This window comes from Vicia villosa, linkage group LG1 (assembly GCF_029867415.1).
Source record: "Vicia villosa cultivar HV-30 ecotype Madison, WI linkage group LG1, Vvil1.0, whole genome shotgun sequence".
Taxonomy (NCBI): Eukaryota; Viridiplantae; Streptophyta; class Magnoliopsida; order Fabales; family Fabaceae; genus Vicia; species Vicia villosa.
This window is the reverse complement of record NC_081180.1, coordinates 27,658,004-27,718,784: the sequence shown is the minus strand read 5'-3', so window position 1 is coordinate 27,718,784 and position 60,781 is coordinate 27,658,004. Positions and strand designations below refer to the sequence as shown.

General features: G+C 33.2%; 5 protein-coding genes, 3 long non-coding RNA genes and 1 pseudogene across 21 annotated transcripts; 6 read left to right on the top strand and 3 right to left on the bottom strand.

Moving 5' to 3' along the window:
• Nucleotides 1–14,003: 14,003 nt before the first annotated feature.
• Nucleotides 14,004–15,084, top strand: LOC131603463 (uncharacterized). Its single transcript, XR_009284401.1, has 2 exons — nt 14,004–14,508; nt 14,762–15,084. It is a non-coding gene; the product is annotated as an uncharacterized LOC131603463 (long non-coding RNA).
• A 483-nt stretch (nt 15,085–15,567) lies between these two features.
• LOC131632385 (F-box/kelch-repeat protein At3g23880-like) lies at nt 15,568–19,087 on the bottom strand. 2 transcript variants are annotated; one of them, XR_009292994.1, is made up of 3 exons: nt 17,827–19,087; nt 15,908–16,005; nt 15,570–15,812 (listed from the first exon to the last, which is right to left on the bottom strand). XR_009292994.1 is itself a non-coding variant. In XM_058903139.1 (2 exons), the coding sequence occupies exon 1, from the start codon at nt 19,006–19,008 to the stop codon at nt 17,854–17,856; it is 1,155 nt and encodes a 384-aa protein (XP_058759122.1). In that variant the 5' UTR covers nt 19,009–19,087; the 3' UTR covers nt 15,568–16,005; nt 17,827–17,853. The 2 variants fall into 2 exon arrangements, 1 of the variants encoding a protein (XP_058759122.1); XM_058903139.1 differs by having other exon boundaries at nt 15,568–16,005.
• Nucleotides 19,088–19,353: 266 nt separating this feature from the next.
• On the top strand, nt 19,354–20,993 carry LOC131603457 (uncharacterized). Its single transcript, XR_009284400.1, has 3 exons — nt 19,354–19,501; nt 20,355–20,455; nt 20,570–20,993. It is a non-coding gene; the product is annotated as an uncharacterized LOC131603457 (long non-coding RNA).
• Nucleotides 20,994–31,881: 10,888 nt separating this feature from the next.
• Nucleotides 31,882–32,732, top strand: LOC131599574 (uncharacterized). Its single transcript, XM_058871903.1, has 3 exons — nt 31,882–32,005; nt 32,097–32,503; nt 32,574–32,732. Exons 1-3 carry the CDS (start codon nt 31,882–31,884, stop codon nt 32,730–32,732), a joined length of 690 nt encoding a protein of 229 aa, XP_058727886.1.
• A 167-nt stretch (nt 32,733–32,899) lies between these two features.
• LOC131599464 (protein MAIN-LIKE 1-like) lies at nt 32,900–34,933 on the bottom strand. Its single transcript, XM_058871831.1, has 5 exons — nt 34,922–34,933; nt 34,788–34,851; nt 34,486–34,682; nt 33,731–34,408; nt 32,900–33,619 (listed from the first exon to the last, which is right to left on the bottom strand). Exons 1-5 carry the CDS (start codon nt 34,931–34,933, stop codon nt 32,900–32,902), a joined length of 1,671 nt encoding a protein of 556 aa, XP_058727814.1.
• A 308-nt stretch (nt 34,934–35,241) lies between these two features.
• LOC131632364 (F-box/kelch-repeat protein At3g06240-like) lies at nt 35,242–38,222 on the top strand. Its single transcript, XM_058903121.1, has one exon. It carries the CDS (start codon nt 35,336–35,338, stop codon nt 36,479–36,481), a length of 1,146 nt encoding a protein of 381 aa, XP_058759104.1. The 5' UTR covers nt 35,242–35,335; the 3' UTR covers nt 36,482–38,222.
• LOC131632374 (F-box/kelch-repeat protein At3g06240-like) lies at nt 37,024–38,222 on the top strand (annotated as a pseudogene).
• A 3,322-nt stretch (nt 38,223–41,544) lies between these two features.
• On the top strand, nt 41,545–42,518 carry LOC131599353 (F-box/kelch-repeat protein At3g06240-like). Its single transcript, XM_058871767.1, has 2 exons — nt 41,545–41,773; nt 41,872–42,518. Exons 1-2 carry the CDS (start codon nt 41,545–41,547, stop codon nt 42,516–42,518), a joined length of 876 nt encoding a protein of 291 aa, XP_058727750.1.
• Nucleotides 42,519–51,854: 9,336 nt separating this feature from the next.
• On the bottom strand, nt 51,855–56,367 carry LOC131632324 (uncharacterized). Of its 13 annotated transcripts, none has more exons than XR_009292980.1 (11): nt 55,480–55,770; nt 55,371–55,409; nt 55,150–55,251; nt 54,812–54,981; nt 54,474–54,657; nt 53,728–53,920; nt 53,538–53,615; nt 53,370–53,443; nt 52,742–52,825; nt 52,568–52,669; nt 51,855–52,368 (listed from the first exon to the last, which is right to left on the bottom strand). It is a non-coding gene; the product is annotated as an uncharacterized LOC131632324 (long non-coding RNA). The 13 variants fall into 13 exon arrangements; XR_009292984.1 differs by having other exon boundaries at nt 53,565–53,615; XR_009292964.1 differs by adding an exon at nt 56,098–56,367 and having other exon boundaries at nt 52,742–53,615; nt 55,480–55,625.
• Between the last annotated feature and the right edge of the window lie 4,414 nt (nt 56,368–60,781).

Sequence of the window (60,781 nt, the reverse complement as noted above, 5' to 3'; positions counted from 1 at the left end):
ACCAACTAAGCTATATTATTTATTTAAAATAAAAGAACCAATTGAAAGTGTATGAAGCATCGGCCAGCATTTTCTATTTATTAAAATATAAGCAATTTAAGAGTAAACTACTATATTTTAAAATAGACTCTAAATTGAATATTTATAAAATTCAGGATATCAATGTAAAGGAACCCAAGAATTTTATAAAACCCAACTTTTGAAATAGTTTTGAAACGTGTGGGCAAATTTTGGGGTACAACAACTGCTCCTGTTCAATCTTCTTAAACCTGAAGAGGTAGATTTGCATGTTCGCCACTCATGATCTGAAGGTGGAAGAGGATTGAACACTAAAGTATCCAAAAATTTGCACTCGTCGGTGCAGGAAATAACGTTGTTGATTGATTACGTCAAGAATGAGCTTAAAGATGCTATTTGTTGAACAAACAAAATATTGTCAGAGATGGGCTTAAAGATGTCATCCAGATGTTGACAGAATGTGATCGGAGATGGGCTTAAAGATGTCATCTAACAGAGATGCTTGTTAGAAGTCTGGGGGGTCATGCTTCCTAGGGTGTTCCTCTGATAGAGTTTTAGGACGTCTGGGGTTCAAGCTTCCAGAACATATACCTGACGTAGAAGTGTTAGAAGTCTGGGGTTCGAGCTTCTAGAATGTAATTGGTGTAGATTTTCATATCATCCGGGGTTCAGGCTTTCGGAACATATTTGGCGTAGATTTTTAGATCATCTGGGGTTCAGGCTTCTGGAACATGTCTGGCGTAGATTTCAGAACATCCGGGGTTCAGGCTTCCGAAACGTATCTGGCATAGAGATTCAAAACATCCAGGGTTCAGGCTTCCGGAACATGTCTAGCATAGAGATTCAGAACATCCGGGATTCAGGCTTCCGGAACGTATCTGGCGTAGATTTGAGAACATCCGGGGTTCAGGCTCCCGGAACGTATTTGGCGTAGATTTCAGAACATCCAGGGTTCAGGCTTCCGGAACGTGTCTGGCGTAAAGATTCAAAAAGTCTGGGGTTCAAGCTTCCAGACTGTACACTTGATAAAGATTGATTTGTTGATGATTTTTGCAATGTCATGATGCATGTAATGTCTTGCGGGATGAAGTTCTCAAAATAAATGAGAATCTTGCATGTAATGTTTGCATTCACTATGATACAGTATGTGATGCATGGAGGTATGTGTGTAGATGCATATTGTATGGATATATGCATGTAGATGCCTGTTGATAACTCTATATAGTAGCCTCTTACAGGGAAAATAAATCCCTGTTCGTTGCTGAAGATGATAACAACATGATTGTATTGGGGATTCCTGTCTTCTGTGCAGGAATATTCAGCTGGGATCTTTCATTTCTGCTTGGGGAAAGTAACTCCGTTGACGGATAAACCCCATTGGACTCACATATTAGAGGATTTATTTTGACAGTGTGATCATCATGGATGTACACTACAGGTGTTGGCAATAAGCATTTGTAAGCTCGTCCATAATCCTTTGATGCACTATCTGACTGGGTTCCAAGTACGAACAATGCTGACTAAATATTATGATTTTGAAGGGAGACTGCTGAGAAGTCCTATAAGGTGGGATCAATAAACTCCGCTAGGGAACTATGCACCGTGTAATCTGTTGAGGAAAACACCTCTGTTGAAGGATAACTTCGATGGGGAAGCCAAACATTCCACTGGGGGTGGTAACATGATTCTTTGGGGATATGATCCTATGAAACCGACTCTATGGGGGCGCGTGGATGACTCGAACGTTGCCCCAGCAGTGGTGGTAACTGTCATTCATGTTTTTATGCATGAATTTTTTTGTTAAACATCAATCATATTCAAACACTTGTGTTCGTTCGAAATAACCAACAGATGCTTACGCGAACAAAATAAGGGAAGTACACCTAGACTTGTATTGATTGGGGCACCAATAAGTATTAGTAGAAGTATCAAGCAAGCATAGCTTTGCCCCAGCCGGTAGGGACTTTGAGGAGATTCACCTCGTGAGGATCTTCTGAAATGTGTACTATCGTAGGTAACTTGCCCCTAGTATCATAAACTTAGGAACAATGCCCCTGGTTGATCGGGAAGTAGCTTCAGACATGCTTGGGTGAATGCCCCTGATTGCTCAATACTTTTGATAGATTCTTCGAATCTTGACCTGATTTCCCCAGATTGACTGAACTATTACTCACCGGAGTATCCAACTACTTTTGTGCCCCTGAGGGTGATCAGAATTTGAGATATTCTCGCTCGAACTCAACGGAGTTCTGAAGACAACTTAAACTTTTCATCTAAAATTCACGATGAAAACTTTCCTGATGTCAAACACTTATTCATATGCAAAGGATTATTATGAGAAATATAATTCTAATTCAAAGTGCATATTTGTATTGAAGTTTAAAAAGAAATTTTTTAAAAGGATGTCAAAACATTGATTTTTTTTGTGTGAAAGGTGGTGTGATACCAACTCATGCGTTTAACAAAACTCCTAGGAGTTAGTTTATCGTATTCTCGTTACAGTATGCTTTCGAATTAACCCTACTTCAATTAGGACTTTTAAGGGTTGTAACGTGGCCAGGTTCACGGTTTTTAGAAAAAAGGATTTTCAGGCTCAAAATTTTATTGGTGCCCACCCCCTTCGTGATGTTCTCCAACCTAAGTTTAGTTAACACGATGCGAGCATCCATCCTTCAAGAGGAATTTGAGACGATTTGAGGAATCAATAAGGTGTTTGGACATGGAAGTCACTCCACCTTTTGTATTTGGTATCTGATCACACGACTTTGTTCTTTTGTTAAGGATCTTTTTGTTCCGCAATCCTTTCCTTTCAAGTTTTTTTTTCCATTTTTCCCTAAGTTTTGCCTGGATAAATTCTTTTGAGTTTCAGGTTTGCGGCCTGGGGGGTGCCTTAATTTTTGCCTAAGTGACTTGTTTTTCAAGTTTGTTGACTTAGCAGGCTTTCTTTTCTCTCTTCTTTTTTTTTTTATTCATTCTGTTCTTTTTTTGAATAGGTTATATGATCCTGAGATGTCTTAGATTCAGTGGAAAGATTGTAACTGCCTCATTTCTTGGTTGACGAGGGATAACCATTATGATGTCGTCATATTTCGACCTCCTAATGTGAGGGTTAACAATTCCGATTTTGACTTTCATCAACCTTTTGATGGACAACCATTGTTGTATCCTTAGATGCGCATTCCTGATGAGTTTTGAACACTCAATCAGGTTAACTAAACACTACCCTGCCCCTAGGTTAAATGTGAGGGTTTTTTGTATAGAAAAGAAACTCCTACTTCAAGGCTCAAAGGGGTTGACAAGGGATTAACTTCATTATATCTCCAGTGTTTGGGGATTTGAAACAATGCCTATATATCATCAACAGGGTTTTACTCGAAAGCACACCAATTGAGGTTATGAGTATTATGTGTTCTCCCTTCGGAGTTATCATGCTTTATCACCGAGAGTTTGGTATCATAAGGAAAGAAAAACATATAAGAACGAGAGTGAATGAATTTTTTCAAGACAAACATATCTAGTGCATTATTATTATAGTTCAAAAAAACAAGTATTGCATATAAACAGTATTGAATCAAAACAAGAAGGATTACACATGAAAATGCATGATGATATAGAGATTGCCAAACGTTGAGGAAATTTTCTCCGTATGGACTTATTGCTTCAAAAAATCCATTGAGTCAAAGGAGAACTTCAAATCTGGCCTTCAGGTGTGAATATTGTAGCCTTTGCCTCAATCGGGTCTTATAGGACATATCTAGTGAGAATGGATAAGTTATATGAGAATGAATAAGAACCATCAGATTTAAAAAGGAATGGTTGAAATTAAATTGTGATCTTCACTAAATCATGTGTCATTAAGAGGAAAGAGAAATTATTAATCAAATTTAAAAAAAATCTTTTAATCTCAACCATTAAATATAAATCCAATGGTTGTTATTACATTCTCACATTCTCATATAACTTACTCATTTTCATATGATATGTTATATATATATATATATATATATATATATATATATATATATATATATATATATATATATATATATATATATATATATATATATATATATATATATATATATATATATATGAGGAGGGATCAAATTACACCCGAAGAGTTACACCACGAGTTACACTCGTTCAATAACTACATTTCGAATTAATATTTTTTAAATTCAACCGTTGGATTGAAACATAATATCATATAGATCATGCCTATAAAGTTTGATCTTAATCTATAATGATTTACTATCCGATCAAGATATCCAAAGATTAACGTCAAAATGAGCTTTCATATAACGTTAATTTTGATGTAATTCAATGACATAGTAAATCATTATAGATTAAGCTCAAACTTTTTAGGTATGATCTATATGATATTATGTTTCAATCCAACGGTTGAATTTAAAAAATATTAATTCGAAATGTAGTTATTGAACGAGTGTAACTCATGGTGTAACTCTTCGGGTGTAATTTGATCCCTCCTCATATATATATATATATATATATATATATATATATATATATATATATATATATATATATATATATATATATATATATATATATATATATATATATATATATATATATATATATATATATATATATATATATATATATATATAAAATATATTTTTATGTTATATACAATTATTAAATAATTATTTTTATCAAATATAATAGTGATAAATATTATATTTATATAACATATATTAATATTAATATTTATATTCATGTATTTATGTTAAAATATTAACGATGATGCCTTTATATATTATTAAAAATATAATATTGAACAATAAGTAATAAATATATCATCATTTTATGACAAGGACCTTTACGTAATTTCGAAAAAATATATATTTCTTTCCTTTCTATTCACTTTTAATAATAACAAACAACTAAAAAAATCATCATACTTTCATCTTACTTTCTCTTTAGGGTCCGTTTGGTTAAACAGAGTGGATGAGAGAGAATTTAATCGAGGAGAGGGGAATGGAGGGGAAGGGAGGGGAGAAAATTTAACTAAATATATGTTTGGTTCAAAGAAGAGGAGGGGAGGGGAAAGATTTTTAACAACAAGTATGTTTGGTTCACAAGGGGAGGAGAAGGATTTTAAAATCAATTTACCTTTTTATCCTTATAAATATTATTATTTGTGGTTAGTAAAAATAATTCTTAATAAAAACTTGTTTATTCATAAACTATAATATAACCGTAAACAACAACACACATTAGTTGAACTATATACCTTCAACGCAAATCGAACTATTATCTGATCTTATTATTCATCTAACTCAATAAAACAATTCATATGATTAAAAATAAATAAAATAAGGTTAGAATATTAAAAAATTAAATAAATAATATTAGAGTTAAAAATTTTATTTATAACATAAATATATTATATTTGCAAATATTGTATATTATTATTATTATTAATAGTATAATAAAAAAAGTCTTATTACTATCATATATAATATCATATATAAGAACCGATATAAGTATGTTGTTATTATAAGAATAATAATAAAATATCAAAAAGAAAACTTCTACAAAATAAAAAGAAAAGAACTCATTTGAGCGGAACAATTAACGCACAAATAGCAACTGCACAATAGAAAAAAATAAATGTGAAATAATACGGAGAAAAAATCTAAGTCTTTAATAATTCAATAAGAACAATCTTGAAATTAAAAAAATAATTGAGATTAAAATAGGGAAAATAATATAATTATGATTATTAAATCTTCTCTTCCCTCCAAATCTCTTCAATTTGGAGGGGAGCAAAAAGTGAGTCTAGGAGGGATTTTGCTCCCCCTCCCCTTATAAAAAATGAACCAAACACATATTTTTAAAAATATTCCCTCCCCTTCCCTCCCCTCCATCTACTCCCAACCAAACGGACCCTTATTCTCATTCATTAAATATTATTTTCTTTTTATTTCTCTCTTTCCACTCACTTTCTTATCTAATCCAAACACAACCTAAATATTAGTAAAACTAGTACTTAGACCCGTGCGAGGCACGGGTTAAATATTTTCTAAATAAACAAAATATTTAAAAAAACAGTTATAATTGTACAAATTTCACTAATAGTATATATAAAATGTTTATTTAACTATTTTTTAAATAAATAAAAAATTTGAGCATTTCTAATTTATTAATATTTTGTGTAAGTTTTAAAACAAATTAACTTGTTAAATAAAAAATACTACAAATACATATAAACCATTATTTTATTAATAATTTAAACACGTATGTGAGCACGGATTCTGGTCTGATACGCGCGTTGTTCACATATATATAAATTAATGTTACAAAATTGAAAAATTAAATAAATAAAGTTGAAAAATTGACATTAGAATGAAAATAATATCATTTTAGTGGTCATTACAATACCACAATTTGACACACAAAGATATTAATGAATTGTTTGGTATATTTTATATGCTTGAATAAATTATTTTGGCATAATAATATTGTTGTCATGGGATAGTACAATTGGTTAGTTAATTGTCCAACATGTTAAATACCCGTGCATTTTTATATTCAAATAGTACACATTAAAAATAATCCTGGTGTGGATCATGAAATTGTCACCAGTTTATTATTAAAATTCAACGAAATTACTGCAAGATGATTGTATAAGTTTTTAAACACTATTGTTAAAAATAACTATTAAACACATATTTTATAAAAACAATTGTGAAAAATAAAAATAAAAAATAGAATTGATAGAGTTGTAATAAAAAAATGATTTATAAAATTTAATAAATGAGACAAATAAATATTTAAAATTAAAATTAATTGAAAATCAGTAAAAACTTAATTTTAAATTAAAGTCTAAAAAAAGAATAATCTAAAAGAATTAAGTTTAAGTATGGTTAAAAATATTAAAAAAATGAAAAGTCAGTCGTATAACTAACATAAGTTCTGTATAATTGTCCGTGTGCGTTGTGTGTTACCTGTGCTATGGGTACAGACGTGACGGGCACGCTTTTGTTTTTAAAATGTAATAATATAATAAAAAGTAATAAATATTAAATTTGAAGAAATGTGTGAAAACAATTTAAGACTAATTATATAATTCAATAAGGTTGAAGGTTGAAAATATATTAAATTTGAAGAAATATTTTGAAGATATATGTGATGAAATATGTAATAAAATATTTCTGCAAGATGATTATATAGGGTGGACATGCTCGGCAAAATGATTCTATATAGCCTGATCATACTAACACATATATTTGAAAATAATATTTATTTTAATGATCATCAAAATCCATTTTCATATTATATTAAATTATTGAATATTTATAATAAAATTTTAAAAAAAATTATAAAGAAATATTTATAAAAAATTTATTTTCTTAGATATCTAGCAAAAATAGACTTACTTAATTTTCATATATAAAATTTAATTTAAAACTGAATACTAACATAAAGATCATAGTTAATTAAAAAAAATATAATAATGAAAAAAATAGTGAAAACAATTCATAATAATAATAAAATATAACAAAACTTTGCCATTATAATTGGTCGTGTATCAATGATAGTCTTAGAAGGAATAGTAGCATAGATATTAATTTATAAACTGAAATTTAAACTATTAATTATTATTTGAGTTATTATAAAAAAAAAAATAACATTCAAATTTTAATTAGACGCTTGCAACTCTCGATTAGTATAAATGGTTAATCAAATTCAAATATTTAAGTGAATGTCAGGAGAAGTTAAATATCTGACAAACTATTCATTGTCTTTCTATTCCATGTGTTTATATTTGCATGCACCACCATTGTCAGAACTCTTGATTTTATTGTACTGCTACGATGGGGAGTACTTCTCCACGAGTTTGGCTAAGTCTTCATCAAACTTCATTTCCATACTTCCTTCTCCCAGTGTCCCCTTTTCACAGCCGCAATTATCTCCACGTGGGCTTGGAAGAGCTTTTCCATTTCTTCAACAAAGTTCTCCATCTCATGGACTTCAACAAACTTAACATATACCTCCACCCCACATCCAATGACATAAAATTCATTGTCAGTCATTGAAATAAAACAAAATTAGTGTCATGTGCTAAACTTGAGACATGAATTGGAAAATATGCTCTCAAGGAAAGAAAATTCAGAACTTGAAGCATTATGATTGAAGTTGGAAGGAGTGAAACTTTAATATCCAAAAACAAAATATAAAAAATTTATAGACAATCATAAAAGTGGAATTGTGAGGTATTTCTCCCTCCTTCCAAAATCATCAACCACATGATATGAAGTGGAACAACAAAATTTCTTAAATCATTATAAGCAGTTAGCTTACTTGTGATTTCTTCTTGCACGGTTAGATTTTGAGTCAGTTCGAACTGGTGGTCAACAACCGAAATAGTAGAGAAACAAATAAAAGTTTGTGCATAACAGAGAAATCCAGGAGACACGCTTGACATTACTCTTCTTCCTTTACAATCACTTGTATTTAAATTAGTGGTTGGATTTGATCCTGCCCTCAACCCTTGTAAAGTATGATATTTCAAGGCTCCGAAGAGCTAAAACTCCACATGTTGTAGGCTGTAAGAATAACAGGTAAAATAAGTTTCAGAATTTAGAGAATAGTTACTGATTAAGACAAATAATTCAATGTGAAAAGAAAATGGGGAAAAATCTCCTCATGTGTGGCCTCTAACTAGGACACCAACTCATAAACTATGATAGAAATGAGATTTATAATATTCCTCCCAATTGGGATAAAAATACTATTTATAAATTGAAAATTTCAGGATGATGAAAAGTTCAAAGAACGGAAACGATAACGCGTTGTTATCCTTAAATCTATGGATTCATAATTTGATATCTGATTTGTTCACCACAACATACTATGTAACCACAACATCATGAAATGCAGGAACCACTTCATAGTTTCATATAAGATTTTTTATCAAAAAGGTTAATTGCAACAGGATTGGAAAAAACTTAATGTGTTAGCATAACATTAAAAAAATAATTCATGATTCTACAAATTGCTAAATTTAAAAAACCATACTAAGCTAACTTGAAACAAAATGGTGTAAATAGGAACTGACATAATGCATATGTCTTTCAAAATTTCTCATGTAAGTTTCATAAACAACTCAATTTAAATAAAAAAACACACTACTCATTCAGTTTTATAAACTTAAGCATACAAAACCAACCATGTACTAAATGTTGAAGCATATAAAACAACATACCCTTTCAAGATAAAGCCATATAACCTATGAAGCACGGACACCTCTAGGAATAGTCGTGTCGCGGTGTCTGACACGCGTCGGTGTCCGACACTTGTATGACACCCGTACGACACGTGTCGGAAAAGTCAAAGAAGTGTCGGAAAAGTCAGACAAGTGTCTCCTAAAAATGAGTTTTTTCTTTGCTTCGACACTCTTTTAACCAATGTCCAACACTCGTATGACACTTATACCACATATGTCCGACAACTCAAACAAATGTTTTGTTTTTTTTTTCTTTGCTTCAACACACATTTATATATTTTTTGGACAAATCTCACACACAACTAAAAGGGTTAATTATGTATTAAAACAATCTTATCAATAAAGAATTAAATTTGATCAATATATGGATAAATGAAACTCAAATATTAGCTTATATGTAGCGGTGTCGGTGTCCTATATTTTCAATATTATCGATGTCCATGTCGGAGTCAATGCTTCATAGCATATAACTTCTATAAACTTATTAAATCAGTCAACCTAAAGAAAAAAAGATAAATATAATTGTGACATACAAAAGTTTACAAATTGTAGTAACCAAAATTCAGCCTTTGACAATAGCACCAACCTAAACCAGCTCTAGATGCAACTACGCGGAAACAACCAGCTAAGAGTTTTAAAAGTATATAATAAAAGTGTAGAGATTTTAATCATGCTAAGTTGGATTATTGATGATTACATGGTCAGGACAACCTTGGTTGTTGGCACATTAATTCTGACCAATGATGATGGGATTCTCAACAAGCTTCATTATGATGACATATTTTTCCAATTCTAATTGTTTGTTCTATATTTCTTGTTGAACCTGCATTACAAAACTAACAGTCAATCTAATTCAAACAGGAAATTTACATTTGACCAATGTTGATCTTCTTAACGCTGCCAAAAATACAGAATCTTCTTTCAAAACCTATGAATGAATACAAAATATTAAGTACTAGCAAAATGAAAATAATGAACATTGTTCAATTAAAAAAATACACATCAGCATTACTAAAGAATAGGCAAAAACCATAAACAATAACCTCTCGCCCAAAACCCTTTGTAGCTTTCTTAAAAAGACTGAGGCAACGAATCTTGAGTGTTTCCTGCCATCACCACCGAATTCCCGTTCAATTGTTTCACTCTGCAGTGACAAATCAAATTCAATTCAGCAGAATTGATGATTTAATCTAATGTAAAAAATCGACTGATTAAACAAAAACGATGGATTGTACTCAACAGAAATCATCACGCAAAATCTAAAATCCAAATTGAAATCCAATTATTTGTTATTCATATACAAACTTGTACTCGTGCGTAGCTTCAAAATCATCTGATGAACTAACTCAACCTATCTTGCAAAGAATGTCCAGATGAAATTAATCAATCCAGAAAAAAATGCATAGATCAATCTCTTTGATCTATGTGAATTGGAAAAGATTTAACTAACTTGATGAGACTTATTGTCAATCTGCAATATAATAGATATGTTGCTCATGTAGCTCCATTCTCAATAGTATGCTGAAGAAAACAAACATTAACAGTCACTTTTCTTCGAATTTCATTTCATCTACAAAATTGAGATTATAGAGTTTCAAAAGCCTAACTTATAAAAACTGGAATAAGAGTTGTTCCAATTTGCACATCTTTATAGGATGGAAAATCTGATGAAAGAGAAGCATGACTAATGACATAAAAAATAAATTAACAATTGAATTTGGCCAAATCTGAAGGGTTGGAATTGGGAAGGTAACATAAAAAGTATATTAGAGTGGAATTAATTGAATTTGGACAGAATCTGAAAAGTTGGAATTGGGAAGGTAGAAAGCATTCATTAGGACATACATAAATTCAAACGTGAGACTCAAATGAGAAGAACTAATGAGAGAGAGAGCATTTGAAGAATTAATAAAATAATAAATTAAATAATAATAAAATAATTAAAGTTAAATATAATAAGATTACTATTAATAGCATGTTTTAAAATACTAAGACTTCTAAAAAGATGACACTTGACAAACTTGCCAAAAAACTCATCTTGCTTTATTCTATTGTATGATGATTTACTAGAAAAATTAAAAATGTTTTTTTACCACTATTATTATAAATTAGGTTAAATAATTTTTTTTGTCTCTATATTTTTCATGTTTAGTCCTTACAAAAAATTTCGTCGAATCACAAAATTTTCCGTCACGAATTTTGGTCCTTCCCGTTAGATTGCTCTAACGAAGATTTATGTGGCATATCACATGTCTCGCCACGTTAGGCCAAAGCAGAATTAAAGAAAAAGAGGCAGATTACAGGGGTTTTAACTAGGGGTGGCAAAACGGGTCGGGGCCCGCCGGGCCGCCCGCGCACCCGCCAAAAATTGGCGGGTTGGGTTGGGATTTTAGGCTCGCCGCTCGCTAAAGCCCGCCCCGCAAAAACCCGCTGCCCGCCATACCCGCCCCGCCAAAGCCCGCCGCCCGCCAAAACCCGTTCCTCCTCCAAAACTCACTCTTTTTTTAGTTAATTCTAGTAATTGCAATTTTTGATGGTTTATTTTATACATTTATTTATAAATATATGTAATATTTTTTAGAGTAAATTTGTTAAAAAATTACTTTTATAAAAAATTGTTTTAAAAAATAAGTGAAAAGTTTAATTAAAAGGTAAAAAAAAAAGCATATTAATCTATTAAAAAAATATAAATAAAAATAGGCGGGTAAGCCCGCCGCCCGCCAACCCGCCATCTTGGCGGGGCGGGCATGATTTTGATGCCCATTTTACTTGGCGGACATGCCCGCCCCGCTCGTTTTTTGGCGGGCATAAGGCGGGGCGGGCGGCGGGCGGCCCGTTTTGCCACCCCTAGTTTTAACCCCCTTTAAATAACTGAAAAAATAATAATTTCTTACAAATATTTGATCAAACAGTTGGTAGACAAATTATTTATGCATCATTTCCTTCACTAGTACCTTCAAAACTTCCACTTTCCCCACTACAAATCCAAGATTCCTTATCAGCACTATCTTTCTGAAGGTGGAATATGCATCAAGGTATTGAACCTTGTAATTTGTTTCTAGAAAGATCCAAGATTTTTATAGATCTGAGTTGGCATAATTGTGAAGGAATATAACCACTCAACATATTTTGTCGCATTCTAAGAACCTATAATGAAGGGAACGTGTCTATTGTCCATGATGATGGTATAATTCCAGAGAATTGATTCTCACAAAGATCCAAAATTAACAACTGTTTCAAATTTCTAAAAGACACAGGAAGCTCTCCTTGAAAGATATTATTCTTCAAATGTAACCAAAGCAGTGAGGGAAGATTTCCAAATGAGCTTGGGAACGCTCCAGTTAGTTTGTTGGATGACAAATTTATCTCAGACAATTCTTGACTATCCCAACAATATGGAATTTCTTCTGAAAAATTATTCTTTGAAAGCTCAAGGTTTGTTAATTGAATTTGGCACAAAGAGAATGGTATTGAACCATTTGAGTTATTACTTTCTAGAAACAAGTATTCCAATAAAAACAATATATGAACAATATTTTTTGAAAGTGAACCACTAATTTGATAATGAGAAAGTTTTAGATGCCACAAATTTAGAAGACATATATTCCTTCCAAGTTGTTTAAAGAAATATCTAAATCATTCAAATTGATAAGTTGACAAATACTTTGTGGAATGAACCCATTAAAAGAATTGTTTGAAAGATTAATAGTATATATATTTAAAAGTTTTGCTATGCGTTGAGGAATAGATCCATCAAATTTATTTGAAGAAATATCTAAATAAGTCAAATTAACAAGTTGAAAAAGACTTTCAGGAATGAGGCCATTAAAAAACATTCAGTATGAGTGTTATGGTGAAATTGAAATTAAATTATTTTCAAAAAGGAAAAAAGGACTCAATGGAAGTAAAATTCCGAAAATTCCAGGGAATTGCACCACCGAGTACATTGGTTGAAAGCTTCATTGTGAGAAATTATTATTTTTTCAGTTATTTAAAGGGGGTTTAAAACCCCGCAATCTACTTCTTTTTATTTAGTTATACCTTTGCCCGACGTGGTGAGACATGTGGCATGCCACATAAGCCTCCGTTAGAGAAATATAACGGGAGGGACTAAAATTCGTGACGAAAAATTTTGTGAAGACCAAAATTCAACGAAATTCTTTGTAAGGACTAAAAGTGAAAAGTGTCATATTTATAAGGACTAAAAACTTATTTAACTCTTATAAATTTAAATGAATTCTGAAAAATGGTAAATGGGCGAAACCTGATCTATAAAGAAAAAAAGACTTATATCATGGTAAAAGAGAAAATCAATTTTGATCTTAGAATTTAATATAAGAAAATTGTGAATATGGTGAAGCGAGGTTTAAGTTTAGCGTTTGTTTTGTTGCGGTAAATGGAGGGAAAGGGAGGAGAATTTTAATAGTTTATATGTTTGGTTTAAATTTTAAGAGGGGGATGGGAGGTAGATGGAGGGGGCCAAATTTCCTCTTAAGCCACTTTTTGGTTCTCCTGGGGGACTCAGAGGGGAGGAGAAGGGCTCCATATTAATCATTTATAATAAAAAAGCAAGATGAGAACTTTGGCAAATTTGTCAAGTGTCATCATTCTAGCCACTTTGCTATTTTATAAATTTCTATTTTAAGAAATCTTATTGTAATTGTTATTATTTCTTTATAATTTATAATATGTTTTTAATTATTTCAGAATTAAAGCTCGTTCACGTTATCCATGCAAAATTGAATAGACACTTTCCAACTTTCAATAAAAAATCATTTTTTTGTTCTGCTCTATGCATAGAAAACTCAAAAGCCAGGTTGAAAGTTCGAGGGACACATGTTGTTGAAAAATACAAAACAACCTCTCCCTTTCAAACACAACCAAATAAATTAAACCCTACAAATGAATATTATGCATCAGAACAAACAAACCCAAAGTAATTTTGATCTTGTCTGTCTTATACGTTCTTCTTCTTCTTTCTTTAAAAGAAGAAAAAATCCCTTTTCTTTGAACCTTCCATCTCCAAAAAAAATCGAGCATCATAACAATCAGAAGAAACTTTTGATGATGAGGGTGCGAAGATGGTTGCCGCGCGAAGAAATTCGTCGCAGGAGAGATCTCGTCCGACTGTTGATGGCGTCGGTGAACTCGGAGTTCATGGCGGCGGTGGAGTGTGGGTTCGAGATCGCGAACCCATGGAAGCTGTCGAATGTATTGTCGGTGGCGGTGGTCCGGTAGATCCGCGATTCCAGTTCTTCTTTTTCTTTTTAATTTCGCATTTGTTTCTTTTCTCTGTTTTCTGCAACAAAAAAAGAAACTATACAAAATATATTGGTGTTGTGTTATTCAATTTGTACAAGTTCTAAAATTTGTGAGTTATGGTTTGTACGAATTTTGTTTTGGTTCTATATAAAGGTTATTTTTTTGGAAGATTTGAAGGAACAAGTTTGTGGAGATTATTGGGTCGGTTGATTAATTTTTTTGCAGGTTTATGAAAGTTGTGTATTGAAGGTTACATGGCTATTTGGAGTTATTGTATAGATCAGTGAAGGTGAATTCTGCAGAATTTTGGAGAAGGAATTTATATATTGAATTTGAGAGGAGATTTGTGGGTCATTTCAGTAGAGTTTCTGTACAATTTTTCCTCCTCCCTTGAGTGTAGATGAGCACATGTATTTATATAAGAAAATTGGTGAAAAAATAAGAGGGAAATCAATAATTCATCTTTATAAATATGAAGAAATATATTATACAATTCAATTCACTACAAGAAATCTGTTTGAAATAAAATTTTATATTTGTTTACTATAGATACATCCAATCAATTTATAATTCATGTCCAACACAAACAAAAACAATTTCGATAATGATTCTAAATCCCTAATATTTGTTTAAATAAACATGTTGCCTAATAGACTAATATACTCTCCTTCACTTTACTTTTTTCAATTTTCTGAAATTTCACTCTACTTTTTTATTTACTTTCTAAAATATATAAAAATAATAGGTAGTCTTTAATTATATAAAAAATATTCTTTATTAGGTGAACAAATCTAGAATTACATTAACATGATCTAATATATTTTTAAACAATTATTTAATGAATAGTTATTCTAATTTAAGTCACAAAACAAAACCTAATGTTAAAAGGGAAATTATTTCTTAAGATCAATCTATAAATTACTAAAATATAAAAAGTTGTTAAATATTAGAAATAATTTAATAATTCAACACTTGAGAAAATTCATGAATCGCCTTATTTAATTAATCTAAGAGACTTTTTTAGTGTACAAAGGTGCTCGTAAAATATTTTTAAGTGAACTAATATAAGGTACACAGAACTTTCTAGTGTACTAAGTCTTTGAAATATTGTTAATTACAAAGAGTTTAATTGGAATATCACTTTAAACTATCATTCAATTAGAATGAATCATTTTGACAATTTATTTTGGCCTCCTAAACTAGGTTGACTTGTGAATATGCTTAAAATTATAATGCAGTAAGTGATTTTAAGTAACAATTCCCCAATTAAACAATCCTGCAATAACAGTCAGCAAAGCAAACATTTTCAATTTTAACATCCTGCACCAGCTCCATTGAGTAAGAAAAAAAACAGATTACTGTATACTTCACCTTCAGCCACTTCAAAGACAGCATTTAAACATGCTCAACAATATTAACTCTAACAACTGGTTTATCAAGATTTTTGCACTTGTCGCTTTTCACATTCTCTGCAAACATGCCAATCAAACCGTTCTTAGCATCAACAGGATCCCTTTTCTACCTTTTACCAGATCTAAAAATGATATAAAGTGCTCACTGCACTTATTTTGATACACAATGCTAACTCCAAATCATCGCAATAAATCTGCTAAGGCTTTTGAAAAAACAGGACATTCAAAAAATAAGTGACACGTGTTTCTTCTTTCACTCCACAACCTCCAACACAATTTATATCATCTCTATCAATACTTACTCTTGTGAATAAGTTATCCTTCAACACAATCTTATCTTGACTCATTTGCCAAGTGAAGTTCGCAACCTTTGACAGTTAAGATGATTTAACAGTATAATAATTTGACAGATGTTTTGAACATATAGTATCCTTCCGAAAAAGCAAACCTTATTAAATTCTTCTTTCAAACATTGTTCCAATTCTAATTAACAATTGTCTTCACTAGTCAAGATTCCAAGCAGTGTTTTCTTCAATCTGGTTTCTTAATTTACCCATCTTTACATCCTCTAGTGTTGATAACGAGAAGAGTCTTTCTAACCTAAATTTTAAAACTCAAAACAGAACAAGTGAATAGCAGAAAAACAGGATGCCTTGAAATCACCATGTTCACTACATCTTTTCACATAATTCTTTGTTTGATACAACAGTGCAATAGCTATGATCATTTTCCATGCTTCTATTTCTGCATGCTCATGAGTGTCATAACTTTTGCCTCTGCAGTGTCAAATCATTGTGACACTTGGAATTATAGGTGAGGGGGCTGAGGGTAGCAACCCATAGACAAGGTTCAGTCTCATCTCATGGCATTATTGAGTGTCTGTTAGTTTAAAGAAGCTGAAATCTGACTCTGATATATAGCTTTATGTTTATACTCTTCCATCCTGGTATCTTGTGTTTGGGTGAGTTTATAGCTATTAATAAAATATCTTTGTCTTTGGCTAAAAAATAAAGTTATTGAACTCTGGGAAATTTAAGGTTTGTTGATGACTGCTTGCAATATGTTTTTTACATAAGGTGTTCAGTGACAGAATGAGCTCTCTATAATATGTTTCTTCATTCTTTTTTATTCTTTTTACAATAACAAAATTTGAGGTAGAAGAGAATTATTATCATTTAAAGTGGCACTCATGATCAAACTATTATCACATAGCTAACACTTCATTGACATGTTTCTTCATTCAATCTATTATCAAACTATTGTTTTGCCTTGTTTTCACTGCGCACATCACAGTTTCTTTAAAGCATGTATGCAAAGAAACTGTATGTTTTGATTCTAGTTTTAAAAATAAAATGCTTCCAGTAGTAATTTTCTTTCTTATCGATGTAACTCATTAATTGGAGTTTTTATTTCTAGCTTGTAATAGATTAATGGCAAGAGCAAAGTTACTAGAGTCCACTGAAATTAGAGTCATGTAATGCATAAACTCATCAAATAAATTACAAATGTGGCCATGATAAAATTTCTAATAAAGTGCTTTGAGTCAAACATAGTTATGTAATGTATAAACTCATCAAATAAATTATAAATACAATATAAACCAGTTTAAACATGGACCTCAACATACATTAGAACTTAATCTGTTACACACACGCATAAATAACAATAACAGTGAACCACACAAACAACACAGGCAATTAAAGGTTTCAACATTTTAAACAAACATATTACAAACAGTTGACAAATAAAAATTCCATAACATATTACATGAGCTCAAGTAGCATACTGGCTCATCATATTACCCTCCAATACCTTAGTGATTGGAGCATTCCTATAGTTCATACTAGTACAAGATAAATAAGATAAAATATAGTATACCTCATTCTTCTTGATTGTGTCATCTACTTAAGCTTGTTCATTGTCAGAAGGGAGTGAAAGCAGAGACTCTATATACACAGCGACTTGACATCCGTCCGGATCATTAGAATACGAGTGATGCTCAAGCAATTGTCCTTTGTCATCGTATTTAAACAATCCAGTACCACCATCTGTTCCAATAATTTCACCATTTCTTGTACAGCATATTGGATAAAAGTACCGAGTCGGAATGGCAACAATAGACAAAACAAGAGTCTTAGTCCAAGACGAATGCAGTCCATATTCTTTCATAACCCATATATTAACAAGAGAACGATACTCCATAGCCCATAGACTAAGAAATTCTCCAAATACCCACAAATCACAATCCATTGATTCTTGGTTAAAATCATGGTCAAAATCATTTGGAAAAGACATTTCTAAAACTTCTCTTTCAATTAAATGAAAGGAAAAAATAACATACTCGTTTAAATAATCATGACAAGCCAACCAATGCAGAGCCCCATTACAGAGAAATCCTACTCTCTCTTCATAAAAAAAGTCATCCATGTAAGGAAAGTGACTATAGTTCAACAAAGCAGTACACTCAATTTGTTTCCATGTATTAGCTCTCAATGAAAAAATGTTCAAATGGGATGAAATGTCAGAGAAGGCCTTACTTATATCACATAACATTGAAACCACCAAGTAATCATCTGTTGAGTGGTCATACCCAAAACCATATAGATAAAGGATATCATCAGGGTCTTTATTGGAAACAACAGGAGGTAAAGGTATATGTTTGTGAACTCCTGTGGATGGATTCCATAGATAGATTTTTGAAGAAAAGATACTTGAAGAACAGTTCAAAAATATAAACCCTCTACATGAGCTTTTCATTTCAATACGAAAATCAGATTTGGAAAGGGGATGCAAAAAATCAAGGTTGAGTGAAGTAGAATAATAGTCTAGTAACGTTGCTAAATCTATAGATCGAGATTCATGAAAGAAGTTTGATGTGAACATGATTCTAGGTTCGCCTGTTGCGGCTGTGAGTTCAAAATGAGAATTTGCAAAACAGGAATCAGAGATGAGAGAAAGCCATAACTTACAAACGCATTTGAAGCGTACAAGAGATTTAACTGGTAACCTTAGTAAGATTTGAATGATCAGTTCATGAGGAAGATTCAGAGTCTCCTTCATTCTTGAGTATTCTTCCTTCTGTATGGACCGAGTAAACCAACCTTTTCTACAACCCTAATTCCAGATTATAAAACCTTTGGCAAATCATACATGATAATAATAATAATAGGGAAAAGCTAACATGTGCCCCAAGGACACAATTTAATGAAATATTTATAGAAAATTTTTCTTGAAATTTGTGCATTCAATATGTTTTATCCTTTCCCAAAACATTATTTTTAATTTATTAATTAAATTATTCAATTTTATTTTTCAAATTATTATTGATTCCTATTCTCTTAGATAACACCCTTTTAATTGATTTATAACCACACAGTTTCCATTAGCTTTTCCCAAAACATTGGCCGCCTACGGCAAACCCTATTCTTTTCTTCATCAATTCATTCCCCTTATTCAATGTATCTTTCTCAATCCTTTCAACCGACCATTCATTTCGTCCATTCTTCTTCGACGATTCTACTTCTATGAGTTTCACGATTCATTCTCTTTAATGGTAATTATTCATCTCCCAATTTCTAAACAGTGCTTAATCAATATTGTTTCTTTCTGATTATTGGTATTTCCTGATTATTGTGCCGTCTATAAATATGACCAATTCCTTTTCTGAATTATTGTGTCCTTCTAATCCTTCTATATGTTGCTTCGATTTTGTTCCATTGTTCTGCAAGACGCGATTTTGTTGCTTCTATGGGTTTCACGATAATGTTGCTTCGACGATTTTGTTCTTCGTCCATGTGTTGATTGTGATTAATAATGTGGTTTTTCATTCATGTATTATTTCCATTTCAATTTAGGTTTTCGATTCATCATATTGTGATTTCAGTTTCAATTTCATATTGTGATGCGGTTCTAAACAGTTTAATGAACATCCCAGTTTTTATAAGTTAGGCTTTTGAAACTCTATAATCTCAATTTTGTAGATGAAATGAAATTCGAAGAAAAGTGACTGTTAATGTTTGTTTTCTTCAGCATACTATTGAGAATGGAGCTACATGAGCAACAGATCTATTATATTGCAGATTGAAAATAAGTCTCATCAAGTTAGTTAAATCTTTTCCAATTCACATAGATCAAAGAGATTGATCTATGCATTTTTTTCTGGATTGATTAATTTCATCTGGACATTCTTTGCAATATAGGTTGATTTAGTTCATCAAATGATTTTGAAGCTACGCTCGAGTACAAGTTTGTATATGAATAACAAATAATTGGATTTCAATTTGGATTTTAGATTTTGCGTGATGATTTCTGTTGAGTACAATCCATCGTTTTTGTTTAATCAGTCGATTTTTTACATTAGATTAAATCATCAATTCTGCTGAATTGAATTTGATTTGTCACTGCAGAGTGAAACAATTGAACGGGAATTCGGTGGTGATGGCAGGAAACACTCAAGATTCGTTGCCTCAGTCTTTTTAAGAAAGCTACAAAGGGTTTTGGGCGAGAGGTTATTGTTTATGGTTTTTGCCTATTCTTTAGTAATGCTGATGTGTATTTTTTTATTGAACAATGTTCATTATTTTCATTTTGTTAGTACTTAATATTTTGTATTCATTCACAGGTTTTGAAAGAAGATTCTGTATTTTTGGCAGCGTTAAGAAGATCAACATTGGTCAAATGTAAATTTCCTGTTTGAATTAGATTGACTGTTAGTTTTGTAATGCAGGTTCAACAAGAAATATAAAACAAACAATTAGAATTGGAAAAATATGTCATCATAATGAAGCTTGTTGAGAATCCCATCATCATTGGTCAGAATTAATGTGCCAACAACCAAGGTTGTCCTGACCATGTAATCATCAATAATCCAACTTAGCATGATTAAAATCTCTACACTTTTTTTATATACTTTTAAAACTCTTAGCTGGTTGTTTCCGCGTAGTTGCATCTAGAGCTGGTTTAGGTTGGTGCTATTGTCAAAGGCTGAATTTTGGTTACTACAATTTGTAAACTTTTGTATGTCACAATTATATTTATCTTTTTTTCTTTAGGTTGACTGATTTAATAAGTTTATAGAATTTATATGCTATGAAGCATTGGCTCCGACATGGACACCGGGACACGACACCACACAGACACTCCGACATCGATAATATTGAAAATATAGGACACTGACACCGCTACATATAAGCTAATATTTGAGTTTCATTTATCCATATATTGATCAAATTTTATTCTTTATTGATAAGATTGTTTCAATACATAATTAACCCTTTTAGTTGTGTGAGATTTGTCCAAAAAATATATAAATGTGTGTTGAAGCAAAGAAAAAAAAACAAAACATTGGTTTGAGTTGTCGGACATATGTGGTATAAGTGTCATACGAGTGTCGGACATTGGTTAAAAGAGTGTCCAAGCAAAGAAAAAACCATTTTTAGGGGACACTTGTCTGACTTTTCCGACACTTCTTTGACTTTTCCGACACGTGTCGTACGGGTGTCATACAAGTGTCAGACACCGACGCGTGTCGGACGCCGCGACACGCCTATTCCTAGAGGTGTCCGTGCTTCATAGGTTATATGGCTTTATCTTGAAAGGGTATGTTGTTTTATATGCTTCAACATTTAGTACATGGTTGGTTTTATATGCTTAAGTTTATAAAACTGAATGAGTAGTGTGTTTTTTTATTTAAATTGAGTTGTTTATGAAACTTACATGAGAAATTTTGAAAGACATATGCATTATGTCAATTCCTATTTACACCATTTTGTTTCAAGTTAGCTTAGTATGGTTTTTTAAATTTAGCAATTTGTAGAATCATGAATTATTTTTTTAATGTTATGCTAACACATTAAGTTTTTTCCAATCCTGTTGCAATTAACCTTTTTTGATAAAAAATCTTATATGAAACTATGAAGTGGTTCCTGCATTTCATGATGTTGTGGTTACATAGTATGTTGTGGTGAACAAATTAAATATCAAATTATGAATCCATAGATTTAAGGATAACAACGCGTTATCGTTTCCGTTCTTTGAACTTTTCATCATCCTGAAATTTTCAATTTATGAATAGTATTTTTTATTCCAATTGGGAGGAATATTATAAATCTCATTTCTATCATAGTTTATGAGTTGGTGTCCAAGTTAGAGGCCACACATGAGGAGATTTTTCCCGATTTTCTTTTCATATTGAATTATTTGTCTTAATCAGTAACTATTCTCTAAATTCTGAAACTTATTTTACCTGTTGTTCTTACAGCCTACAACATGTGGAGTTTTAGCTCTTTGGAGCCTTGAAATATCATACTTTACAGGGGTTGGGGGCAGGATCAAATCCAACCACTAATTTAAATACAAGTGATTGTAAAGGAATAAGAGTAATGTCAGAAAATTTCTTTACCCACCTCCCTATGGGGGGTCACCCCCAGCGAAATTCCCAAACTACCCCTGCTTCGGAAATGAACTTCCGAAGCGCTTTTTTTTTAAAAAAATTTCCTTGATTCGGAAGTTCATCTCCGAAAACACCTCATGGGGGGTGCGTTCGGAGATGAACATCCGAAAACACCTCATGGGGGGTGAATTCGGAAGTTCATTTCCGAATTATGCAGAAACTGTGTTTTTTTTTTATGTTTTTTCTTAAACGCAACCGCATTTTAATTAAACGTTACCGGCAAATAAAATAAACAATAGATAGACTGAAAACACTAATATGATAAATAAACAAAAAAAAATACTAATATGAAAATATTATATACAAACCGAAATAAATAAAAATAGTGTGCTAAATATACAATCCAAAATCAAAAAATGAATAAACCCCACCACTACTGGGTGTGCCTAACCCGCTCACCCTGGGCCCTCCTCTGCCGCCTGTACCCCGCCGCACGGCCCGCATCAGTGACGATGATCTCCATCACGGCGACTGCCTCTGGTCCGCCCTGATGAATGACACCTCGATGCAACGCGTCCCGCCCAAGCATCTCTATCCGCTGGCAGATCGGAAGGAGATCAATGGCGTGGTCATCCTCCGCCTGCCGGTTCTCCAGGATCTCCTCGTGTGCTGGCCTAGGAGCGCCGGGAACGTCGGGTCTCAAGAGAGGATGGGACACCTGGTAGAACCATGTGACGTACCCCTCCACACTGTGCCAGTCCTGGGTGACCCGCATGCGACGGTACTCCTCCGGTACCACATGATGCTGCCACTCCTCCCATATGGCAGTGAGCTGCACTCTGGTCACTATGTCAGGAGCAGCCTCGAAGGGTGACCTGGGTATGATCTGCACGAACCCAAACTGCCGCATGCACCGCTCCGGGAGATACCGGACCATGATGCCGGTTCCGCATGCCAACCAGCCTGAATATAGAGCAACCCCGTCGAAGGGGACAACCTGAGCATAGTCGGCGAATGGCCTCCAGGTGACGTCGTCGTGCATCGTGCGGTCCAGGTACAGGCGGTATGGTCCCACCGCATCGTTCCCCCTCTGGAGGGCGTATCTGGCGGCCCTGGGCATGGCGTCAACGTACGCAGGATCGATGTCGAAGCCGTGGATGCGGGAGAAGTAGGAGATGATCCAACTCTGAAACACAAATACGATAATGTATTAAAAATAAATACGAAACATAAATAAATAAATAAATACGAGAATGTGTTAAAATCAAACGTACCGTAAGCAGAGTGCAGGATCCGACCAGCTGCCTCGTCCTCCAGTTGGATGCCTCATTCAGCTTCTGGTAGAGATATGCCAGAGTAGCTGCCCCCCAGTTCCACTGGTGAACGGTATCCAGGTCCATGAAATAGCGGAGGTAGGCCACGTCGACGTACCTGGCGCTCTTGTCCACAAAGCATGCAGCGCCTACCACATGCATGTACCAGCACCGAAGAGCGCAGCCGCGGTGGTACTCCCTGAATAGGTCGTTACCCTCCTGCTCGGCCTCGACCGCCGCGTCCAGGTGGAACTCAAAATAGAGGCTCAGTGTGTTGAACCGGACATGAGGCCCAGAAGTCGAGACGCACTCCAGGTGAGCAACCTCGTGCAGCAGGCCCAAATAGTGCATCATCCACTCAATGGCCTCGACCCTCTGGATCCTGGAGTGGTCCAACAGCGGCCCCCTAATAGGCAGGTGGAGAAGACACTGGACGTCATGCAAGGTGATCGTCAACTCCCCCACCGGCAAGTGGAAAGAAGACGTCTCCTTGTGCCAGCGCTCCACAAATGCCCCCTGCATGCCGGTGCTGATGGTGGTGTACCCGGTCATGCAGAGCCCGCAAAGCCCTGAACCTCGCACATGGTCGTTAAACCACTGAGCTGCTGGTTTAAACAGACCGAAAATCTTCCTGGAGTGGTTCACCATTTTCAATGGCTCTCTCTCCTGTTACAAAAAAAACAAATAAGCGAGAAATAAACGGTAAAATTATAAAAAATGGTGACAAATAAACGGCTAAGTTAAAAAAATACCTCTCCCTCCCAGATCCGCCGAGCGACGTGATCATGGTAGTGAATCAGCAGGGAAGTGTCAAAAGGCCCTCCCGGAAAGCTATCCACCTCCTGCTCCTCCTGCTCCTCCTCCTCCCCGACTGGAGGGTCAACATCCGGTATGACCTCCTCCTCCTCCTCATCCTCATCCTCCTCCTCTCGCTGGCGGGAAGAAGATACCCGAGCCAGCCTACTCCTAGAGCCTGAAGCAGATGAACTCTCCACCAAGTCCTGTGGAACGCGGACACGACGTCCCCGTCCCTGCCCCCGTCCCTGGGTCGACGCCAGATGCGCCGCCGCCCGCTCGCGTCTAGCCGACGCAGTCTGGGACTCTCTCCCCTGTCTGATGCGTGCTGGCTGGTCTGACATGATCCTGTAAACAATCGAAATCGATTAATATGCGAGACAAATGAAAAAACAAAAAAAAATGAACTTCTGGTACAATTCGGAAGTTCATTTCCGAAAACTGGGATGGAGGTGTTTTCGGAAATGAACTTCCGAAACACCCCCACGCAAAGCTTCTCTGCAACCTCCAATGGCATACCCAAAAACCTAAACCAAATCCATTTTTTTGCCTACTAAACATCCTAATATCAGTACTAAGCTATCTTAATGTCATTTTTTCAGATTCTAAACACCCTAATATAGTTTAATCAAATAGATCTAAAACTTGAAAAAACAATGATAAACTTACCAATTAGTGTTTAATGATGAGTTTGGTTGAGTTTGGAAGAAGAGTTTGGCTACTTCACACTTGCTTCTGCAGAAATTTCGCCTATGGAAGTGTTTGATGATGATTAGGGTAAATGATTTGGGGGAGGGGTAGAGTTCTGCTTAATCTGCAGAACGCGTTTTATTTCGGAAGTTCATTTCCAAAATTGTAGTTTCGGAAATGAACTTCCGAAATAAGACATTTTTTTCAAAAAAAAAGGCGCTTTCGGAGATGAACTTCCGAAAACACCTTTTTCATGCATTTCGGAAGTTCATTTCCGAAGTCAGGGGTATAATGGGGTTTTCACCAGAGGTGGACTAGAAGATAGGGAGGTGGCCAAAGAATTTCTCTAATGTCAAGCGTGTCTCCTGGATTTCTCTATTATGCACAAACTTTTATTTGTTTCTCTACTATTTCGGTTGTTGACCACCAGTTTGAACTGACTCAAAATCTAACCGTGCAAGAAGAAATCAAGTAAGCTAACTGCTTATAATGATTTAAGAAATTTTGTTGTTCCACTTCATATCATGTGGTTGATGATTTTGGAAGGAGGGAGAAATACCTCACAATTCCACTTTTATGATTGTCTATAAATTTTTTGTATTTTGTTTTTGGATATTAAAGTTTCACTCCTTCCAACTTCAATCATAATGCTTCAAGTTCGGAATTTTCTTTCCTTGAGAGCATATTTTCCAATTCATGTCTCAAGTTTAGCACATGACACTAATTTTGTTTTATTTCAATGACTGACAATGAATTTTATGTCATTGGATGTAGGGTGGAGGTATATGTTAAGTTTGTTGAAGTCCATGAGATGGAGAACTTTGTTGAAGAAATGGAAAAGCTCTTCCAAGCCCACGTGGAGATAATTGCGGCTGTGAAAAAGGGACACTGGGAGAAGGAAGTATGGAAATAAAGTTTGATGAAGACTTAACCAAACTCGTGGAGAAGTACTCCCCATCGTAGCAGTACAATAAAATCAAGAGTTCTGACAATGGTGGTGCATGCAAATATAAACACATGGAATAGAAAGACAATGAATAGTTTGTCAGATATTTAACTTCTCCTGACATTCACTTAAATATTTGAATTTGATTAACCATTTATACTAATCGAGAGTTGCAAGCGTCTAATTAAAATTTGAATGTTATTATTTTTTTTTTATAATAACTCAAATAATAATTAATAGTTTAAATTTCAGTTTATAAATTAATATCTATGCTACTATTCCTTCTAAGACTATCATTGATACACGACCAATTATAATGGCAAAGTTTTGTTATATTTTATTATTATTATGAATTGTTTTCACTATTTTTTTCATTATTATATTTTTTTTAATTAACTATGATCTTTATGTTAGTATTCAGTTTTAAATTAAATTTTATATATGAAAATTAAGTAAGTCTATTTTTGCTAGATATCTAAGAAAATAAATTTTTTATAAATATTTCTTTATAATTTTTTTTAAAATTTTATTATAAATATTCAATAATTTAATATAATATGAAAATGGATTTTGATGATCATTAAAATAAATATTATTTTCAAATATATGTGTTAGTATGATCAGGCTATATAGAATCATTTTGCCGAGCATGTCCACCCTATATAATCATCTTGCAGAAATATTTTATTACATATTTCATCACATATATCTTCAAAATATTTCTTCAAATTTAATATATTTTCAACCTTCAACCTTATTGAATTATATAATTAGTCTTAAATTGTTTTCAACCATTTCTTCAAATTTAATATTTATTACTTTTTATTATTTTATTACATTTTAAAAACAAAAGCGTGCCTGTCACGTCTGTACCCATCGCACAGGTAACACACAACGCACACGGACAGTTATACAGAACTTATGTTAGTTATACGATTGACTTTTCATTTTTTTAATATTTTAAGCCATACTTAAACTTAATTCTTTTAGATTATTCTTTTTTTGGACTTTAATTTAAAATTAAGTTTCTACTGATTTTCAATTAATTTTAATTTTAAATATTTATTTGTCTCATTTATTAAATTTTATAAATCATTTTTTTATTACAACTCTATCAATTCTTTTTTTTTTTTTTTAATTTTTCACAATTGTTTTTATAAAATATGTGTTTAATAGTTATTCTTAACAATAGTGTTTAAAAACTTATACAATCATCTTGTAGTAATTTCGTTGAATTTTAATAATAAACTGGTGACAATTTCATGATCCACACCACACCAGTATTATTTTTAATGTGTACTATTTGAATATAAAAATGCACGGGTATTTAACATGTTGGACAATTAACTAACCAATTGTACTATCCCATGACAACATTATTATGCCAAAATAATTTATTCAAGCATATAAAATATACCAAACAATTCATTAATATCTTTGTGTGTCAAATTGTGGTATTGTAATGACCACTAAAATGATATTATTTTCATTCTAATGTCAAATTTTCAACTATATTTATTTAATTTTTCAATTTTGTAACATTAATTTATATATGTGAACAACGCGCGTATCCGACCAGAATCCATGCTCACATACGAGTTTAAATTATTAATAAAATAAATGATTTATATGTATTTGTAGTATTTTTTATTTAACAAGTTAATTTGTTTTAAAACTTACACAAAATATTAATAAATTAGAAATGCTCAAATTTTTTATTTATTTAAAAAATAGTTAAATAAACATTTTATATATACTATTAGTGAAATTTGTACAATTATAACTGTTTTTTTAAATATTTTGTTTACTTAAAAAAATATTTAACCCGAGACTCGCACGGGTCTAAGTACTAGTTTATAGTAAAATATTTATGTCTCATTAGTTTTTGTAAGTTGTCATAAGTAATTTGTAATACTAATTAAATATTATTTTATTTAAAATTATTAGATATGCAAAAATAGCGTTTAAAGATTTAATTAGTTTCAATTTGGATTTAGAAGTGATTATTATGGTAATTACTTTTCTTAAATGGACTATTTTAAAGATTTCAAAATTTAAATTATCCTGCTCCCATCTCGAATGAAGTAAATATATATACAAAAGATTATTGTGCTTACCATAAAGAGATTACATTATTAAAAAAGAATACTCTTTATTCTAAAAGTTTTAGATAATTTTAATAAAATCTAAAACGTAAAAATAAATTTGGTTTCATCAAATAATTGAAGAGATTAAACATTTATATTTATTATCAATTGTGTTTATTAAAATTGATTAGCAATTTCTGTAAAAATTATTATGATTTTCAATTTTTTAATAATTATATCAATTTTTCTTTTTTTTTATATTAATAATAAGTGATTCTTAGAATTTTATCCAATAATGAGAGAATAATTGTTTAAATTTCTAATATAAAGTATTAAATATTTTTTTAAGTATTCCCAGAGATCATTAATATTAAAATTTGTATCGATTTATATTACATGTATGTTTATTTTTATAAAAGGAAAAAAAAATATTATTGTGATAGACAAAAATGATTATTGACTTTGATCAATGATGTATTGTTTTGTAATTTTTTAATTTTACTTCTGAATTAGGTACATCGAATTTTCTAAATTATAAATGTGTTATGAAAAAAACATGAGACAATTATGATTGCTAAATAGACATATTTTTCATGTCTACCCGTATTTTATTTGCTTTTCATATTTTATATAGATTAATATGATTACTGCATACACCGATTAACTAGGATGATTAAGCAACTATCGATTAATATATTTTTTTGTGGAGACAGTAATAAATAATAACAAACAATAATACTAATAATACTACTGCTTGATAATATAATACTTATAGACAAAAAAAAACTATAATAAACTAGAAAATGGTTAGAATTTAATAAAATAACAAATGTGGCTTTTGATTTGGTCTTTGTTATCTTAATTAAAGTCATGGAGCGCTCTCTTTTTTTTGTTTTTTGATTTTATTTTAATTTTATTTTTATTTAGTCAGGCATATTCATTGATTAAATAATAATTCTTTTTTTACCATGGACAATTCTTTGTTTTTTTTTGTTAAAATTTTTTTTCATTATTTTAAAATAAAATAAAAATTAAATCCTATTTAGATTATTTGTTGTTTTTATTAAATAAAATTTTAAAAAAATATAGTTAAAAAATTTTTTAAAAAAAAGTTTTGAAGGAATGAGGCGCTTCTTCCCCTTTTTTATTTTATTTTATTTATTTGTTATTCATTTAATTTAATTTAATTTTGTTAATGAATTTTAATTATTGATTAATAAATAAATCATAATAGTTTTGGATTTAATCTTTTATTTTTTCTTTTAAAAATAATAATCAAACTTTTTAGAATGATGAGAATCCATTTTCCCTTTTGTCCCGTGCGAGGCACGGGTATACACACTAGTTTATTTTTTGTTTGAATACTGCAAGACCCAAGTTGTTTATTTTTGTGAAAAAAAATAATCGGGCTGTATTAGTAAAATATAACTGAAAATTATACCCCGTACCCCTACGTTTATCCCAATACCCCGACAATTTTTTAAAAATTCCAATTTTATCCTTTTTTACTTTTAATTTTTTATTTTTAATTTTTATTTTTTCATTGTTACTGTTTGTACGGACGGTAAGGAGAGACGTGGAGATTGTTACTTTGTCTGAACCGGATAACCAAACATGCAGTTTTCCGGTTTGTTTTTTTTCAACTTTCATCAACCGGATATCCCAGGGATGGGTATTCCGGTTTGTTTTGTTTCAACTTTTCCCAACCGGATATCCCCTTTGTGGGTATTCCAGTTCTTGTTTTTTTAAATTTTTTTTCTTTTTTTTTTTTTAAATTACTTTAGTTTTAATTTTTTAATTTTTTTTAATTATATATTAAACTAAATTAATTATATATATTTAGGTGTGGATCCTCCTTTGAAGAAATGCGATGTAACTCAAACATGTGTGGATACAACTGATGTTTTTGTAACTGGTCAAAAATTTGCTACAAGAGAAGAGACGATAAGTTGGATTAAGGACGTTGGAATCAGGAATAAAGTGACAGTTATAATAGCTCGTTCATATATCAAAACAGGCAAGCGAGGAAGAAGTGATAAATTAATATTTGGTTGTGATAGAGGTGGAAAATACAAAAAAAACAGATAGCGAAACCCAAAGTGCTAGTAAGAGATGTAGTTGTCCTTTCAAAATTAGGTCAACACCGTCGAAAGATGGTTCTGGATGGAAGATCGATGTAAAATGCGGAGTACACAACCACGGCTTACCTGATAGATTTGAAGGTCATGCTTTCGTAAGTCGACTAAATACAGATGATAAGCAACATATTGTTGATTTGACAAAACGCCATGTTCCACCAAGACACATATTATTGTCATTGCAAGAGCGTGACCCGGAGAATGTCACTCGGATCACGCAAATATACAAACATAAGAGTAAGATACAAAAAGACATAAGGGGTCCTAGAACAGAAATGCAACAATTGCTCAAGTTGGATGAAGAATCAGGTTATGTTTACTGGAGTAGGAAAAAGGATGAGTCAGAAGTTGTGAGAGATATTTTTTGGGCACATCCAGAATCAGTGAAGTTGTTGAATATGTTTCCTATTGTATTGATTATGGACTGCACATACAAGACAAACAAGTACAGGCAACCGTTGTTTGAAATAGTTGGTATGACATCAACTAAATTAACATTTGCTGTTGCATTTGCCTATATGGAATCTGAGCAGACAGAGACTTTCTGTTGGGTATTGGATAAGTTGAAACAGTTGTTTATCAAGCAGGATAATTGTCCTCAAGTAATCTTGATTGATAGAGATCTTGCTTTAATGAAAGCCATTGAAACAATATTTCCAAAGACAGCTGATTTGCTTTGCCGATTTCACATCAACAAAAACGTGAAATCAAGGTGTAAGGAACATGTTGTGGATGATATGCGAGAAACAGTGGAGAAAATGTGGTTTGAACTGATAAAGGCTAGTGATGAGATGGAGTACCATCAACGGTTGAAACAACTTGAGGATGCATGTGTTGACTCCAAAGGTTTTATTGATTATGTGAATGACACATGATTGACACCGCACATACATCGATTTATCGAAGCATGGATCAATCAAGTGTTACATTTGGGCAACACAACAACAAATAGGTATGTTTATGTGATTTTATCAACATTGTTTCTTTATATTAATATTACAGATAATTAGTTGTTTTGTTTTATTTAAAGGGTGGAGTCTGCGCATTGGAAACTTAAGCAAATGTTAGAGAATAGCTTAGGTGATTTATGTAAATGTTGGGAGGCTATGAATGACAATATCAAGATACAAGTGGGCAACATTAGAGCTTCATTTTAGAAGAGTTTTTATGAAGTTGAGCATGCACATACTAGTCCTTTTTATTCAAGTTTGCGTGGTTCAGTATCAAGAGCTGCATTGAGGCAGATTGCTGAAGAGTGGTTGAGGATTGACATGGTGGGTACCGATACGCAAAAGTGCGGATGTACTCATAGAAAAGTATATGGGTTACCATGTGCTTGTGAGTTAGGGAGATATACATTGAGTGGTGATGCGATACCAATTGAGGCTATTCATATTCATTGGGGGAAACTAAGTATGGAAGGAAATCAAGATATAGATGCAGATGATGGATCAGAAATAGACATGACAAATGCAATCGATGAAATTTGGAAAATGTGGAGGTCATTAGATGTTGTCGGAAAAGAGCATTAAAAAGCAGAGTGTGTGAGATTGCTTATCCAACTACAACAAAGATGTGTCCACCGCCTGAAAAAATTAAAACCAAAGGAGGGGTTAAGAAAAAAGGGAAGAGACCTGTGGGATATGATGTTTATCGTGATCCTTCAGGATATGAGTATGTTGATCAATCACATTTGAGTTCTCAAAAAATCTTCAAAGAGGTTATATTCACAACTATCCCAAACCTCAAAAAATAGAGAATTTGATAAATACATTGTACAATTTCCAGATTACATCAGACCATTTATTGATGACATTGTTGATGTAAGAGATGATGGAAATTGTGGTTTTATAGCCATTGCATCTTTGCATGGTTATGACACAAATGGATGGTCAATGGTTCGTCGGGATTTGGAGAAAGAAATTATAGGTCCTAGAAGCAAGTTGTATGAGGATTTATTTGGTCAACGCCTTCCAACAGTGAGATCATCGTTGGTGATAGAAACTTTAGGTCAACAACCACCAAATAAATGGATGACGTTACCTGAGTTGGGCTATGTAATAGCTAATCGGTATAACGTTGTTCTCGTCTCTTTAGGTCACCTTAGTTTGAGGTACTTTCCTATGACGAGTGCACATTCACCTAATGCATCCATTTACTGTATCGGCTTTGTCAATGGAAATCATTGGGTTCAGGTAATTAGAAACACATTTTTGGTACATTCAATCCCTATTCGTGTTTTTCTGATATTTATTTTGTGTGCAGGTAAACATGAATGAAGGATTCCCGTTGCCACCTGTCACAACTGATTGGACGAAATATCGCACAAAAGATGCAACTTCTTGGATGGTAGGATTTGCCGGGCGGTTACAACATTGGCAACGGCTAATGCCTATACTACCAAAATATGTCAGCTTAGACTGATTTTATGATATTACAACATTAGTACTATTGGATTTTAATATGTTGCCAAATGGATTATAAATAATTAATCTCAAACTATAAGTCTTATAATAATACAGACGTCTACAAGTCTCATAACAATACATAAGTCTCAAACTAATACATAAATATAAACATAAAATGTGACATCAATCAGACTCATGGTCATAAGTAATTGGACCTTCCATAGGTAATGGTCCGCCCTGTGCAAGTCTGAGTGCTCTAAATATCTCCAGAAACTGTTCGTCTTCAGGAACAGCCTGATGACGCTGTAAGTAATGATGAAGCTCATGAGATATATATGATAATCTCGGGTCTGACGGTCCTTCGTCATAGACAGGCACTGGTACCTCCATCGGCTGATCACCTCTTGGTGCTCTCAATATAGGATGTGACACCGTATAATACCACGCCAAATAATCATCGTCTGTCTCATATGGTATGGTGGCAAACGCATCTGGGGGATCATCGTGGGATCGGGTCACCTGCAACACACTCTGCCTATATGTAGCCCACTCAACATCCACATCAAGTGTGTCTACATTAGGAGGAGCAGTCGGTATGTACTGTCTGTATCCAAACTGAAGCAAGCATCTGTCAGGTAAATATAGAACTACAGTACCAAACCACTTCAAACCACCCCGATACAAACAGATATCATCAAAAGGACTGTGCACCCGATGATCCTCAAAAGGGCGCCAGGCAATATCGTGAGGAGTCAACTGATCTAACACAGCTCGGATGTCAGCCACTTTTTGCGTCCCCTGCCTATATTCCCATTTCATCGCCCTAGCCATCGGACTATCAATGCCAAATAACCCAGAAGTACCTCTCTTTCCAACAGTTGGAAAGTACTCATGAATCCAACACTGAAACAAAAGTAAAAGTTACTATTATAAATTAAACTAAATTATAATAAACTAAATTAAACTAAAATATTATATATTAAGTATAATTAAATAATAAGTAAAATTTTAAACCTGAAGAAGAGAGGCATAACCGCCAAGCTGCTTGCATGAATAAAATGAGGCATCCCCTAAGTATCTGTACAGAGTAACCAGTGCAGCTGCCCCCCAGCAATAGCTTCCACAAGTATCCAAATCTCTCAAAAGTGGAAGATATTTTGCCTCGACAAGAGTAAAAGTCTTGTCGGCAAGAATGGTACAACCTAATAGCAACATCATGTATGCTCTCATAGCGCCTGTAAAGTTATTCGCAGCTCTTTGTTGCTCAAAAACTTGCTTCAACCAATCCAATTTATAGTAAGGACCCCTTACAGCAGAAGCCTCTGTAGTTGCATCACTCAGCGAAACACCAAACAACTCAACAGCTAGATGGATAGCATCATAATCGGTGACAACAACATCGGGGTCAACCAGCTGGCCCCTAATCGGTACATGAAGAAGACAAGAAACATCGTCTAGCGTGATGGTCATCTCGCCGAACGGCATATGAAATGACGATGTTTCAGGATGCCATCTCTCAACAAAAGCAGATAATAGATGCGTATCTACCCTCGACAAACTAGTATGCTGCAAAGATGAAAGGCCAGATGCAACTAACCAATTTTCCATCTCCCTTGGGAGCATTGCCGGAACCCATCCTATTAATTTGCTGCCATGTGCAGCAACCTTTAAGGTCAGCTTTGGTCGTCTCTCCTGAAAATAATTTGTAATATATGTTAATATATAAATACATGTAATTTAAAAAAACATTTAAGAAAATATTTACGTACCTCGCCCAACCATAAATGACATGCAACGTGTCTCTGATATCTAACCAATAATGATGTATCAGTAGGTCCTCCGGGAAATGCCGGATGCTGCGGACCAACCTCAGGAGCAGCTCCCTGCTGTCCCTCGCCATCAGCCTCTCGACGTTGTCTTCCTCTTTGACGCATTCCGTCGATCGCACCTCCTCTTCTTCGAACCACTAAAAAATAAAAAATAAAATAGTTAACAATTAAATAAAATGTTATTAAAAATAATATATGATATTAAAAACAAAAAAAACTAAAAAAAAATAGGAACCGGATACCCAAAGGCTGGGTTATCCGGCTGAGGTCTAGAAGAACCGGAAACCCCCTTGTTGGGTTATCCGGCTGAGACAAAATGAACCGGAAACCCCATCATTGGGTTATCCGGCTATATACGTAAGAAAACAAACAGAACCAGAAACCCCATAGCTGGGTTATCCGACTGAGAATTTTAAAAAAAAAACTTACTTTTTCAATGAATGCTGAACCGGAACTCACGAGGCTGGGTTATCCGGTTTTTGGTCAAAAAATTTCCCTCTTCAGAACCACTGGGCAAACGTGAAAATGAGTAAAAAGGTGAAAAATTTGGTAATTTTCACTATTTATACAAGGGTAAATTTGTCCGAATTTTTTTTGGTAGGGGTATTGGGATAAAAGTTGGGATACAGAGTATAATTTTCAATATAACTGGGCTGTGGCGTTGGAGCCCAATTCCTCTTTAATCTGTATCTCTAACCTAGAGGCACTGTATGTCTGCAACTCAGTAAACGGACAATACAGCGAGCAGAGAAGAAAACTTGCAAACAACATTTTTCTAACAAGATCGATCATGTTTCTTCCTCATGAATTGATTATCGAAATCTTACTGAGGTTGCCGGTAAAGTCTCTTTTACGTTTCAAGTCTGTTTGTAAGTTGTGGTTTTCTCTCATCTCTCATGATCCCCACTTTGCAAATTCACATTTTCAACTTAACTCTACAACACACACTCGTAGAATTCTATTAATATCATATTCAACTCATCAATCTCTATCCATAGATTTTGAAGCATCGCTTGACGATGACAATGCTTCTGTTTCACACAACCTTGATTATATCTTTCCAGAGGATTTTAGAGGTTTTGAAATTAGAGGATCATGCAGAGGTTTCATACTTTTCTGCAGTTCATTAAACATCTATATATGGAATCCAACCACTGGAGTTCACAAACAAATACCTTTATCTCCTTTTGGTTCCAATGTTGATTCCAATTTAGACAATGAATATTTCTATGGTTTTGGGTACGACCATTCAACCGAAGATTACTTGGTTGTTTTAATGTCCTATCATTATTCAGATGATCCTACATTACACTTGGAGTACTTCTCATTGAAAGCTAATACATGGAAAGAAGTTAAGGGTCCTCACTTCCCTTATAGCTCCGAGATTGAGCCCACAGGTGGGTGTCTATACAAGGGAGCTATTCATTGGTTGGCTTATCGTTATGATTTACAAACTGATGTTATTGTTGCATTTGATTTATTGGAAAAGAAACTTTCATATATGCCTTTGCCACATCCTTTGCAATGTGGTGGTTTGTGGGTATATGGAGAATATCTCAGCGTATATACTGAGAATGATACTGATGATGAAGTTGAAATATGGGTCATGAAAGAATACAAAGTGAACTCCTCTTGGACTCTTGTTCTTACTATTGATCTCAGCGTTTGCCCAAATGTGGCCTTTTCTCCATTGTGCTGTACAAAAAGTGGTGATATAATTGGGGCAGGTGAACGCGATAGATTGGTGAAGTATGATAAAAATGGACAATTTCTCGAGCTACATTCTTATCCTAAATACGATCTTATATGCAAAATGACTATGTATATAGATTCTCTGCTTTCACTCCCTGGTGATGGTGATAACAAGCAAGCTTCAGTAGATGACAGAAACAAGAAGAATGAGGTTATGAAATATCCCCCTTCACTATTTTCTTGATATTTATAATGAACTAGATCATAACTCATAATGTTACAATGGCTATGTATGTATAGTCTTTGCAGTGAAGTGTTTAAGTAGATGAGGTTCTTCTGAATCATATGTTTGAATGGTAACAAATTGACAGTTTTGTTTGTGTGATTCACTGTTATTTATGTATGTAGCTGGATTTTATTCTAATATATGTTTTGATTATTGCTTGAAATTGTCTTATAAGATAAATTATTCCAATGAGTTTAGCAGATTGTATACTGTTTGAATTTTTATAGCTATCTACATTCTTGTATTAGACCCTGATGGAAAAAATTTGACTTGGCTGAACTGAGTCCTAATAAACTAGCGAAGGCTTCCAAAAGAGCTAATGAAAATGATTTGAGTTCTAATTTATATTGTAGTGGCTGCTAGAAATTGTTTAATATAATTAAATATATGACGAGAGTTTATGCATATTGAGAAAGATCAAAATCAAAATCACAATTACATGTCGGAGGGGATAACACATATATTCCACTTGAAGTTACCTATCGGTAATCCTATTACATATGCTGTGCAAAAGTGTTCTTTGCTTTCATCATATAATTTATGGAAATTTTACAAGACCTTCCAAGTGTGTTTGTAAGTCATGGTTTTCTCTTATATCTCATGATCCCCACTTTGCAAATTCCTATTTTCAACTTAACTTTGTAACCCACATTGGTAGAATTCTATTAATAGAAACTTCAACTCATGAAGCTAGATCTATAGATTTTGAAGCATCCTTGAACGACGATTCTGCTTCTACTTCACTCAATCTTAATTTTATGCATCCTCGTTCTTTTATTTTTATTGAAATTAAAAGTTCATGCAAAGGGACTGTTTTTCAAACGTGTATCTACGTAATCCATCCACTGGATTTCACAAACAAATACCTTTGTACCCTATTGATTTAGATTTCTAATGTTTCTGTTTTCTATATGGTTTTGCGTATGACCATTTAATGGATAACCACTTGGTGGTTTCAATGTCCCGTGATTCAAATGCAGATGTAATTTCATCACATCAAAATTTTTTCTCATTGAGAGTAATACATGGATAGAAATCAAGGTTGTTCATTGGTTGGCTAATCGTAGTGATTTATCGATAAATGTTCTTGTTTCTTTTGATTTAATGGAAAGGAAACTCTTAGAGATGTTGTTGCCAGATGATTTTGATCATGATCCTACACCTATAGTGATTTGTGGGTATTTGGAGAATTTCTTAGTCTATGGGCTATAGGAGAGGATACCATTGAAATATGGGTTAGGAAAGAATACAACGTGCATTCGTCTTGGATTAAGACTCTTGTACTTCCTCTTGATGACGTTCTCACTCAGTACTTTTCTCCGATATGCTGCTATACAAAATGGGGTGATATTATCGGAACAAATGGTGGTACTGGATTGGTGGAATATGATGACAAAGGGCAATGGTAGAGCATCGTTCCTATTGTAACGATCCAAGTGGATCCCAAGTGGGCATGTATATAGAGTCTCTGCTTTCATTCCCCTATGACAATGGGCAAGCTTAAAAAGATAACACAAAGACAGAGGTAGTGAAAAATTCGCCTTCATCTTTTTCTTATATTTATAAGTATGTTGTATTATGACCTCTTGGCTGGCTGTATTTGTAGGTTAGTATGGCCCAGTATGCCACATGAGCTAATGTAACAGGTTTATTGAAAATGTTTACAGTTTTGTTTGGTGATTTATTGTTATTCCTTGAAGAGTCTTATGTTAGTACAAAAAGTTACTAGAAAAAGCAATCTATTAAAACTAGAAGAAAAGATTATATGAAGACTTGCACAATAAAAACTAGTCAACCAAGTAGTTTGATGATAGATTGAATGAAGAAATATAGTATAAAGGGCTTATTCTCTCATTGTTCAATAAAGGGAAATACATATGCAAGCAGTCATCTAAAACCTTTTCCAATGAAGAAAATGCAACAATAAGGCAGAGATAATTTTAGAAAGTTGGTTGGGAGGATAAGGAGCTCACTTAATTTTCATTCCTATAACTTTAATTCTCTGTGGTCTCCATCTATAAGACAAGCTTAATGGTGACAGTTTAGTCATCATGGAGAAGTGAACCTTAAATTGCCAAAGAGTTCACTAAATTTAAATTAATGAGCTACATATGGATTTATAAGACTTTAGATCAGAAAATACAACAAAATTAAATCACCCCATAATCCTAAATAGAACAACAATTACAACTTAAAGTCCTGAAACTTTATTCATTGAATAAAGTGAATATATTGACAATCACAGCCATTGAACCAACAAATACAATGTGTCAGTATTTTACATGTCAACAGTATAGTTATTGTAAAATTCCAAATATATTTTGGAAATTCACCAACATGTTTGCTTATAGAAAGATTGTCATGTTGAAAATTCACGTCTTCAGAGTGATGCAATTGGAGAAATTGTTATGGATAAACTATTTCTATTTGTCTTAGTTATTGGGGGAAATTATTTCTACACATCCTGTGGTTTTGTTATTTCTTATAAGTTTCACTGCTTTAGCACAGAGAATGAACATTGACTCTCAGTCAATTTGATATTAATGACCTCTTTTTGATTTCACTAATTGATTGATCTGTCACTGATGGATCACACCTCTTTTTTTTTCATATTGCACATATCAACCTTTTGCCAAATTGATTTAGAGAGTGCCTTATTCTGGTGTTTGCCTAGATGAGTGATTCTCATGTTTGGCTTTGTCAGGCAGTGGTTCATGTTGAGTGGCTTTGTCAAATGCTCAAACTTCATCAGTTAAGTTGAGATTTAAAACTGCTTATCCATCTTGTTCTAATTAGGAAGTGAGTGTTTGCATTTGACTTGATAGGGACCTATGCAAGCATTCTAAATATGCCTTGCTAGTGGCTTTGTTGCAAGAACTTAATTTGTTAATGTTAGGATCAATGAAGTTAGTTAGTTACTTATTTACTTTATGAAGTAATTAACCAACTTGTGTAGTAAGCTAACTATAAGCCATCAAAGTTGCTTTGCATGAGAGCTTATTATACCAAGTGTATACATAACTGGTATTTAGACCCAGGTTCGAGCTCTCTTTTATCACAAAATGCAATTTTATTTTTTGTTTTTTATTGCATACCTTTTGAGCTTGTTTGTACTCATCAAGATTCTTTATTCTTCCATTCTTGTCCTATCAATTTGTTTCCTTGGGATGGACATGAGTTTTAACTTTAAACCGCCATCCATTTCGAAGTTTGACTATGATCATTGGGAAGAACTCATGGAGAACTTGTTGCCTTCAAAGGGTATTGGAGTTTTATTGAAGAAGGTATTGTTTAGAAGCATTGTAGAGCCAAAGAAAGAGAAAAAATAAAATTAGAGGTGATTGAATTGTTTTGTATTGATTCAATGATAAGATGATTATTACAATGAATAAATGATACACTTTATATAGTGATCATGATCAAGTAACAAATCTTAGCTAACTTGTAACAAAACTAATTAACTAATTACTACTTATAACAAATATAACATCTAACTCTAACACCCTCCCTCAAGTTGGAATATGGATTAACATTTCAAACTTGAAAAAAGAGCAATACAATCCTAGAAAAAAATACAAGGAAGAAGATTCATAGTGCTAAGCAGCGCCTAGATTTACGACTGAGAGTCAAAGGAGCTCTAAGAGCCACGATCATCGCTCAGGATGAAACCACGATCTCATAATTAAACTCAAGTAATCTTGGTGCACTGACTCACTGCCATAGGCGTGTGGAGACATGTGTTAGCTCTCTCCTGGGTGAAGTTTCCATGACACGATGGACATTAAATGTGTGTGTTTCTAATGCCATAAACTCCCTGTTATCTTTTCAATGGAGTCCTTCCTCTCCCTAGAGCATTCTTCCAACAAATTATACTACTTCAACAAGGCTCACACAAGGATCGGTCTAGAGGATTTTACATAAAAATTCCTTGCTTCATGGCTTATAGTAAGGACCTATGGGAAATTTTTTTTGCGATGGCCAAAGAATCGATAAGACCTTCTCGGTCTAAAGTCCCAATACATCTATAGACATCCACTCGATTGGTTAACAAGTGGGCATCCGCTTGGAGGCATCGCACAAAAGCATGACCTCATCACCATCTCAACCATTGATATTCATCCAACAACTCCCTGTGTCTCATGCTGGAGCAACTGGTGACAAATCTTATTGCCATCCCTATATAAGTGTGATTCTAGATCACACCCTAATATTCATTCATCCACACGCTTACAAGTTCCACTTTTCTTATTCATTTGATATGTATTTGTATGTAATATTAAAATTTTCTAAAACATGTAGTAATTGTGGTATAAAATTAATATAACCGTATAAAATATATATATATATATATATATATATATATATATATATATATATATATATATATATATATATATATATATATATATATAACAACAATTAAAGTTCGTGCTCTACACATACATAATTTCTCATGCACCCATATGTCTGCACTTTTATTTGCATTAACGCGTGTAAAATATACTTTTCATTTATATTCATGCTACACTCCTTTCACTTTTATTTAGTAATGCCAACTACACAACATATTGTTATGGGTGCATCCAAAAGTTATCCATTTGGATGAACTTCTATAACTTTTACTATGTGATACCAAATGAGCGATATATGATAATGAGTGCGTCCGAAAGATAACTTTCGAACATTGCTCTGAAGTTATTTTTCGGGTACATTTTAACTTTTATTGAGTAAGATCAAATGAACAATTGATGATAATAAATGCGTCCGAAGATAACTTTTAGACACAAGTATTTTAGAAATTTTATAAGATTTTTATAAGAATTTCCTGAAGTTCAATAAAAATTTAAAAAATAGGTTTGTATGCTTTAAGTTACCACCAAGAAGAGAATGTTAGTTTTGTGATGAAATGTTTCTTTGGGCAGTATTAGTAAAATATAAGTGGACTGTTGGGTTGGAGCCCAATTCCTCTTTCATCTTTCATCTCTAACCTAACATAAGGCTCCTGCAAACAACATTGGTAGATGAAATGTTTCAAGTCTGTTTGTAAGTTGTGGTTTTCTCTTATTTCTCATGATCCTCACTTTGCTAATTCACATTTTCAACTTAACTCTGCAACACACACTCGTAGAATTCTATTAATATCATATTCAACTCATGAATCTCTATCCCTCGATTTTGAAGCATCGCTTGAGGATGACAATGCTTCTTTTTCACTCAACCTTGATTCTATCTTTCCAGAGGATTTTACAGGTTTTGAAATTAGAGGATCATGTAGAGGTTTCATCTATGGAATCCATCCACTGGACTTCATAAACAAATTCCTTTATCTCCTTTTGGTTCCAATTTAGATGCTGAATATTTCTATGGTTTTGGGTACGACGATTCAACCAATGATTATTTGGTTGTTTCATTGTCTCGTATTGATTCAGGAGATCCTCCGTTACGCTTGGAGTACTTCTCATTCAAATCTAATACATGGAAAGAAGTTGAGGGTCCTTACTTCCCTCATGGATTCCAGGAGGATGAGCCCAAAGGTGGTTTGCTCTATAAGGGAGCTATTCATTGGGTGGCTTATCGTTATGATTTACAAACTGATGTTGTTGTTACATTTGATTTAATGGAAAGGAAACTTTCATATATGCTTTTGCCGACTGATTCTGACGGTAGTCGTTTGGAGTGTGGTTTATGGGTTTATGGAGAATTTCTCAGTGTATATACTAAGTATTACTATAATCATACAGTTCAAATATGGGTGATGAAAGAATGCAAAGTGAACTCCTCTTGGACTATGGCTCTTGTTTTTCCTTTGTGTTGTACAAAAAGTGATGATATTATTGGGACAGATGGTGAAGATGGACTGGTGAAGTACGATAAAAGTGGACACTCTCTGGAGCAACATTCTTATCCTAATTACTATCTTAGATGCGAATTGACTATGTATATAGATTCTTTGCTTTCACTCCCTGGTGGTGATGGTGACAACCAGCAAGCTTAGGAAGATGACACAAACAAGAATAAGGCTTTCTTGATATTTATATTGAACTAGAGCATAGCTCTTACTGTAACAATGCAGGTTTCCCCAAGTGGCTATGTATGTAGAATCTTCGCATTCATGGTGAATTGAGAAAGCTTTAGAAGATGACGGACGCAAACTAGAAGAATGACGTTCTGAATCATACGTGTTTGAATGCATTTGTAACACGAGTAAGTGTACTATATGAGCTAATGTAATATGTGATGAAATGTTTATTGGTTAACCATTTGTAACATGCTTATTGATAACATTGACATCATTGTTTGTGTGATTAACTATTAGTCATGTATGTAGCTGGATTTTATTCTAATGTTTTTTCCTCCACTGTTTGAAAATTATTCTGATCAGTTTATCCATGTTGATCAATATCAAAATTATAAGGTTTTGATTGTTCTCTACTTTCAGTGGACTCTAATAATTTGGGTGCTTGTCCTTTCTGTGTTTCAATCCGGGAAAGAAATTTAATTTCAAACTAATGATCTATATATGATCAATTACGTGAATTTTAGTACTTTAGATTATAGGAAACATTAAAACTAAACAAACTCATGAACCTAAATAGTGTTACAATTACAAATTGGAGTTTTCAAATAAAGGGGTTTAAGTAATAGAAAGTGCAGTTTGCAAGGTGATAAGCTACAGTGAAAGGTGTTCATTATTAAACTGTTAGGAATAGACATAACGCAAAGAAGATGTTTACTGAATTTTGATTAGATTTGTTGCATATCTTCTTTTGAAGTGAAAATTTCTCTGGCTTCCAATTAAAATTCTATACGGACTTTGTCTAATTTTACCTTGACCTGTTTTTATCGGGGACAAGATAATGATGAAAGGTTGGGAATATTATATTGTGTTTATGAGTTGATATTAAACCATTTTCCATTCTAATAACAAAAAACCAAAACTTTAAAAGAGCGTTAAAGGCTTGTTTCTAATTAGGTGTCATTTGACAAAATAAACAATTAGCTTAACCTGTGTTGCAAGTGTGAAGTTCCATGATTGCAGAAATAGGAGCATGGAGTAGATTGTTCAGAAGTGTTTGCTCCTGTTAGCAGATTGTATAGTGTGAGAATGATGATAACTATTGCAAATGATACATGAGTATATGTCAAATTTGCATTCTTGTATGAGACATGAATTAAAAATATTCGGTTATGTTATTTTTTCCTTTGATTTAGTGGAAAGAGAACTTTTACACATGTCTCTTCCAGATGATTTTGACCATGATTTTTACCAAGAACCTACTGATTGTGATTTGTGGGTATTTGGAGAATTTCTGTCTATGGGCTATGGAGGAACGTACTATTGTTAATGTATGGGTTATGAAAGAATATGGACTGCATCCGTCTTGGACTAAGACTTTTGTTTTGTCTATTGTTGCCATTCTGACTTCGTTCTTTTATACGATATGTTGTACTAGAAGTGGTGAAATTATTGGAACAGATAGTGGTGAACTCAAGTGGTTAATGAGTTTCACTAAATCATAAATCATTTTGGAGAGACTGAATTTGAATCTTGGTAAGATCAATCTTTGACTAGACTTTACTTACCTCTCAGTCGAAGTCGATCTTCAAATTACCAGGACCTCTTCCTCTGAGAATCAAATGGATAAAAGACCAAAATAATTGATGAGCTGCACATAAATCTACAAGACTTTAGATAATAAGAAACAGAAAAATTAAATCTCAAATCTTAAATAATGCTAAAGTTAGATTTAATTCTCAACACCTTATTATGCGTAAACTTAACACATCTGCATAAATTTATCACAACTTAAAAGTATTAACAGTTTTTTTTTGTGACAAAAAAGTAAAATCTGGATCACACTCAATGTTCATCAAAGTATCTATTCAAGTGTTTATTTTTCAATGAATAAAACTAGGAAAAACAAGATAGATTTTTTTGATAAAATTTATCAAATATGTATGTTCTTTTCTCTGCTTAAGTAACAGTTTGCAGAGTCGTATACCAGGAAGAAAATTACTATTGGAAGCATTCTTTTAAAACTAGAATCAAAGTGTAACACCCCATTTCTACCCGGCAATTATATATAAAAATCAGAGTTTTCAAAATTTCTCAATAAACAAATGAGGCGTCACATAATCAAAACAAAACAAACCACCTCGTCGCATAAAGCGGATACATAGCACTTTCTTTTAACCAACTAAACAAATACTCAACATATAATACTTTTAAAAACAAAATAACTTCTTTTATTAAAACACAGCGGAATCACTTAAGAATATATTCAACAAAATATCTTCAGTTAACTTATCATTTTATCCAACCAAAATGAAACAATTAAATAGCAACATCATAAATAATATAAATCGTTTCCCCCCAGAGTGCTACGTATCAGAGCGACAACCGACTCGAGTAACGGCAACTAAACCTTCATACTTGAATACCTGCACGTTACCAATATAAAGGCAACAGCGAAACAAGAGAAAAGGGTGAGATATCAAATCATATAAGTGGGCGTATGATAAATTGCATGCTAGGATTCAGACATATAAAATCATCACATCACAAGTATCAATAGCTACTATACACATCATACTTCTACAGTTCATTAGTCTCACATACTTTTCACTACACAACAAGTCATAATCATGTAAATAGTATCATCTAAAAAATTTCACATATTCAAGTATGCACAAAATTCAATAGTATAATACTCAAAAGATTCAATACTATTATCCCAAATATATACACAATCCATCATAATCACATATTCACCCGTTTAACCAATTATATATCAAAACATCACCAATTTCAATTATCACATCTCATGTACACATGACAATCACATAAATGCATATATTCAAACATCACTTAACCTCAATGTGACTCAATGCAAGACATGTGACTCTATGCATGTGGTACCCAATGTGGACCCAAAGTTCCACCGCTTCCGATTCATATAGAATCTAGCCACGCTTCAGATCCGGACAAGATCAAAGCCATCAAATGTAAACATATAGTTTACCGCTTTCCGAATTCACTCTAGAATTCAAGCCCGCTTGTGTTTCAAAGCAAATCCACCTGTGTTTCAAGGCACACTATGATATGAATGTATGTACAATGTCACAAATATATGCAATTAAGATCATCTCTACCATCTTAACTTTCCGCATATCACAATAATTCAACTCTATGAATTATCCATCAATCGTACACAACATTCGCAACACACACACACATCATTAACATATAAGAGGCCAATTAATCAATTACGATTCACAAAATCCAATTAACTCTAGTATCCATACTATCTCATGTCAATTCACATTTACCACATATATATGAATATACACATTATCAAAACAACGTCATTGGTATAACATTATATTATTCTCAACATAAATATTCAAGCCAAAAACACAATTACGGACAAATTCTCAAAATACTATAATTTACCGATAAACCGAATAATTGATCCAACTTCAAGTATATCCCAATCAATTAAACTCATTGCAATTAATTTAACTATTAATTTAATCAACCAATTAATAATCACACTATATTAATTTAATTTACTTCAATTTCTACTCCATTTCCAATTTCTAGCATTCTTTTGCTCAAAACCATTTTTATTGAAAAGAGTATCACGCTAGCTTTCTAACGCCTCGAACGGAGACTCAAACGGAGTTACGGTTCAAAAGATATGAATTGTTAAGGTTCCAATGAAAAAAAATCAAACACCGACGTTATACACTAACAACTCTAAACATGTCAGAATTACTCAAAACAAATAAAAATATGACTCTTAATAATTCAAAACAACTCTGACAACTTAGTGTCGACTCTAACAACTATATTGACAACTTTAACAACTCTATTGACAATTCTATTAAATTATTATAATTTATTTATAAAGAATATTTAAACCAAACACAATTACGGTCGATTCGTAAAATATCACAATTTCAACAAAATAACATCACCACGTTAATCTACTAATTAAACTTAGCTACCACGTGGATTTTCATCAAATTCTAGATAACTAATTATACCGCTTAATTCGGTTATTTCGATCAAACGGGACTGTTTTATATTATCAGTTCTATATTCACTAATGTTATACACTTACTATTGTTTCTAATGAGGAGGGATCAAATTACACCCGAAGAGTTACACCACGAGTTACACTCATTCAATAACTACATTTTGAATTAATATTTTTTAAATTCAACCATTGGATTGAACTATAATATCATATAGATCATACCTATAAAGTTTGAGCTTAATCTATAATGATTTACTATGTCATTGAATTACATCAAAATTAACGTTATATGAAAGCTCATTTTGACGTTAATCTTTGGATATCTTGATCGTATAACAAATCATTATAGAATAAACTCAAACTTTATAGGTATGATCTATATGATATTATGTTTCAATCCAACGGTTGAATTTAAAAAATATTAATTCGAAATGTAGTTATTGAACGAGTGTAACTCGTGATGTAACTCTTAGGGTGTAATTTGATCCCTCCTCGTTTCTAATTATATAAATTACTACTGAGTTATTTATATAATTTCTTTACCAATGTAACACATATTCATGAATATTACAAGAACAAAATAGAATAATGAAACAGTGGGACAAGGCAAAGGAAACAATTCCATACCAGACAAAAACAGAGTAAACCGAAATAATGAAGGGAACAATGCAAGACATCCATCCCCAGTTAATTTTGCTTCTTATGACTTACTAGCAAAACAACAAAAATGGAAGCAGCCTAACATGGAAGAGTGCCGCTAGGCACCCCCTTGATAGACTTTGGTTGCTGTCAGTCAAAGGCCTCATTGCTAGCCGTCAAGGGACTGGTACCTTTACCCTCGTTTTCTATTCATTTCCACACAAAATCTTAATCAAGTAACAGTAACAGTACCAAATATCACTATTACCTAATTCCTTCAATCGAACAGCAACATGTACAACGACAATCAAAGGAGGCAGCATCTTAACTTCATATTACTCATAGTATAAATTTCAGTTTTTCCAGCAACTATTAACACAAGATAATGCAATAAATCTACACACCCAATTACTCTCATACAAAGTTTCATAAGCCCCATTATAGGAAGAGAACCCCACCCTTACCTTATCAATGGAAGCAGCTCAAAGGGTCTCTATTTGCATCTTCGATTTGGAACCATTGATGAAAATCTCCAAGCTTCTTCTTCTTCTCCATAGTCTTGCCTCTTTCTCTTCTATTCTTGTTTTCTTCAAAAATGACAACTACTCATTCTCATCTCTAAAACCCTAATTTTATCATTCTAATTGGGCTTAGTCTTTCACTTCTTTTTCACAACTAATTTAGGCCCAATAAGAATAATAACTCAAAATAACAATATATCACTTTTAATAATATTCCATTAATAATATTCCATCAATGTAATAATTCCAACTTATAAATAATATTATTCTTAATATTATTTTCCGACTTCAATTTAATAATTTCAAATATGCCATTAAATAACACCAACAATCCAAATTCGACTAAATCGAATATTTCCGGTCTAATCTTAATTACTCAGAAAATTTCCAAAACTTCAAATATTATTCCAATGATATTTCTAATACTGAAAATATCAAAACTCTTAATTAAATATCAATCCGCTATCCCGAACTAAAACCGACTAAATTGTCTCAAAATACAAAAACTTCACTAAACACTCTGAACGTCTAGATTAAGCGAATAGTCAAATTTCCGGGCGTTACACAAAGCATTAATTCTATTCCATTCCAGCTACTTCGTGGCATACATTCTCTTTGGTCTCCATCTATAAATGAATTCTGCAGCAGCCATACACCATGACACAATTGTCCTTGATTGAACCAATACACTTTCTCAACCACCAATACACTTCCCACATTGTACTGTACTCCTTCAAATCACTTCATACACTTGTCTATTGGTATCACACACTGAGAAAAGAACAAAACTTGAAACTCAGGCACTAAGGCAATCCGAATCGCAACGCATCCAAATAGGTTTGGTGTTAAGCCCAACAAAGCCACTATGTGTTACCTTACAATCGCTCATCCAAGGAGGCCCAAAGCAAGAGAAGTTACCAATCTATACTTGTCTTCATCTTCTTTGTCGGAGTTAGCGGATGAAACCGCCATTGAAACGCTTGAACCTGCTGCTCACTATCTCTATGTAAAAAAAGGGAAGTAGTCGCCAATCACTGCAGCGGCCTATCAGTAAAGTCTTCTATCTGGCTTTATCTTTCTGTCTTCTATGAATGTCGTTCAATTTTGCGTCCGATCTTCTCAAAATAGTTCTTTTGCTCTCTAAGGATTAAGGCGGCGAACCAGATTTTATGATCGAGAAAGCGACATGCCTAATGTATTCAGTGTTGGAGACTTGGAGTTCTAAAAATGAAGCAACTGGCCCTCCAGAGAATGATAGAATCTTGGTCTCATTGACTCACTCTGACAAGGACAAAGATGAGAACCAATCACTAATATTAAATCCAACGGCGGGCTGTGAATACGAAGCTAAATTCTACAAACCAGGAGCAGCTGGAGAATAACAGGTTGTATATACACCCGGAACATTTTTTCAACAAGTGATGTTCATTGCTTCACGATGCTCTTTATTATATTTCTTTTAACAGTAATATTTGTCATCAAAATTTGCTTGATTCTCATGTTGCTCATAAGAAATTGCTGGTGGTACAATGCTACCTACATGCGTAGATAAGTTGATAGAGTTGCATTATTTCACTCTATAATTAGGTAATGAGGTAATGATATATTCATGGGCATTCACCATTTATTTTATATTTATAATTGTATTGTATTATGAAATAGAAACTCTTAGGTGACTGACTACATTTGAAGGTTATTATGTGCCAGTGCCCAGTATGTAGCATGGGCTGATTTAATATTTAATGAAATATTGCTTCGTTTACTGTTTGTAATATGTTTACTAAAAATGTTATTATTTATTTGTGGGATTCACTTATGCACGTGTAATTGGACTGAGTTCTTTGTGAATAAGAATAAGTTTGTTTTTTGAATAAGGGTTTCAGAAATTGATTTGTTTTCATTAAGTGTAACTATTTAGTGTAATTACTTGGATAGCCCTGTAAACTCTATTTATACAATAAACTAGTAACTAACCCGTGCGTGTGCACGGGTTCTGGTATGGGACGCGCATTCATTCATTTCAGAAAAATAATAAAAAGTTTTTTATATCAAATTGAAATATAGAAGTTTTAACGTTTAAACAAAAATATTAAATTGATAAAAAAAATTTAAGAATATATTTTATTTATAGAATATGGTATAATATTAATAAGAAAATAATGTTTCAAATATTGTTTAGATTCTACTTATTAAACATGAATAAGAGTAATAGGCAATTGAATGTATGATATAACAATTAAATAAAAAGTTCAAATCAATGTTTTAAAACCCGAATTGACCCAGCCGGTTGAACCGGTTCAACCTTGAACCGTTGTCTAATCCGGTTCGGTTTGGACCAATAAATGGTTAGGTCTATAAAATTAGGATAAAATTGCTTCAAGCGCAAAATAACAGTAAAATCGGGACCGGTTTTGATGAACCAGACGGTTCAAAAAATCAAAGATAATTTTTTATGTTTTACTTCATTTTATTTCTTTGTTTAAATCTAAAAAAATAATTATAGCAAACATTTAAAATTGTATAGATGGAAAATAAAGAATAAAATTGAAGGACACAAGACAATTGTAAATGTAATAGAAAGAGAAGAAATAATGTAATGTATGTGGACACAGGATAACCGATGTTGGTATGTAAAGAGATGTAAAAAATTATACTGATGAATAACTTATGGCTTTGAGTTAAACAATTAGGACAAATATATACATATTGATCCTTAACTAATTTTATGATTTGTTATTAGGTCATACATTGCATTCTTCTTATTTTGTAAGCTTGTTTATTAGTATCGTATTTATTTGAGAATTTTATTTTACAAATTATGATATAAATCAATTTTATTAGGATATTTAATAATATAATATATTTATTAATTTTTTTAGTTTAAATTTAATATACGGTTCAATCACGGTTGAACCGGTTGAACCGATTGAACCATGACCCACATGTTTTAACGGTTCTTTCTCCGGTTTGGTTTTTAAAACATTGGTTCAAATATTTCACGAACACTTCTTTAAACAAATTAAAAATAAATTCCATGAAAGTGGGATGTTACTTACATGTGCGTTATTTGTGCGTTCACACGTTACTGGTATGTTACCCGTGCGCTCGCATGGATTTTGGTATGATTACCCGTGCTTTCACACGTTACGGGTGTGTTACCCGTGCGCTCTAACAAATTTTGGTTTGGTTACCCGTGTATTCACACGGTACTGGTGTCTACACGTGCGTTCACACTTATTTTGCCCTGATTAACCGTGCGTTGGCACGGGTACTGTGTGGTACATTGTAATGTTATCATTTTTTATGGTTATTGAAAAAAAAATTAATTGAATGTATAATTAATGAAAAAATATTTTGATCAGTAATTTCATGTTCCCGTTAATATTCAATATTTGTATCGGTAACTGTCTGTTTACATTAGTGTTAAACATTTTGATCAGTAACTTCATAAGCACGTTAAAAGTTATATATATATATATATATATATATATATATATATATATATATATATATATATATATATATATATATATATATATAATAGTTTCTTTAATGAGAAAAAAAAAGAATTAACTTGATATGCTATAGTCCCCTATTTGATAGCTGGTTTTACAGGAGAATAGTTTCTTTAAAAGTTTCTTCAATAAAATTATAATTTCTTTAAAATCGTTTAAACTCAATGAGTGTTAAATAAATAAGATGCTAGTAATATATCAATGAATTTTGCAGTATAAAATATGTAATTAGAGATGAGTTAATAATGTATATATAGTTGTATGAATAAAGCTTTTAATTTATATTTTAATTTTCAAATAAACTTAACTGATACATATATTTATTTTTAAATTCATACATTATAAAAAAGTAGTTGTGACTTATTAAACATTTATTCTTTATGGAACCTTGAACACTACCATCTAAGTTTATCTTAATGGGGTCTTTATTTGAATCATTGATAATATAACAGAAAGAAGAAATTCATTTTATTTTTAGAAGAAATTAGTCTTGCAAGCTATCATGTTGATCTTTAAGAGTGAAGTTCATTCATATTTCAATTTGGACTCTCCAAAAGCACTTTCTTTCTTATTTTATTTGCATTCTTCTATCTAAATATAGACTAAAATGCAATTCAACTCAATCAGCTTATGACATGTGACATTTATGAAATGTAGACCATGTATACATAACCACTGTATCTAGGATTGAAGTTTTGACATCTTCAAGCCAACCAACATCGTCCCATTTTACATTTGGAACCTGCATAATCCATACTTTAACAAATTCATGCATTGAAGAACTTGTTCTCCCATAAGACATAGTACATACTAACGTGAACAAATTTCAACAATAAAAAATGATATATTACCACTCAATACAATTGAGAATAACATCACAAATCCTTATTGCTTAATTTATCAATGGAGTACCCAATGCTGACACATTTCTTTTCTGCAATCGTTCCAAAGCATTCACCAAGTCTTATTTCCCAAGTTTCCTTTGCGGAAACTTCGAACTCGTTGTTGTCCTTAATCAACTTTGAACAAAGAGAATTATATGCACCTTCAGGTTCATTTTAGTCTACTTCAGCATTGCTGCTGGGATATAAGTTGGCACCAGCATCACCTATTACACGCACATAGTCCTGGGCATGAAACCATATGTCTGTCCATTACTGCATAGGGAAGAAAGCAATCACCATCAAAGAAGTATAGTTTGTATCTAGTTAAATGATCAAGTTCTTATTAAGAACTCAAATAAAAACCAACAGCTCAAGACATATCAGAGGTCGTCGTTCTCAAGGCACGCTTTATTGTATCAAGCAAATAAAGAGAATAATGTACCTGTTCTCCATATTAAGAACGAAGGGCATTCTTAAGAGCTAGTTCATCGGAATCTTCTTCTAGTTTCTCTAACCCAAATGCATCATCACCAGCATTCAGTACCTGATACGATAATCACCAGTTAGTTCTCAATCAACAACTCAACTCCAAGTTAACAGGTGTTAAGATGAAAACCTTTCCAAGAAGTGCCAAGTAATCTTCGAGATGATGATAGTTCAAGCGAGATCCTTCATCAAATGGTGGAAACCTTGTGATTACCTGTCATGTGTCATAAAAAAAACTATAAGCATATATAGATTGAACCTTGAAAAGAGAGTTTTAGTGGCCAAAAAACACTTTGAATTCTCAACAATGGAATTGGAATTTTGGACCACAGTTCCAACAGGTTTTAAAAGCCATTGAACACCCAATAAAAATTTATCTTCGACCAGTATTTGGCACATCGTGTATTCAATGTTCTTTGCCTATAGGCAACACCAATGTGATTTTTCCAGGATACATTATGGTAGAGCTAAGATAATTGCATAGAGGAAATACAGAGAGAATAACAGTTTTTGCTATTGAATGGTATTTGGGCACAAAGCGGGACTCTTCCCTTTCTACAACTATCAAAACAGTTCACTAACAAATTCTACCATTAAAACCAAATCATCACAGAAACTCAGCTATAACAATTCAAAATCCAGACCTGTCCCATAAAGTACTAAATTAGCAAATACAATTACATATCCCAAACTCGACAACATGTCAATGACACCAGTTTTTTTCCTTAATTTCAGAAGGGTTGGGAAATAAAGCATACTGCAAAAATGAAACAGGAGGGGTAGCTTTAAGAATTTCATCAGATGCATTTATGCCAGAACTTGTACCCGGATTCTGCTTTGAATCATATAATAGGTGAGTTTAAATGAAATAAGTCAGTTAAGAAATAGAAATATATTTGTTAGTATTGCAAAGAAAGATTAAAGACCTATAGTGATAGAGATTTTCGATGGACCTCAGATTTGGGCTGCAAGGGCAGTGTGTCGTGTTGGACTTCATTAATTGGCTGTAACGACATAAGAACAACATAGAATTCAGTGATTAACGACCAAATCAACTCGTATATCCAAAACAATAGCAGCATAGGAGAGTGTGAGATGAAGAATTTAAAATGAGACCTGCTCCTTTTGTTCTTGAAAAGAATTCAAACAAACCACACAACCTTTGACACTTCGATAATCATCTCCGCCTGCCCCTTTTGTGAACTGGAACGTTGGGATTTCTTGGATGACGGATTCGTCGACACCGCGGTTCCATGTCCTTGGAGAGAACGCTATTATTTTCCATGTCCGCAGATTTGTCGATGTCGCGCTAATCCAATAGTCAAAGAACCAAGTGAGAAACCATGCTACCGAGAGTTGTTTTCAGACTATAACCAAGACATCACATAATTGTTTCCTTATAAAGAGGAGTCGACGTTTTAAGCATATTTACAACTTCAAAAATGTTATCTCTTGAGCTTACTTCACCTGCATTTTGGGTAATGATGTGCAGCACAAAGTTTAACTGTTACCTTATTTAATGGTGCCTGCTCTAAAATATCTTTCACAGCAAAAACCATTCCCAAGTTATATAAATCCTTATTAAATGTCAAGTTTTATATGCTTACAATCATATAACTGTAAATTTTAACGACATAAACAATTCATTCGAGATAGCTTACAGACGTAACCGAAAAATATACAATATAAAGCTGCTATGATTGGCAAAGGTATAGAAGCAAAAACGACCCCAAATTTTCCCGATTCAAAGTGAAATTATGTAGCATGAGATATTATTAAGTAATTAAGTAAAGATAATAAAAGCATCAAGTTGCACAGATTGTAAAATCATGAAATAGTGCGGAGATTCTAGTCTATCATACCAAATACAGAGAAGAAAATCATAAAACCGGCTGATATATGGATGACTCTTCGGCTTCCCACTCTGGTCAAGGCCAATAATCCAGAGGCACAGTATTCGCTAAATGCTTTTGTCGATAAGAAATCTGTTGTGCTTCTTCATCAATCCACGCCGGTGTTTACCATGTTACGGTTGCTCCACACACGCTGGAATAACAAACCATTCAAAGCCAACATCAATATTTTCAAAACATCAAATCAACAAAAACGGTGAAATCATAAAACAATATCGATAAACAAATTTCATTCAATTTAGAATTTCTTGAAAATCAGAAGAAATTATCGGCATTAGAGTTCTCACCCCTTAATATGCTTTTGTAAGGATCCTGTTGAAAATAAAAAGCATGAGAAAAGAGAGACAAACACCGATCCCGGTATCCCACACTTGAAAACTGGACCAGAATAGAGGCATTGCAATGTTGAATTCATATAACGGATATTTCCCAAATTGAAAAGACCAGGCGTATTTCCCTGCCCAGAGAAAAGGGGGGAAATCAAATATTCAAACATAAAAAATATTCTGATTCAATCCAACCTCATGGTTATTAACTTATTATGAATTTTAAGAAAATCTGGTTTAAACTAAAGCAAGAACTATCATGAAAGTTGCCCAAGAAAATAAAAAAGCATCAAGAGTACCTTGTTGCTATAAAACTTAGCCATTTGCCAACTTTCTTCAACATTAAAAATCACATGATCACCATGCATATATAGTTGTTGTTTGTTCCCAAATTTCAAAACCTAAACAGATCAAATAAAAGAGAATAGGTTAATAACAAAACCTAAATGAGAAAGTCACACATAAACCATTTTGTGTCAAAGTAGTTTCTCCACGTTCAATACAGAATTTTATCGAACACCTGGTGGGTCAAACGTGAAAGAGGAAGGAACCCTAAAATCTGCACAAATAAAATACCAATTAATATAAACACAAAATGAAAACAAAAGTACATATCTGACATCACAAACCTTGTAACGAAGATGATTAAGTTTGCGAGGAAGAAAAAGACCGCCACAAGTTTGCGAGAAAGATAAACACTGATGTCAACCAAACCCATAAATCTCACCACCACCGACGAATCTTCCCCCTTCCGTGTGAGCCAACATCACCAAACCTGAAACAACCAATACTAAATCAAAATTGAAGCAGTTCGAAACTCAATAACAAAAATGAACAAACACGAGTAAAAGAGAAAGAACGAAGAATCAGGAGATATTTCGAGAAAAAGTTCGTAAAAGAGAAAAGAGAAAATTAATTTGGAAATGTTTGATTGGAAGAAGAGAAAGGACAGTACACAAAGTAGATATAGAAAGAAGAAAACTTAGAAACCCTAAAAGCTAAAGAAGCAAGATTCAAAATTTAAATTTCAAAATTAAAAAAGAGGAACAAAAGTTAGAAGACGTGGAGGATATGGCATAAGAAAATTGAAGGGAAGCTTGATAAAGCTATCCACGTGCTGCATTTGTGAGATAGCAGGGCAAAATTGGAATTTCCAGACCATTCATCTTTCTTATATTGTAGATAACAACGAGAAAGGTATCAAGCCAAGAATTATTGACATGGTATCAGTAGGTTTTTGATCAAACCTGTGAGTTTTAGGTTAGTCTTGGCTTTATTCGGCAACACCCCACTGGGTCGCTCTTGAAATCATCTCGGCAGATCTCGATTCTTGGTAATCACTTCCCGGCTTGCGATTGTGATTTCTGGTGCTTACAATCGTTTCTCGGATCCGTTCTTTGTAGTGCTCACAAGCTGCAATTTCGTTGTTCCTCCAAGTTCGCAAATCGTGTTCGGCTTGGTCGTGTTCTCGTATCGGTGTCGGCAAGTATTTTCTTCTGTGTTTGTTTGGTTGTTTTCACGTTGATTAAAAAGGCAATTGTGTTTGGTTTTTATGTGTTTCACGTTGATCAGGCAAGGATGTTATTCTGTGTTTGGATATTCTTCTGTGTTTTTTTTTTTAATTTCACGTTGAAAAAAAAATTGGTTAAGTGCAAGTGAGTCTTTTGGTTAAGTGCATCAGTTTCTTTTGGTCACTAGCAATCAATATTGTTTCTATGGCATCCGAAATAGACAGAGACCATATTTGTGTTTGGTTTACCAGAAAGAATTATCCGACTTAGGAATTTCAGTTCAGAATGCATGTCAAAGGAAAGAAATTATGGAGTCACTTGGACAAGGTATCTAAGGCACCGACAGAAAAAGCTGCTTTAGAAGAGTGTGAATATAAAGATGCTATAGTTATCACTTGGATTCTCAGTAGTATTGATCCTCAAATTATTAATAATTTGCGCTCCTTTTCCGCTTAAGAAATGTAGAATTATTTGAAGTGTATTTACAATCAGAACAATGCGGCTAAGCGTTTTCAGTTGGAGTTAGAGATAGCTAATTACAAACAAGGTACCTTGTCTGTTCAAGAATACTATTATGGTTTTTTGAATCTGTGGACAGAACACTCTTCTATTATACATGCTGATGTTCCCAAGACTTCTCTTGCGGCTGTCCAAGAGGTCTACAACACAAGTGGGCGTGATCAATTTCTCATGAAACTTCGTCCAGAATTTGAGGTTGTTAGAGGAGCTTTGCTGAATAGGAATTCTCTTCCTTCCTTGGATACTTGTGTTGGAGAACTCCTTAGAGAGGAGCAGCGTCTTCTTACTCAAGATACCATGTCTCATGATGCCGTCACCTCTGAGCCTATGACGGTGGCATATGCTGCTCAGAGTAGAGAAAAAGGTCGTGATATGCGACAAGTTCAATGTTTTTCTTGCAAACAATTTGGACATATTGCTCGCAGTTGCAGTAAGAAGTTTTGCAACTATTGCAAACAACAAGGTCATATCATCTCTGACTGTCCCACGCATCCTCCCCGACTAGCACAACGTCCAGCCCAAGCATTCCATGCCACTACCTACTCAGTAGCTGGTCCTCTTAGTACTGGCGAATCTAATGGTGGTGCTCTGCGACCTGGAATGATTCAACAAATGGTACTTTCTGCTATTCAGCCTTTGAAATTCATAGTAAGTCTTCTAATGATTCTCAACCATGGATTCTTGATTCTAGTGCATCCAATCACATGACGGGTTTCTCTGAATACTTGCAAAATTTATATTCCTATAATGGTAATCAGAAAATTCAAATTGCTGATGATAATAAACTCTCTATCACTGATGTTGGTGACATAAACTCTAACTTTTGTGACGTGCTTGTATCACCCGGACTTGCTTCCAACTTATTTTCGGTTGGTCAATTGGTGGATAACAATTGCAATGTTAACTTTTCTCGTGTTGGTTTTCTTGTGCAGGAGCAGGTGTCGAGGACAGTGATCGCGAAGGGGCCTAAAGTGTGGAACAACTTCAACTTGCTTATCTTCTCCATGCTATCTACAAAACACAATCACACATGTTAAGAAAAAGCACGAATACTCTGCTCTCACCAAAAATCTTCCTTCTCTCCTCCTGGCTAACTGCAATCAAAATAGTGTAAGTATAATTCATCTTTTTCTCACTTCAGAATGGGCCACCTCACCGGGGTCGGACCTTTCCTCACAACCAATCCATCAAACTAAAATTGCATTTCCTCATTCATTGTCACTTGTCTAGAGAAAGAGAGCCCAACTTGATACAATAGGAGTGAGAATCCCGGTTAAAACGTATCTTAGACAAATACTTCAGATGCAAAATCAGACAGAAGTGAGGAGAATCGACAGATGGTAGCATGAGCTGTAGGTGCGAGGGGATTTACCAACAAGAAACATCTGAGGAAGTGGCCTCAGTCTAGAGTAAAGGGGTCGAACCAAGGTTTGACTTGATTGAAGTAAATAAGTCCCTAATTACAAAAATTTTCCTAAGAAGTGTACCTCAGATAGAAAAGAAAAAAATAATCTTAAGGAAGACTTCCAAGATTTGTGCTCGACACATAGCTGAAATACCTTATATATGCCCATGACCCTAGATGAAGTTGGGAAGGAGCATCTTTTAAATATTTCTGGACAACTACCTCAAAGTATGAAAAAAGGAAATTCCAATCATATTGTTGTAAACACGCATTCATAAAATGGGATCAGACAATCAATAAATGAAGTGCATATCGTCTTTTTTGGCTCATTGGAAGAGCTAACCACTCTGAGGGATTGTCGACCACACTGTTAACCGCATCTATAATAGCCTTAATAATAGCCTTAATGCCCATAGACGATGAAGTACACACTATTTTTGAATCCACCCAGTTGTACTCAACCGCATATGACTGGGCTCGAAGATCTAAATGAGCCTTCACTTCTGCGCGCTAGGTCAACCGTATTATTGCTAAACCTAGTTAGAAAATAGGAAATGATAAAGATAAAAGCTTGAGTTAGAAGGGTACCTGGTTATGTAGGATTGATAAAGCAGGAGGAATGAAGAAAGCGAAAGCTTTAAAGAAAAGCACTGAAATCGCTTCTAGTGATACTCTCAAGGAAGAAGAAACAAAGACTTTTTTTGGAAAGTAACTGTAAGTTTGAATAATAAAGGTTGCAAAAAATTCCAAATACTTCATTCACTCTATTTATAAACAACGACATTTGAGAGGATCAAACAACCTATAGAAAGAAATCACAAGATCAACAACTATAATTCCACTCATGGATACACGCCAACTCGAGTGGATTTAAGTACTCTATAAATTGTGTTATACTCTAGTTGGTCATGTCACTACACATGTCAAAAAAAGGTGATAAAGCGTTTCAATGATGAAACCGCATTAAAAGGGTTTGTTCCCCCACTACCTTTTTCAAAACTGATCTCAAGTGTTTCAGTTTCATTTCACATCAGAGTATGTCATGGAGGCCGATAAGTGTCACTTAAGGCTTCCCCCGCTTCTTTAGTGTCTGACAAAGTCTTAGGGACAAGTGTTCTAGATTGGCCAAAGGACCAAGGCTCATTCCATCTCAATTTCACTCCACTTGACCCAAGGTATAAAAATTAGTTCACACGCTAAGAGCAAGGGACAATCTCTTATCTCCACTTTTTACTACTTTTATTTTGAATCTTGATCTTATTTGGACGTTGGAGTGTTAACCATGCAGGTTTACCCTGCGCCACCGTAAAGAAAATCAGAGCCACCGTTCAAGATCATCAGTTTTTCATCTGTAACTATTTCTTGATCCCAAATAAAACAAAATATATAATAAGTTATTTTTCAATAACTTACAAATTTAATCAAATTATTTTTTTCTTCTAAAACAATATTGATTTAATCAAATAATAATAATAATAGTAAAAAAAATAATACATTTTTAATTTTTCTAATGAATTTACTTTTAGTTTGAATACTCGAAGTTATGTTTTTTTTTTGTGAAGAAAAATTATTGGGCTGTATTAGTAAAATATAAGGGACTGGGGTTGTTGGGTTAGAGCCCAATTCATCACTAACATAGACTCTTTGAGGCGCCACAATTCTGAGTGCCGACAATGCAGTGATTTGATAAGAAATTTTGCTCACAACATTTGTAATATGACACTTGGAATTATAGGAATGATACAGTTGAAATATGGGTGATGAAAGAATACAAAGTGAACTCCTCTTGGACTATGACTCTTAGTGGAAGTTGAAATATGGGTGATGAAAGAAATTTTGCGCACAACATAGACTTTACTTACCTCTCAGTGGAAGTCGATCTCCAGGTTACTAGGACCTCTTCCTTTAAGAATCAAATGGATAAAAAACCAAAATAATTGATGAGCTGCACCAGGGGTGGCCCTGAGCACGGGCTCGCGGGGCGGAAGCCCAGGGCCCCATAATTTTAGGGACACCAAAAAACTTTTTTTATCCCTATATATATTAAAAGAAAATTTTTTAATATAAAAATACTTGTTAGAATTTTATTTTTTAAAAATACTGACCATCAAAATTATAGGGACACTACAAAGTCAAAAGTAATAAAAGAATGTAATTTCCCGTAAATAAAATATAGAATAGAATAAAATTAATTAATTCTCCTAAAATAAAATCAATTAATATTATATATCTATAATTTTAGCGACTAAAGAGTTTAATTGAAACACTAAAATTAAAATATTGATATAGAGAATTTTTTTTTAATATTGATAATGTTATTTGATAGGTTAGAAATCTTCTAACCATGCCAATTTTGGATTCAAGCTGTATTAATAAATTTTGAAAAGCTTTTATTAAATATTTTTTTAGGGAAATTAAGTGAGATAAGTAATATATGCAACGTATTAATTCAAACTGCTAACATATTTATACTGTATTTATACTATATTTTTTTAG

What these genes read in the sequence shown, in the direction of transcription:
- LOC131632385 (XM_058903139.1), bottom strand. Translation starts at nt 19,008, where the DNA reads ATGAAGGAGACTCTGAATCTTCCTCATGAACTGATCATTCAAATCTTA.
- LOC131599574 (XM_058871903.1), top strand. Translation starts at nt 31,882, where the DNA reads ATGTGTCCACCGCCTGAAAAAATTAAAACCAAAGGAGGGGTTAAGAAA. An exon ending in TGTTGATCAATCACATTTGA is followed by an intron (nt 32,006 to 32,096) that starts GTTCTCAAAAAA and finishes TACAATTTCCAG; the next exon opens with ATTACATCAGACCATTTATT. An exon ending in ATGGAAATCATTGGGTTCAG is followed by an intron (nt 32,504 to 32,573) that starts GTAATTAGAAAC and finishes TTTTGTGTGCAG; the next exon opens with GTAAACATGAATGAAGGATT.
- LOC131599464 (XM_058871831.1), bottom strand. An exon ending in GTCATTTATGGTTGGGCGAG is followed by an intron (nt 34,409 to 34,485) that starts GTACGTAAATAT and finishes AATTATTTTCAG; the next exon opens with GAGAGACGACCAAAGCTGAC. An exon ending in GTTATGCCTCTCTTCTTCAG is followed by an intron (nt 33,620 to 33,730) that starts GTTTAAAATTTT and finishes CTTTTGTTTCAG; the next exon opens with TGTTGGATTCATGAGTACTT.
- LOC131632364 (XM_058903121.1), top strand. Translation starts at nt 35,336, where the DNA reads ATGTTTCTTCCTCATGAATTGATTATCGAAATCTTACTGAGGTTGCCG.
- LOC131599353 (XM_058871767.1), top strand. Translation starts at nt 41,545, where the DNA reads ATGAAATGTTTCAAGTCTGTTTGTAAGTTGTGGTTTTCTCTTATTTCT. An exon ending in CTTTCCAGAGGATTTTACAG is followed by an intron (nt 41,774 to 41,871) that starts GTTTTGAAATTA and finishes GTTCCAATTTAG; the next exon opens with ATGCTGAATATTTCTATGGT.